Below are 72,089 nucleotides of genomic sequence, written 5' to 3'. Positions count from 1 at the left end.
TTGACTCTGTGGTTAAGAAGGCATATGGTGCATTGGCCTTCACCAACCATGGGATTGAGTTTAAGAGCCGAGAGGTAATGTTACAGCTGTATAAGACCCTGGTCAGACCCAACTTGAAGTATTGCGCTCAGTTCTGGTCACCTCACTAGAGCAAGGATGTGGAAACCATAGAAAGGGTGCAGAGGAGATTTACAAGGATGTTGCCTGGATTGGGGAGCATGCCTTTTGAGAATAGGTTGAGTGAACTCTGCCTTTTCTCCTTGGAGCGACGGAGGATGAGAGGTGACCTGATAGAGGTATACAAGATAATGAGAGGCATTGATCGTGTGGCTAGTCAGAGGCTTTTTCCCAGGGCTGAAATGGCTAACATGAGAGGGCACAGGTTTAAGGTGCTTGGAAGTAGGTACAGAGGGGATGTCAGGGGTAAGATTTTACACAGAGAGTGGTGAGTGTGTGGATTGGACTGCCAGCAATGGTGGTGGAGGCAGATATGATAATGTCTTTTAAGAGACTCCTGGATAGGTACATGGAGCTTAGAAAAATAGAGGGCTATGGGTAACCCTAAGTAATTTCTAAAGGAAACATATGTTTGGCACAGCGTTGTGGGCCTGTATTGTGCTGTAGGTTTTCTATGTTTCTATGTTCTATGTTTAAACTGAGATTGTAATAGCAGGAACTGTTTTTTCATTTATTTTGTCATTTTTATTTTTATACCCTCCTTCTGCAATAAAACAGCTAAAACAGATAAATGAATTTAAGACCCAAAAAAATATTTGTTGTCCTGTACGTGTATTTTTCCCCAGGCTACAAAATTTGCATAGAGCTGAAAACTATCCTACAGGTTCACAATTTATTCTGCAAGTACAGACGTCTGACCCTTCCTTGCATCCTCAGACATTCTGCTGCAAACAAAACTAATTAACAACAGCCATTTTGGTGTCCAAACAATCCTCTTCATGGATAGCATAAGTCTGCAACACTGGCTTCTCAGACAACACAGGTGCACACAGAAACCTCAGCATATGATGTAATGAGCTTCTTGGGTTTGTGCAGAGGGCCACAGAATGTTGGACTTCAGGGTTTTTAAGAGCACCTGAACTGAATAATTGTTGCTTAACAAGAGTCATTAATCACTTAGATTTCCTTGTGTTTTTCTCGAGCGATTTGCTCTTTGTAAAGCAATCTCTGGGTGCTTTCTGTTTAAACTTGTTAAGTTCATGTTGATAGGCTCCGTGATTCTGTGTTACTTGTATTGTTTAAGAGAATGCCCAGTTAGTGTTATCGTCGGGTCCTAGTTTTGAGAATGTTATGTCTCACCACGTCGCTCGGCTGAGCCATCGGTGTTTTGTGGGAACTGTTATGAACAAACTTTGTTCACCGTCTCTACTTTGGAATCTGTTTTTTTTCCACATTTGGGTGAAAATGATATCATATCTGTTAAATACGGGCCGTGGACAATTCTGATTTGATGAAGACAGACGTGAGAAGCAGAGGAACATCTGGAGAAATTTCTGGAATGCCTGGTTCACTGCTGTTGTTACTATGCGATCGAGAATCTCCGAAGGGTAGGCCCCAAAATCCCCGGCTTTGCCTGCTGCTGGCGACCGAGGCTGAGCTCGAAACATTCGGACAGAGATGTTGTTCGGTACTCGGTGTGGGAGGGCTGATCAAAGCTCGAAGTTTTTGGATGACTCAGAGTCGGACTGTAGTCGGGCATGGCAGGGAGAGTTTTCTTCCTTCTCCCGTCTGCGTGAGATGTGGGACTTTCAAGAAACTTTGAACTTTTTTACTGTGCCATGGACTGTTCTTCATCAAGTTATGGTATTGTTGTTGCACTGTTGTAACTATATGTTATAATTATGTGGTTTTGTTAGTTTTTCAGTCTTGGTCTGTCCTGTGTTTTTGTGATATCACACCGGAGGAATATTGTATAATTTCTTAATGCATGCATTACTAAATGACAATAAAAGAGGACTGCGTGTCCTCATAATCTAATCTAAAAAAAAATGAGGTGTCCATATGGTAACCATACTCAATGCTTCATCTAGCCAATCTCCCAGAGAGTCATGGTCTTAAAAACACTTCTTGAAAGTGATATATCAAAGCATATGCTTTCCAAAAGTTAGCAATCATCAACATCAGTTACCTCATTAAGCTTCTAGTACAAGTTCAGACAAGTACCCAAACAGAGCTCACAGAGGGGATCAAAGATGCACTCATTTGCAACTGTCTGATCTTGTGACCATTCAAGACACCAGCTGTTGGTACCAACCACATTTAAGAAATTGCTCCTCACCACTGCGTTAGAATTGTCACTAACATTCTCTATCTCACATAATAGACTTCATCAGTTAAAAGGAGAAGAACCACTGCGCACAGGCATTTTAAAGGTTTAAAGGTTTTAAAGGTTCGAAGTAAATTTATTATCAAAGTCACCATATACTACCTTGAGATTCACTTTCATGTGGGCATTCAAAGTAAAACAAAGAAATACAATAGATTTAATGAAAACTCACAAAGACTGACAAACAACCAATATGCAAAGGAAGACAAAAGAAGACCAAACCCACAAATCTCCTTCCGTACAACCTATCTCCTGGTGTATTTGTTGGGTGAACATCAGAGGTCTTTCTAATGACCAATACTATGTATACTGACAGCTCTAATAATTTACTAACCATTAAGCAGACACAGCTGCCTTGTTATCGAGAGTCATACCATCTAGGGGAATGGATTTTGGGGAACAACAGGCATTCCCTGTTCATAAGGCTGTTGAATCAGTGGTTCAAGCGTTATACCTGAGAAACTTCATTTTGACAGTTACACTTCAACCAGCAAATTTTGGAGGCTAGAGTAATTATCATCATTATGTGCTGTGTCATATGATATAAGCAATGATGGACCATGGCATGATTTTTCTTGATAAATTTTTCTACAGAAGTGGTTTGCCATTGCCTTTTTCTGGGCAGCGTCTTTACAAGACGGGTGACCCCAACCATTATCAATACTCTTCAGAGATTGTCTGTCTGTCATTAGTGGTTGCAGAAACAGGACTTGTTATATGTACCAGCTGCTCATACGACCATCCACCACCCTCTCCCATAGCTTCACGTGACCCTGACTGAGGGGCTAAGCAGATACCTCTCTTTGCCCAAGGGTGACCTGTAGGCTAGCGGAGGGAAGAAGTTCCTTGCACCTCCTTTGGTAGAGACTTATCTCCGTCCTCCGCCACCTATAGGAGGGGTTACTGTAGGTCTGCTGAAAATGTGATTTCATTGTTTGCATCCCTTAGCCAATGTTCTACAGTGTTTAGCTGCCTGAGTTTCCAATATGGTTATTCCTGATGTACATGTCTCTCTTTAGCTGTCAGATGAGCTTGGCCATTCTCTGTTGTTAGAAAGCAAAGGTAAGGCCAGCAGTCAGGACACTAGGAACACAGAGATGAACAACAACATCAGGATGAACAGGAGGAATTGTAGGAAGTGGAAGAAAAGTGCAAGGAGGCTGTTGGTCTCCACAGTTGACAACAGGGACCTCATGCTAATCTCCTCCAAATAGAACATCTTTCTAGATGCAATATGACAATATTTGATTCTGAACTGATTTGTGGACTTCCCTAAAATAGCAGCTCTTATAGATTGTACTTGTATTGGTGTTAGATCTCCCATTTCCCACTCAAAATATCCGTCAATAGAACGGGATTTATTCCCCTCTGTGTACATTTGGTGGGTGAAAGTCAAATAGGCACATTTCGTAAGTGTGACAGTCATTCTCCAAAGTCATATTACTCCCAACCTTTCTTAAAAAAAAACCTTGCAAGCTCATTTATGGTAAAATGGACCTTGAGAATCATTCATTTTGCAATCATTCCATAATCTGTCTGATACAATTTGTTGCAGCAAATTTTACAATAGTTAGATTATTAGATTAGATTATGAGGACACGCAGTCTTCTTTTATTATCGTTTAGTAATGCATGCATTAAGAAATGATACAATATTCCTCCGGTGTGATATCACAGAAACACAGGACAAACCAAGACTGAAAAACTAACAAAAACTACATAATTGTAACATATAGTTACAACAGTGCAACAATAACATAACTTGATGAAGAACAGGCCATGGCACTGTAAAAAAGTTCAAAGTCTCTCAAAAGTCCCATAGCTCACGCAAACGGGAGAAGGAAGAAAACTCTCCCTGCCATGCCCGACCATAGTCCGACTCTGAGTCGTCGAAAACTTCGGGCTCCGATCAGCCCTCCGACACCGAGTACTGAGCACCATCTCTGCCAAATGCTTCGACCTCAGCCTCGGTCGCCAGCAGCAGGCAAAGCCGGGAATTTTGGGGCCTTCCTTCCGGAGATTCTCGATCGCACAGTAGCAGCAGCAGCGAACCAGGTATTTCAGAAATTTCTCCAGATGTTCCTCTGTACCTTCTCACATCTATCTCCATCAAATCAGAATTGTGCACGGCATCCTACTTACAAGTACGATATCATTTTACCGGAGAACTGCGGGCACTGCGTCGCGATCTTCTCCTCCCGCCCATAGTCCTTACTTTAGCACAGTGTTTCCAGATGTTTTTAATCCGTGGGCCCTTACCATTAAGCAAGGAGTCCACAGACCCCAGGTTGAGAACCCATGCTCTTATGGATAATGATTTCCGGAAAGAAATTTTGCTCAGAATGGATGCAGATCCTCTCCCCATATAACAGACTGAAGCTACAGATAATCTCAGTCTCAGGCAGCTATTACAAATATGTTTTCTCAGAATCAAATGACTTAATTGAATAAATCATATGAGCATGACCTAAAAACTAGGAGCAAGATGTGGCCAATTGGCCAATCACTGATCTCCTACTTGAATAATACTTTCCTACACTAGCACCATTTCCCTTGTTTTCTTTTTCATACAGAAGTCCATTGGTCACTGTTCTGAATGATTTCAATGATGGTGCGAATGAAATCAACTCGGATTTCAAAAATTCATTACTCTCTGTGAAGAAATTTCACCCAAATGACCTAATCCTTATTCTTGGACCCTTGGTTCTGGTCGCCTTAGCCAGTGAAATAACTTAACTTGCATATATACTGTCGAGCCTGTAGGAACTTTGTAAGCTTTGACGAGTTCATTATGTTTCATACTTTTGCACACAGGAGACACAGGGCTGGTTTATTCAGTTTTTTGTATGTGATAAAGTTGCATCTCAGAATCTAGGCTGGTGAATCTTTGTATTAAGTTTTTTTGCCAAAGGGGTCTAGAGTTTTGCAACAGGAGATCTTTGTTCCTCTACTCAAATTCTATTGTAATAAATGCCCACATATCACTTGTTCTCCTCACTAAACAATGTGCATGCATTTAGATTTCAGTGATTTGTGTATAAGTACATCAAGATCACTTTGATCTCAACACTTTCCACTCTGTCACCATTAAAAAAATTACTCTACTTTTCAGTTTTGTGCACAGGTTGGATGATCTCCTATCAGCTTTATATTTCAACAGCCACATTCTCATTCACACACACTAACATTGTTTATATTGTCTTGTGTCATCATTACATCCTCTTTGCTGGACACAATCCATTTAGTTTTCTTTCATTGACAAACTTAAAACTATGTCTATTAAATCACTGATATTAGAATATGAATAGTGGGGTTCCAAGCAGCAATCCCCATGGAAATCCCATTAGTCACAGCCTTCCATCCTAAAGAAAATCAACCTATTCTCACTTTCTGTCTCTTAGCTAATTCTTCATCAATGCCACTATATACATTATCTCCAATTCCATGTGCACTATCATTATTGAGGCTGCATAGGACCATATCAAAAGCCATCTGAAAATCTATATACACCATATCTCCCTTGCCTCTACTTGTGGTCAGTTGGTCTATTTGTTATCATAGTATAGGATAACAAAACTATGAATGTTATTGTAAATTTTATGCAGTGTCTTAACCCTAGCACCTGCTGAATCATGACTTAATCTCTGAGACTGCACAACTGTCTGTCAATAATCTTTTTTCATTTGCATACTCTACAGTTTGTCGAATGGTGCACTCCACAACTTGTAACAGTCAAGTTTTAAAGTACTTAGAATCAGAATTATACAAAGTATCAGGCAATTCAATGAACTCAAAGAGCCATTTAATAATCTCTTGACTCAATGAGACACTTAAGGCAGTCGCTGAAAATGGTAATCATTTTACTTGATAAAGATATGTACTCAATAGCCAAATGGTCAAATTTTAAATTGCAGCCACAGCTATAACAATGCCTCCCATTTTCAGTGTCATGTTGTACAATTATTGATCTAACATCATAGTTTGACAGCCACATTCAGGTTCAAGTGTTTCTGCAAAGGACTGGAACTGCGAATCAACATACTTCAAGTAGACATATCAATATCTGAGTTCATCTAATATTTCAGGCATCATTATCATACAGATGTTCCTTCACTTTGAACAGCCATGGAGAAGGAGTTCTCAGTAATCAATGGGAATGTTCCATGTTTTACGTGGGGGGGGGTGGTATGAGGACACCCTTACATATTTTCTCTGTCTATCTAGTCATTCCTTTCTGTGATAGACTCAGGATAGTTCTCACCCATCACCAGCCAACCCCCCCTCTCCCCACCTTCAGGTTCCAGCTTCTGTCTCTTTCCTTTCAGTCCTGATGAAAAGTCTTGGCCCAAATGTCAGCTGTTTATTTCCCTCCATAAATTTTGTCTGACCAACATTCTTTATGTGTGTGTGTTACTAAGGGTGTAATTTTATGTTTTGAGAATCTTGTCGTGGATAAATGAACAGGAAAGATGGCCTGCCCAATATAACCATCTGAGTATAATTAGGTCAATATTAGCCTGGAAGAGAACAGAAATAAAGGCTTTCTTAACCCTCAGTGAATTTGGAGAATTTTGCAGAAATAATAGTGTGGTGCCTCTCCAGTGCATTGAAATGTCTGTGTAGCCTCAGAATCAAGTAGATGTACAGGATAGTCCACGAGGTTTATGACAAGTCTGAGGTCTTGATCTATGAACACTCTGTTTTCTGAGACAGCCAAAGACTAAAGGTGATGGTGAACTTCATCATCAATATTTGCTTCCACTGAAATTTACCCACACTGTGCAGTATCAAATCTTCCTAAAACCACAGTCAGATTATCTGCAACAACATTTTCACTTGGGGGAAAAGAACGCATGCATGAGCTTACAATTAAAATGTTAGATGTAGGTAAAGCAAGCAATTGGAATGATTACAATGGAGTGAGACTTACTAAAATAATGCAGAATCACGGAGTCTCGTGGCACAGAACAAATCCCTTCAGCTAATTAATTTAACAGAAGTTTGGCTCAAATACTTTTTATATGTCTTCCAAGTACCTGCCCCTCCACCATCTCCTCAGGCAGTGTCTTCTAGACTTCATTCTCCCTCTCTGAGAGAAAAAAAAATCTTATCTCGGTCTCTGCCTCCTTTGTGACATGTCAGTGAAACCACAGTTGGCTTGTTGTGTACAGATTTGACTTCATTACTAAGGAGGGATTAGAGCATTGGAGTCAGGTTAGATAAAGTCAAAAACTGATTTGAGAAGATTATTTTCAAAGGAAGAAATGACTAGTCTCGGCTGACATTCATTACAATTTAGTACTGTGAGTAGGTCTTCACTGTCCCCGCTCTCCAACAATATCCAAATTGGTATATTATTATTCAGGAGAATGGCCACGGGGGTACTCTGCACTAGCAGCCTATTCCCTTTCCCTTTCCTGACAGTCACTCAGCTACCTTCCTCCTACAACTTAGGAATAGCTGCTTCCCAGCAGCTCCTATCTATCAGCTCCTCACTCTCCCGAATGAGCCGACGGTCATTGAGCTGCAGCACAATCTCTCAGGAGCTGTATCTCAATACACTTCATTCAGATGTAGTTAACAAGGAGACTGGAGGCCTCCCAGAGTCCCCACATCTCACTCGAAGAACTAACCCTGGATCTGTTCTCAATGCACTAGCCACATACTAATAGTCAAAGAAAGAGAAAAAAATGCTTACTAAAAACTTACTCCAATCTCCCCCTGTTCTTTCCAAAGGCTGTTGAGCCAAAGCCTCCCAATCTAACACTGGCCTCATCTATATATCCACCCATTCCCATTAGATATCCTCAAGGCAGAACAGTAGTAAATTGATACTACTTGTGCTTTGCTTCATCAGTTATTTAATACAAAATGCAAATAATATGTTCGATAACATAAAGATTGTCCTGCAGATACACTTCTTCTAACTACTAATTACTGTATGTCATTCTAATATATTTCAAGTCAAATACCATCAGGTTCAGGAACAGTTATTACCCCCCAGCCATCAGGCTCTTAAACCAAAGGGGATAACTACATAACTTCTCTTGCTCCATCACCAAACTGTTCACAAAACCTATGGACTGACCTTCAAGGACTCCTCATCTCAAATACTTGATACTTATTTGTTGATTATTTTTTATTATTCTTTCTTATTTTTCCTTTTGTATTTACACAGTTTGTTTTCTCTTGCACATTGGTTGTCCGCCCTTTTGGGTGTGGCCTTTCACTGATTCTATTATGGTTATTGGTTTTACTGAATATATATAATATAATATATATAAATAAATAAATTATATATATATATACACAGAGAGAGAGAGAGATTATTGTAATTTTGATCTTTAGGACATTGCATTTCTAAGTAGTTTTTGGTTCTATCAATCTTCTGTGCTTCATTGAATAACAAAAAGAAAAAAAAAGTTTTCACAGTAATCTGGTGGATTAGTTTATACTTCAAAAAGACATCTGACTAACTAACCATGAAATAAAGCTAAATTCTAATTGCATGGTGCAGATATGCTTCAGACTCCATATATTTCTATCTTTTCTGGTTTATAGAAATTTATATTGCAGAATTCTATTGACCTGGAATATCAATTTTGTATATCTCTTCACAGATGCTATCTGCCCTAATGACTTGTTTCTGTTTCTACTAGCCCTTTCTTATCCAATATAATGTAAGATATCCATCCACTGGTCAAATTATTACAAATTATCCAGTTATGTTTCTTACTGTCCATTTGCCCATTTGTGACTGATACAATTTGATGACTTATGTCTTCAGTTCATTCACTTTCTTATATTCATAACAGCACAAAATCTTATTGAGATTCATACCAGATTACATAAATGTTCAATGGACAAGTTTCAAACTGCATGATGAGAATTTGAGTATTTCACTAACATTAATAGACTAATATTTTACAAGATATGGATTTCACTTCCATTCTCATTCTTAATTGGATTATGTTAGTTTCAGTACATGTAAAGAAAACAATCATAACTTAAAATTACTTTTGGAATATAACGATAAACCCAATAGCTGAGAGAAATAAATTTATTTCATTTACTCCTTTAATTATTGTCTTGTATTCTATTTCTTTAGATTAATTTTGTCAAATTTTAGCCTACAGCAATGGCAAAAATCAAACCAGAAATTTTTGACTGTCCTCCATGTGCCCTACCTAATTTTCTTCTCAATTTATTTTAAATGAAATGCAATATATGGCCAATTACTTAATGTAAAGCCAAGTCTGGATCCATTAACAACCACCATGAGGAGCTGAAATGCACATCACATTTTCCTGAGCTAAATTATGCAACACATATAGTTTCAAAAAACCGGTGAGCAAAACGAGTAAAAACTAGGAATCAAGCTTTCCACCTCCAGCAGAGAGAAACAAAATGCTAATTATTGTACATTGATCTTGAGAGATGAGTTATTTTGCAAAGGTATTGATTGCTTCTATGAAGGCCCCAAGAGTCAATTATACAGCATGGATTGTAGTCATACTTAGGGAAGACCTGGTAAGAGTGACAGGTACCTTTTCAGCGGGGTATTAGCAAACCAATTTTTTATTTTATTTTCCTCCGAGTGCCAAACTCAGGCTAATTAATGTTTGAGCTTCCAGTTCAGCACCATAACCATTGGGCTATTGAATGTAACAATCTTATATGCCTTGTTTAAGGCAGTTCTTGAGAAATTGCAGAGACTGCAAATTTAAAATTACGCATGCTTGTCAAAATGACACCTTTTTATCTGACATATTGTTGTAGGGGAAAAAGTAGTCAGGGCTAGTAATTACTAAATAGGGTTGTGGGTTGTGCTAATGTAACAGAGAACCACAGACAAAGCCAAGAACTAGAGACATGGAATGCAGCTGCAAAGACGTCCTAGGTTCAGGAATTTTGTTAATTATGTTATAGCGTACACCTATTGTTGTCATAGAAAATTGGATTTACTCTTAGACCTGCGGACAATTATTTTACTCTGTAATCATGACTAGTCTGTCTTCCTGATGGCACCGTGCTGTTATCAAGTGTAGTTCTACTGGTAATCTCATCACCGAGAATGTAAAAGCTCTACCAAATTCATGCCCGGGTAGATTACCACTGGTCTCCTGAAGCGCATTAGTTTTTTAATAAGTCATTCGTTATTTCAAACACAAACTCCGTGTGATCTTTCAGTTAGTTTCTACATTTGGTGTAGTCAGCAGGATACCTCACTGGATCGCAACTGACTATAAGGCTTCTGATTGGGTAAGTGCGTTTGAGATAACACTCTGTTATGTTAGGGGATAACATCATAGTTGACTATGACTATAAATTGCGGTAAAAAGAGACCTTGGAATGTGAGGAATTAGTGTTGGAAAACGAGGGATTGGGGTATCTGGGTAATTGGTGGAAGGGGGTCTGGGTAGTTCTGGTTTATGACTGATTTGGGAAATCAATTGACTAACCAACATTATTTGAGATATAGGCTCAAGGAGCTGAATAGCAGACACTGTAAGGTACGGCCATGATAGAAGAAAGGAGACAGAGAAAACTGTAGAAGTAGTGAGGGAATCAGGATTCCTCATACAGACAGTACTGCACCATTACTGTAAGTTGATACAAAAACATGGAAAAGAAGGGCCAAATGAGTCAAATCCAAAAAGAGAGAGTTGAGGATTATGCTGAGAGAAAATATCAGGCATATCAGAAACGTATTAGCCTAAATGGGCCTCAACGAGACAATGACATCTTCCTCCAATTCCTAAAGGATGGCCTGAGACCACATCTGACCCAGATAATAAAAATGAGGCTACCCGTTTGCCACATATTTAATCAAATAATTAACTGGATACTAAGAGAAAAAGCAGAGAGGGGAAGAACAGGAGAACTTGCAGCCATAGTGACAGGTATAAGACAGAACAGATAAAGTGATGTTGAATGTTTCAGTTGCCGAAGAAGAGAGCATGTGGCCCGGGATTGTAAGGACAGGTGAAGTGACACATGTTCGGAGAGAAGGTCCATCACACCTACCCCATTAAAGTTGAAGCAGAGGCTGCAGAAGTAAAGATAGTCACAGAACTACAGCAACAAGGAGTGATCTGGCCAACCATTTCCCGTACGAATTCCCTGGTCTGGTAGGTACCTAAGCCGAGAGGGTCCTACTGGCTAATGATTGATTATACCTCTCTGCACAAATATGCCACTCAGGAATATCCTATAGTGGTCGGCCTATCTATCATTTTGAATAGCCTGTGGTTGGGACAGTATATTTTTACTTTCTTAGATATTGCAAATGGGTTTTGGTCAATTCCAGTACATCCTGATAGTCAGGATAAGTTAGTTTTTACTGTCCAGGGACAACAACATACTTGAACAAGGCAGGCTACCTCTGGATTTTCATAATGGACCCCATGATTTCCAGTGATATATGGCTAAAATAATCACCAATGTTCCTTTGGCAGATAACAGTAGCAGTATTCTGCAATATGTAGATGATATTCTGATTGTATCTCTGGGAGAGAAAGAGCACATCTTGTTTGCTTTGAAGACTTTACAGGTTATCAAAAATGCAGAACTGAATTTTTACTTTGACAAGGTCCTGCATGGGATGTTAGTTAGGAAGATTCAGTTGCTAGGTATACATGGAGAGGTGGTAAATTGGATTAGACATTAGCTCAATGGAAGAAGCCAGAGAGTGGTAATGGAGGATTGCTTCTCTGAGTGGAGGCCTGTGACTAGTGGTGTGCCACAGGGATTAGTGCTGGGTCCATTGTTATTTGTCATCCGTATCAATGATCTGGATGATAATGTGGTAAATTGGATGCACAAATTTGCTGATGATACAAAGATTGGAGGTGTAGTGGACAGTGAGGAAGGTTTTCAAAGCTGGCAGAGGGATTTGGGCCAGCTGGAAAAATGGGCTGAGAAATCACAGATGGAGTTTAATACAGACAAGTGTGAGGTATTGCACTTTGGAAGGACAAACCAAGGTAGAATATACAGGGTAAATGGTAAGGCACTGAGGAGTGCAGTAGAACAGAGGGATCTGCGAATACAGATACAAAATTCCCTAAATGTGGTGTCACAGGTAGATAGGGTCTTAAAGAGAGCTTTTGGTACATTGGCCTTTATTAATAATAGTATTGAGTATAAGAGTTGGAATGTTATGGTGAGGTTGTACAAGGCATTGGTGAGGACGAATTTGGAGTATTGTGTACAGTTTTGGTCACCAAATTACAGGAAGGATAATAATAAGGTTGAAAGAGTGCAGAGAAGGTTTACAAGGATGTTGCTGGGACTTGAGAAACTCAGTTACAGAGAAAGGTTGAATAGGTTAGAACTTTATTCCCTGGAGCGTAGAAGAATGAGGGGAGATTTGATAGAGGTATATAAAATTATAATGGGTATAGATAGAGTGAATGCAAGCAGGCTTTTTCCACTGAGGCAAGGGGAGAAAAAAAAGTGGCTATGGGTTAAAGTTGAAGGGGGAAAAGTTTAAAGGGAACATTGGGGGGTCTTCTTCACACAGAGAGTGGTGGGAGTGTGGAATGAGCTGCCAGATGAAGTGGTAAACGTAGGCTTACTTTTAAAATTTAAGAAAAACTTGGACAGGTACATGGATGAGAGGTGTATGGAGGGAAATGTTCCAGGTGCAGGTCAGTGTGACTAGGTAGAAAAATGGTTCGGCACAGCCAAGAAAGGCCAAAAGGCCTGTTTCTGTGCTGTAATGTTCTATGGTTCTATGAAGGTAAACCCCTCCAAGTTGGACAGTCTGTAGTAGTGTATTTGGGACACAAGATTAGACAGGATGAGAAAGCAGTGCGCAAGGAACATAAAGACGCAATTCTTAAATTTCCCTGCCCGTATACAGTGAAGGGAATCTATCAGACTTTAGGGTTTTTGAATTACTGTCACAATATGGCGGAAAATCACGCTGAGCTCTCAGAACCTCTGCAAGCTCTTGTAAGAGGGAGGAAACAGAGCAAAGAACAAGTGGGATGGACACAGTATTTAGATCAGGGCTTCTTGTGTCTAAAGCAAACCCTAGCTGCAGCACCAGCTTTGGGCTTGTTGGACATGAACAGACCACTATACCTATTTTGTGACAACCAGGGCCAGTTATGTACAGCTGTTCTATGTCGAGGACATGGTGACAAGTTGTGGCCTCTAACATATTATTCTGAAAAACGGAACCCTGTATTGGTGGGAATGCATCAGTATTTGCAGGCAATACATTGTGTGCTTTGGGCTATTGGAGTGTCGGAACCTATTACCCTAATGAGTTAGGTCATCTTCCACATACCTCACAGCATAATAGACCTCTCCTAGAGGCAAGGAAACTACGGGCAGTGCCTGACAGCAGGGAAGTGAAATGGGAGGCAGTATTGTTACCTGCTGACAAACACACACAAAATAATAAGGTATAGTTTGTTTAACCCAGCCAGTTTGATAGGACAGGATGTGGAGAGATATTGATAAATTCTGTCATCAGTGTATAACATAATTGTGCCATGTACAGCAGCCATGTTGCGAGCTCTGTTCCAAATCTACAGTATATTACTAATTGCTACGATTTTCTGATCATTTTCTGTTCAAGTAGCTGTTAGTCACATCAGATACGATAGACTGACCCTTCTGAACATCGGAAAGATGGCATTTACCCACCACACTGGGATCCCCTGCTTGCGTGATCCATGGAAGACTCATCTCTTACACCACGACTACCTTGGAAGTAGCGCCGGAGGTGAGGGAGAAGGGCCGGCGTCCTGATGAAGCTGAGATGGCGTGCAAACCAACCGCCACTCCCTCGCATATTCCTGGCTAATGTTCAGTCCCTGGACAACAAGTTTTGTGAACTGAGAGCCAGAAACTCCTACCAGTGGGAAACAAAGGAATGCAATGTTTTGTGCTTCCTGGAGACCTGGCTGATGGAGGAGATGCCGGATCACGCTGTTGAGCCCTCTGGGCTCTCCCTGTTCTGGGTGGACAGGTCGAAAAACCTCACTGGGAAGAGTAAAGGAGGAAGGATGCACTTCATTGTCAACGATGCTTGGTGTGACTCCCAGAATGTGCATGCACTCAAATCCTTTTGTTCCCCAGACCTGGAATACCTGGTGCTGCTGTGCTGACGCTACTGGCTGCGTAGGGAGTTGACCTGGCTCTCAAGGAACTGTACAAGTCCATCAATATGCTGGAGACTGCACACCCAGAGGCTGCCTTCATCATCGCCGGTGACGTTAATCGAACGTTGCTGACGAAAGTCTCTCCGAAGTTTTATCAGCACATCCAGGTGAGCACTCGTGGAGATAAGACTCTTGACCGCTGTTACACTCCCTTCCACAATGCTTACAAAGCTCTCCTTCACCCAGCTTTGGAAAATCAGATCACTCTTTGATCCTGCTTTTGCCGACGTGCAGGCAGAAGCTGAAACAAGAGGTGGCCATAGTTAAAACTGTCCACTGTTGGTCCAACCAATCGGCCTCCATGCTGCAGGAGTGCTTTGATGACGTCGACTGGAATGCCTTCCATAATGACGATGTCTCAAAGTTCACTGATGAAGTCACAAGCTTCATCCAGAGGTGCATCAACGACGATGTCCCTCAGAGTTCAGGCAGGGTCTTCCCGAACCAGAAATCCTGGATCAATGGTTCCGTGCGAGCAGCACTTACAGCACAACATTGAGCTTACATCACTGGCGATCAACTAGAGCTCAAGAAAAGCAGCTATAATCTACGCAAAGCTATCAAGGCTGCAAAACAACAATATAGGGAGAAGGTTGAGTCATGATTCACAATGAATAGCACATGTGACTTGTGGCAAGGGTTGCATACCATCGCAGACTTCAAAGCCAAATGTTGTGGTGCTGCTAACATCGCGGCCTCTCTCCCAGATGAGCTCAATCGCTTTTACACTCAGTTCGATGTCACTAACTCTGTGGAAAGCCACCGCTACAACCAGCAACCTGGTCGTCCCTGAGGCTGAGGTACGCAGATGCTTCCAATGAGCAGACAGTCGCAAGGCTGCGGGACCAGACACCATCCCAGGGCGAGTACTCAGGATGTGCGCAGCACAACTGGCAGGTGTGTTTACTGATATTCTTAACCTCTCCCTTTTCCAGTGTAGAGTGCCCTCCTGCTTCAAATTATCCACCATTGTCCCTGTACCAAAAAACACCAAGGTAACATGCCTGAATGACTGACGTCCTGTCGCACTCACCTCATTAGTAAGCAAATGCTTTGAGAGGCTGGTCAAGGATTACATCTGCAGCTTGCTACCACCCAAAATGGACTCCCTACAATTCACCTACCGACACAACTGATTGACAGATGACTTAATACCCAATGCTCTACATACTGTTCTTACACATCTGGGGAAGAAGGATGCTTATGTGAGAATGCTGTTCTTGGACTAAAATTCAGCATTTAACACCATAGTTCCATCCAGGCTCTACAAGAAGCTCAGAGAGCTTGTCCTTGACCGTGCCTTGTGTAGCATGATCCTGGACTTCCAGTCAGATCGCCAGCGGGCTGTAAGTGAGGGTTCCCTCATTTCCAACCCTCTGACTCTCAATACAGGAGCCCCTCAGGACCGTGTACTGAGTCCCCTACTTTCTTCCCTGTATACCAATGTGGGTATCGCCACCCACAGTTCCAATCTGCTAATTAAATTTGCCGATGACACTGCATTGATTGTCATTATCTCAAACAATAACGTGGTGGCCTACAGGGAAGATGTCATCTTTCTGTCACAGTGGTGTCAAGAAAGCAATCTCTCCCTCAATGTCACAAAAACAAAGGAGCTGGTTGTGGATTACAGGAAGAAAGGAGATGGGCTAACCCCTATTGACATCAATCGATCTGGGGATGAGAGGGTAAACAGCTTCAAGTTACTCGGCATCCACATCACCGAGGACCTCACGTGGTATGTACAGACCAGCTGTGTGGTGAAAAAGGCACAACACTTCTTTCACCTCAAATGGTTGAGGAAGTTTGGTATGGGCCCCCAAATCCTAAGAACTTCCTGCAGGGGCACAATTGAGAGCATCCTGACTGGCTGCATCACTGCCTGGTATGGGAACTGTACCTCCCTGAGTCGCAGGACTCTGCAGAGAGTGGTGCGGACAGCCCAGCACATCTGTAGATGTAAACTTCCCATGATTCAGGACATTTACAAGGACAGGTGTGTAAAAAGGACCTGTAGGATCATTGGGGACCCAAGTCATCCCAACCACAGTCTATTCCAGCCGCTACCATCTGGGAAACAGTACCGCAGCATAAAAGCCAGGACCAACAGGGTCCAGGGCAGCTTCTGCCACCAGGTCATCAGACTGATGAACTCACGCTGATTTGAGTGTACTCTATATTACATTGACTGTTCTGTTTATTATAAATTACTATAATTGCACATGGCATGTTTAGATGGAGTTGTAACATAAAGATTTTTACCCCTCGTACGTGAAGGATGTAAGAAATAAAGTCAATTCAGTTCAATTCCATGTGCTTAGTGTGACGCAGAAAAAGCAGTTAAAATCCAACTAGGGCATCAGCCATGCCCTAAAAGTCCCTGGGAGCAACTTTAGATGGATTTTACAGGGCCATTGCCCAAGTCTATTGGTAAACAATATTGCTCAGTGATTGTTGATCGCTTCACTAGTCGGGTGGAAGCATTTTCATGTTGGGATTGTCCCACGGAGACAGTAGCCCATGTGCCAGTGGAGGAGGTTATACCCAGGTGGAGACTACTGACCAACTTTAATTTGGATCAAGTAGAAAACATTTTACTGGGAAGCAAGCAGGAGGGCTTGCGTGTTGTTAGGGGTCAATCAGAAGTTTCACATTCCACACTGACCTCAGAGCTTTGCATAGTTGAGAGAATGAATCCCACCCTAAAAGGGAGCCTAATGAGGCCAGGGACCTAATGGAGGCTGGAGAAAGTTGGTCTAGCAGTGCTGATGAATTACGAGCAAGCCCTGCTCACAGGGTAATATTTACTCCATTTGAGTTAATGACAGGACGGGTTATGCAATTACCAGAGGGTGTGATCATGGGGGGACCAGAGAGCAGCTATGTTGCGGGCCAGATTACCCAGTTTGTACGGGAGTTGACCATTCATATGCATGACCTAAAAGGGGAAGTTATTAATAGAGACTGCGGGACTCGGAGCACCAGAATGTGTTAGTGAAGGGGAACCAGCAAGAGATAGGAGGCGAGATGATAGTTAAAGTTATACCAACAAAACCAGGACTACAAGCCAGGTGGACAGGACTGTTTACGGTAATCCTGACTAGAGAGATGTATGTCCCCATGAAAAATAAAGAAGGGCCAAAGGGGAAACAGTAGTCCTACCTGAAAAGATACCTTCAGCATGAATGATTTAACTTACAAACATAGTTTCATAGGAATGGTATAGATGGAACCCGACAAACCTCCCTCAGAAGAACTTGCAAAATTGAAGGTGTCACTCTTTTGAGCCATCACTTGAGAGCAAGTAAACTGCAGACTCTAAACCGAGGGAATAATGAAGAATGACCAGCTGTGGGCTATATAACTCCAGTGATATGAGGTTTGACATAGGGGTGAGATAAGACACAGTGCTGTGAAATAAGGATTTCAAAACTGCCCAGCGCTCAGGGAATGTGTGCAAAAGGGGCATTTCATGTTTGCATTTGTCATGCCGAGACGTGGGACTGACAAACCATTCACACTTAAGTGTGGCAATGAAGCTTGTACGATAATGAGGCAGGGCTGCTCTGTTCAGGAATCGATCACTGCTGGATCCCCTGTTACCACAAAAGCTCCACAGTGTTGCAAAGGCTAGAAGGACACTGGAGGGAGCGGGTTAGTATTGGAAGATACAAGCGAAAGGTTTCCTCTAGTACCAGACTACAGACACATCCAAGGAGTCTTTAACCTGACTGTTTTAGTTGCGGGGACAGTATGAGTAAGCAAGTTACACATCATGAGCTTAAGACAGAAAGGCGAAGAAGGAATAGAGGTCAACAGAGTTGTTAGGAGCACAATATTCAGTGGGGGGTCTCTATAGTCAATACTTTAAATAGAACAGAAATAAAAATGTCAAACAGTTCCCTCCAGCAGGAGTTGAAGGGGATTATAAAACAAAGTTATGGTGACTTGGGACGAGTTGGTAAAATAGCGAAGCAAAGGACAGAAGTGGAGTTGGAAACTATCCAGTTCTTGCAGCCATTAAAGGATATAACTGATGAGGTGTTTGACTGAGTGAATAATAATACTTGATGCTGTGATAAAAACACAGTTTGTACAATACGCTGTGTGATCCTTGGCTGGAGTTATTTGGCATGTCCAGAGGAGGTTGTAAGAAGAACTTTTGTGAAATGCGGTTTTGCTGCATGTGATAACTGTTCTGTGTCCATATTGCAAGTGAATAACAAAACCTTCATGAAATGCAGTCTGACAGGCTATAATGTGGTTAGTGATCAGCGATATCTCAGCCGAAATAATGGTTGTGGGGCAGAAATTGCCAAAGCCAGCTGCAGAAGGGATGTCAGAGCTGGACCCGTATGTAGCCACAGATCTATCACCCATTCCACGCTCTACTGCTGATTGGGAAAAGATCATCTGAGAGGATAAGCAAATCTTTAAGAAATGGGATGCAGGCCAAGACAATCGAGCAGAGGTGGCTCTGGAGAACCACCTCGTTTTGGGACAGTATTTGGAACTGGGATTTGAAAGTACCCCTTGATTTGACCTGCCTCTCATATTGTTGTACAGCAGATTGCATTAATAAACATTATTTTAATGTGTGCATTGTGATGGCAGGTAAAATGTTGGCGTTAAGGGAATGTCGTTTAGTAGGTCAAACAAGGGTACTGTTAGGGATCTCATCTTTAGGCCCTATTGGCCATTTTAGGCCAAAGGCCTGGAAGTGTTGGGGGAGGGGTATTGTTGTAGGGGAAAGATTGGTTAGGATTAGCAACTAGAAAATAGAGGTGTGGATTGTGCTAATGTGGTAACTGAGAACCATAGACGAAGCCTAAAAACGAAACAAAGCTGTGCTCAGGAGATTCCATGGTTCAAAGGTTTTGTTAATTATGTTGCAGTGTGCACCCACTGTTGTAATAGAAAATTAGATTTACTGTTAGACCTGTGGACAATCATTTTACTCTGTAATCCGGACTAGTCTGTTACTTACTTAAGTTTTCCTGTAGCTACCATTCTGTTATCAAAATGTAATCTGGTAATCTCATCAATTGAGAATGTAAAAAGTTTACCAAATTCATGCTCAGGTGGACCAGCGTTGACTGGTCTCCTAGTGTGCACCAGTTTTCTAATATATGACCTGTTTTCTCAAACACCTACATTCAGTTTGCTCCTACACATGTGCTAACAAAGTTATATCTCTGAAAGTCTAGAAACATCTTCCACAGTACAATTTTTGCATGTTTTTATTTGGGAAAAACTGATGGTGTGTTGCCTCCCTGCTGCCAGGATCCAGGAATGTCACGGACCGATTGCAGGGAATCCTCAAGAGTGAAGGTGAACATCTGGAAGTGGTGGTGCATGTTGGCACAAATGACGTGGGGAAGAAGAGGAAAGACATTCTACAGCACGACTTCAGAGAACTCGGAAGAAGGCTGAAAAGCAGGACTTCCAGGGTGGTTATCTCCGGTTTGCTTCCAGTTCCCCGTGCTGGAGAGGGCAGGAACAGGGAGATAATGGATCTGAATGTGTGGCTAAGGAACTGGTGCAGGAAGCAAGGATTTACACTCTTGGACCACTGGGGTATGTTTTGGGGCAAGGATGAATTGTACAAAAGGGACAGGTTGCACCTTAATAGGCGGGGGGACCAGCATTCTGGCAGGCAGGTTTGCCTCTGCAACACGGGTGTCTTTAAACTAAGTAGTGGGGGGGGGGGGAGAGGGGACGAACTGGAAACATAAGGATGGAATTAAAGGGAAAGTGAGAATAAGAAAAGTTAGGAAAGACAACAGAATCAACGGAGCAGAAAGCTCAAGAAGGGATCGTATAGTATGGCCAAGTGAAATAGGAATTGATTTGAAAGGTGAGGGGAGTAATGAATTGAAAGTATTGTATATGAATGCACGGAGTATAAGAAATAAAGTGGATGAACTTGAGGCACAGTTGGAAATTGGTAAGTATGCTGTTGTAGGAATAACAGAGACATGGCTGCAAGAGGACCAGGGCTGGGAAATGAATATTCAAGGGTATACGTCCTATCGAAAGGACAGACTGATGGGCAGAGGGGGTGGGGTAGCTCTGTTGCTGAGGGATGATATTCAGTCCCTTGTGAGGGGGAACATAGAATCAGGAGACGTAGAGTCAGTATGGATAGAACTGAGAAATTCTAAGGGTAGAAAGACCCTAATGGGAGTTTTCTACAGGCCCCCAAACAGTAGTCTGGATGTAGGGTGTAAGTTGAATCAAGAATTAAAATTGGCATGTCACAAAGGTAATGCTACAGTTGTTATGGGGGATTTCAACATGCAGGTAGACTGGAAGAATCAGGTTGGTACTGGACCCCAAGAAAGGGAGTTTGTGGAGTCCCTCCAAGATGGATTCTTAGAACAGCTTGTGCTGGAGCCTACCAGAGAGAAGGCAATTCTAGATTTAGTGTTGTGCAATGAACCGGATTTGATCAGGGACCTCGAGGTAAAGGAACTGTTAGAAGGTAGTGACCATAATATGATAAGTTTTAATCTACAAATTGAGAGAGAGAAGGGAAAATCGGAAGTGTTAGTATTACAGTTGAACAAAGGGAACTATGGAGCTATGAGGGAAGAGCTGGCCAAAGTTCAATGGAACAATACCCTAGCAGGGATGACAGTGGAACAACAATGGCAGATATTTCTGGGAATAATGTGGATCAGTTCATTCCAAAGAGGAAGAAGGATCCTAAGGGGAGTAAGGGGAGGCCATAGCTGACAAGGGAAGTAATGAACAGTATAAAAATAAAAGAGAAGAAGTATAACATAGCAAAGATGAGTGGGAAGCCGGAGGATTGGGAAACTTTTACAGAGCAACAGAAGATAACTAAAAAGGCAATACGTGGAGAAAAAATGAGGTACGAAGGTAAACTAGCCAAGAATATAAAGGAGGATAGTAAAAGCTTCTTTAGGTATGTGAAAAGGGAAAAAATAGTTAAGACCAAAATTGGACCCTTGAAGACAGAAACGGGTGAATTTATTATGGGGAACAAGGAAATGGCAGACGAGTTGAACAGGTACTTTGGATCTGTCTTCACTAGGGAAGACACAAACAATCTCCCAGATATAATAATGGTCAAAGGACCTAGGGAAATGGATGAACTGAAGGAAATTTACATTAGGCAGGAAATGGTGTTGGATAGGCTGTTGGGTCTGAAGGCTAATAAGTCCCCGGGGGCCTGATGGTCTGCATCCCAGGGTACTTAAGGAGGTGGCTTTAGAAATTGTGGATGCATTGGTAATCATTTTCCAATGTTCTATAGATTCAGGATCAGTTCCTGTGGATTGGAGGGTGGCTAATGTTGTCCCACTTTTCAAGAAAGGAGGGAGAGAGAAAACTGGGAATTATAGCCTGACGTCGGTGGTGGGAAAGATGCTGGAGTCAATTATAAAAGATGAAATTACGACACATTTGGATAGCAGTAATAGGATAGGTCCAAGTCAGCATGGATTTACGAAGGGGAAATCGTGCTTGACTAATCTTCTGGAATTTTTTGAGGATGTAACTATGAAAATGGACAAGGGAGAGCCAGTGGATGTAGTGTACCTGTATCTGTACCTGAAAGCCTTTGATAAAGTCCCAAATAGCAGATTAGTGGGCAAAATTAGGGCACATGGTATTGGGGGCAGAGTACTGACAGGGATTGAAAATTGGTTGGCTGACAGGAAACAAAGAGCAGCGATTAATGGGTCCCTTTCAGAATGGCAGGCGGTGACCAGTGGGGTACCGCAGGGTTCAGTGCTGGGACCGCAGCTGTTTACAATATACATTAATGATTTAGATGAAGGGATTAAAAGCAACATTAGCAAATTTGCAGATGACACAAAGCTGGGTGGCAGTGTGAAATGTGAGGAGGATGTTACGAGAATGCAGGGTGACTTGGACAGGCTGGATGAGTGGGCAGATGCAGTTTAATGTGGATAAATGTGAGGTTATCCACTTTGGTGGTAAGTACAGGAAGGCAGATTATTATCTAAATGGAGTCAAGTTAGGAAAAGGGGAAGTACAACAAGATCTAGGTGTTCTTGTACATCAGTCACTGAAAGCAAGCATGCAGGTACAGCAGGCAGTGAAGAAAGCTAATGGCATGTTGGCCTTCATAACAAGGGGAGTTAAGTGTTGGAGCAAAGTGGTCCTTCTGCAGCTGTACAGGGCCCTGGTGAGACCACACTAGGAGTATTGTGTGCAGTTTTGGTCTCCAAATTTGAGGAAGGACATTCTTGCTATTGAGGGAATGCAACGTAGGTTCACAAGGTTAATTCCTAGGATGGCGGGACTGTCATATGTTGAAAGATTGGAGCGAATGGGCTTGTATACTCTGGAATTTAGAAGGATGAGAGGGGATCTGATTGAAGCATATAAGATTATTAAGGAATTGGACACGCTGGAGGCAGGAAGCATGCTGCCGCTGATGGGTGAGTCCAGAACCAGAGGCCACAGTTTAAGAATAAGGGGTGGGCCATTTAGAACGGAGTTGAGGAAAAACTTTTTCACCCATAGAGTGGTGGATATGTGGAATGCTCTGCCCCAGAAGGCAGTGGAGGCCAAGTCTCTGGATGCTTTCAAGAAAGAGATGGATAGAGCTCTTAAAGATAGTGGAATCAAAGGTTATGGGGATAAGGCAGGAACTGGATACTGATTGTGGATGATCAGCCATGATCACAGTGAATGGCAGTGATGGCTCGAAGGGCCGAATGGCCTACTCCTGCACCTATTGTCTATTGATGAGTTCTGGATAATTTTGAGAAATATTAACTTCAAACATAGGTGATAGACTTGACTTATTAAAAAAAACCAGAACTTTCTGGTGGCGTAACATTATAATTCTGATTCTCATTCCCTTTCTGACATGACGGCCTATGGCCTCTTCTTGTGCTTTATAGGCTCCTCAGGATGGAGGAGCAACACCTTATGTTCTGTCTGGGTAGCCTCCAACCTGATGGCATGAATACAGATTACTCCTTCTGGTAAAAAGAAGAATTCCCTCCTCCTCCCCTCTTCTTCTATTCTTCTCTGTGGCCTCTTTCCTCCTCTTGCCTGCCTATCACCTCCTACATCTCTTAAGGTCCACTCTCCTCTCCTATCAGATTCCTTCCTCTCCATCCCTTCATATTTCTTACCCAACTGACTTTACCTATCACCTTTTAGCTATCCTCCTTCCCCTACCTTTTTATTCTGGTGTCTTTCACCTTCCTTTCCAGGCCTGAAGAAGGGTCCCAGCCCATTTATTTATTTCTATAGATGCTGCCTGACCTGCTGAGTTCCTCCAGCATTTTGTGTGTGTTGCTATGGAGAAATATTTCTGTCCATTTGTATCCACTTTAGCATCCTTATAAAGCCAGAGCTCATCACCTTTCATTCAAGCATCCATGATACATTACAATACATTCATTATTTCTAAATTAATTCAGTATTTAACGTCCATTTCAACATTTGTATTGATAATTTAATCAACAGCACTCGTTTAATTATTATGTCTGTCAGCATTTACAATCAGTCTTGCAGATTAAAAAAAAAGTCACTGTAAAGCTTAAATCTTAGGTCATGTTGAAAATTAATTTTCAACCTCTTCCAGCTGATGATCTGAACTGCATTAAGATGTCTCAGAAGCAAATGTTAAAACGTTTCCCAAAGCATGGTAGGTGCAGGATGTCATGGTAGGAAATGCATGATTTCTGGTTGTGCTGCAATAGGTAATCAGTGGTTACTTGATATCCAATACATTGGGATTATGAGATCCAGTCAGCACAACCTAATTCTTTCCCTTAAGTACTGCTGAGTTGTTAACTTTCTGATGCACTAATGTAAGGAAGGTAACTTCAATTGACCTGAAGAGCTCTTATGATATTTTAACTCATGCCACATGCTAGTGAGGCCAGAACCAGGAAGATTATACGTGGCTAAGGAGTTGGTGTAGGAGGGAGGGCATAAGATTGTTGGAACGTTGGGCTGTCTTCCAGGGAATGTGACACTTGTACAGAAGGGAAGATTTACACATGAAATGGAGAGGTATGAATGCCTAGCGGAAAGGTTTGTTAATGCTGTACAATGGGGTTTAAACTAGAGTTGCAGAGGCATGGGAACCAGAGTGCCAGAATAGTTAGTGGAGAGGTTGTGAAGACAGATGTTGGTAAGACCTCAGACAAAGTCTGGAAAGAGAAGGTTAAGCATGGTGCGACTAGTGTCCTGAGCTGCCAATATTTAAATGCAGTAAGTATCATAGGAAAGGCAGATAATGGTGCTGAAGATGAGGCAACATGTAGTGAGGAGAGGCTGTTGATAGGTCAAAATTGCAGTCAACAGGATGAGTTGCAATGTGAAAGTCAGACAAAATCTAAAAGGATGAATACAGTACTGAAGGTATTATATTTGAATGTGTGCAGTATATGGAATAAGATAGATGAACTTACAGCACAGTTGCAGATTGGCATGTATGATGCTGTCAGCATCACTGAATCATGGATGAAAGAAGGTTATAGCTGGGATTTTAATGACCAAGAATACACATTGTATCAGAAGGACAGGCAGGAAGGCAGAGGGAGCAGCGCTGCTCTGTTGATAAAAAATGAAATCAGATCATTAGAAAGAAGACACATAGGATTAGAATGTGTTTAATCATTGTGGATAGAGCTGAGGAACTGCAAGGGTAAAGAGACAATGATGGAAGTTGCATACAGACCCCCCCCCCCAAACAGTAATAAGGATGTGGGCCACAAATTACAATAGGAGATAGAAAGTGCATGTCAAAAGGCCAACGTTACAATAGTCATGGGGGACTTCAATATGCAAGTAGATTGGGAAAATCGGGTTGCTGTTGGATTCCAGGAGGGGTAATTTTTAGAGTGCCAACAAGATGCCTTTTCAGAGCCTACTAGGGAATCAGCTATTCTGGATTGGGTGTTGTGCAATGAACCAGAAATGATTAGAGAGCTTAAGGTAAAAGAACCCTCAGCAGAAAGTGATCATATTACAACCAAATTCACCCTGCAATATGAGGAGAAGCTGAAGTCGAATGTATCAGCATTACACTGGTATAAAGGGAATTACATGACTGGAAATGAACACTGACAGGAATCACAGCAGAGCAGCAATGGCTGGAATTTCTGGAAGCAATTTGGAAAGCACGGGATATATACATCCCGAAGAGGAAGAAGTATAAGATGACACAACCATGGCTAACAAAAGAAGTCAAAGCAAACATAAAAGTCAAAGAGGGAGCATATAGTAGAGCAAAAATTGGTGAGAAGTCACAGTATTGGGAAGCTTTTGAAAACCAACGAAAGATAACAGAAAAAATAATTAAGAAGCTTAAGATAGCCATTAAGAAGGTGAAGATAAAATACAAAAGTAAGTTAGTCAAAAACAATAAAGAGAATACCAAAAGTTTCTTCAGATACATGAACTGTAAAAGGGAGGTGAGAGTGGATATCAGAACTCTTGAAAATGTTTCTGGAAAGGTAGTAATGGGGGACAACAAAATGGTGGATGAACTGAAATAGTATTTTGCATCAGTCTTCACCTTGGAAGACACTAGCAGTATGGTGGAAGTTCCAGGTGTCAGGGGTCATTAATTGTGAGAAGTTACTATAACTAGAGAGAACATTCTTGGGAAAATGAAAGGCCTGAAGATAGATAAGTCACCTGGACCAGATGGTGCACACCACAGGGTTTAGAAAGTGATGGCTAAAGAGATTGTGGAGGCCTTAGTAATAATCTTTCAAGAGTCATTAGATTCTAGAATGGTTCCAGAAGACTGGAAAATTGCAAATATCACTCCACTCTTCAAGAAGGGAGAGAGGCAGAAGAAAGTTAATTATAGGCCAGTTAGTCTGACCTCAGTGGTTGGGATGCAGTTGGAGTTGATTGTCAAGGGTGAGGTGTCAGGGTGTTTGGAGAAACATGATAAAACAGGCTGTAGTCAGCATGGTTTTCTCAATGGAAAACCTTGCCTAACAACTCTGTTGGAATTCTTTGAAGTAATGGCAAGCAGGATAGACAAAGGGAAATCTGTTGAAGTTGTGTACTTAGGTTTTCAGAAGGCCTTTGAGGCTGCTTAACAAGCTATGAGTCCATGGTATTACAGGAAAGATTCTAGCACAGATAAAGCTATGGCTGTTGGCAGGAGGCAAAGAGTGGGAATAAAGGGAGCCTTTTCTGGTTGGACATTGGTCACTATTGGAGTTCCATAGGGTCTGTATTGGAACCAATTTGTTTTACTTTATATTTTAACAATTTGGATGATGGAATTGATGACTTTGTTGTGAAGTTTGCAGATGATATAAAGATAGTTGGAGGGGCAGTAGTTTTGAGGAAGTGGAGAGGCTATAGAAATACATAGGGAGATAAAAAGAATGGTCAAAGAAATGGTAGATGGAATATAGTGTTAGGAAGTGTATGATACCTTGGTAGAAGAAATAAAAGGGTGACTATTATCTAAATGGAGAGAAAATACAAAACAACGGAGGTGCAAGAGGACTTGGAAGTATTTGTGCAGGATTCCCTAAAGGTTAACTTGCAGGCTGAGTCACTGGTAAGGAAGGCAAATGTGACGTTAACATTCATTTCAAGAGGACTAAAACATAAAAGCAAGAATGTAATGTTAAGACTTCATAAGGCATGGATGAGGCCACACTTGGAGTATTGCGAGTAGTTTTTGGACCCTCATCTTCGAAAGGACATGGTAAAACTCAAGAATGTTCAAAGTAGAGTCACGAAAATTATTCCAGGATTGAATGGCTTGTCACATGAGGAGCATTTGCTGGCTCTGGGCCTGTGTTCACTAGAATTCAGAAGAATGAGGGATGACCTCTTTGAAACCTATTGAATGGTGAAAATCCTTGATAGAGTGGATGTGGAGAGGATGATTCCTATGGTGGGATAGTCTAAGACCAGAAGACACGGCCTCAGGTTAGGGAGGCATTCTTTTAGAACATAGATGAGAAGGAATTTCTTTAGCCAGAGAGTGGTGAATCGGTGGAACTCTTTGTAACAAGCAGTTGTGGAGGCCAAGTCTTTATGTATATTTAAGACAGATATTGATAGATTCTGGATTGGTCAGGGCATGAAGGGATATGAAGAAAACGCACTAGATTGGGACTAAGAGAAAAATTGAATCAGCCATGATGAAGTGGCACACCAGACCTGATGGGCCAAATGGCCCAATTCTGCTCCTAAATCTTGGGGTTTTATGACCGAACTTGATGTTTGATTGATCCAAGTGCTGAGATGATTTGGAAAGATGGGGTACTGTTTGAAATGTGGCAGCAGAGTCCAGGCCCATAGCATATTGATGCAACAGGGCCCAAGTCCGGGAGTGAGGAACAACCTGATGCTTGGGCGATTTAAATGCTGGGCAAGATGAATCGAGAAGGTAGGGTGCTTGTACCAGAGGCGAGGGTTCTGCTTGCTGTGCTGTGATGTTTGCTTCACTCTGCATTGTATTGAGATTGAGGCTGTGGCCTGCTCTGAACTTCATGTCTGAGGACTCACTTCCCTTCAGAATGTTATTTGCTTGCTTTTATTATTTGCATGAATTTATTTGTTGATCTTTTTTTAATGGTTTCAATAGACAATAGGTGCAGGAGTAGGCCATTCGGCCCTTCGAGCCAGCACCACCATTCACTGTGATCATGGTTGATCATCCACAATCAGTACCCTGTTCCTGCCTTCTCCCCATATCCCTTGGCTCCGCTATCTTTAAGAGCTCTATCTAACTCTTTCTTGAAAGAATCCAAGGAATTGGCCTCTACTGCCTTCTGAGGCAGAGCATTCCATATATCCACAACCCACTGTGTGAAAAAGGTTTTCCTCAACTCCATTCTAAATGGTCTACCCTTTATTCTTAAACTGTGGCCTCTGGTTCTGGACTCCCCCAACATCGGGAACATGTTTCCTGCCTCTAGCCTGTCCAACCCTTAATAATCTTACATGTTTCAATCAGATCCCCTCTCATCCTTCTAAATTCCAGTGTATACAAGCCCAGTTGCTCCAATCTTTCAACATATGACAGTCCCGCCATCCCGGGAATTAACCCAGTGAATCTACGCTGCACTCCCTCCATTGTAAGAATGTCCTTCCTCAAATTTGGATACCAAAACTGCACACAATACTCCAGGTGGGGTCTCACCAGGGCCTTGTACAAGTGCAGAAGAACCTCTTTGCTCCTATACTCAACTCCCCTTGTTATGAAGGCCAACATGCCATGAGCTTTCTTCACTGCCTGCTGTACCTGTATGCTTACATTCAGTGACTGATGAACAAGGACACCCAGACCTTGTTGTTTCCTTTGGGTTTCTTGTCTTGTGGCCTCCTGTAAGGAGATAAATATCAGGATTGCCTAGTGTAATAATCCTTTGATAATAAATGCACTTTGAACACAACAAAATAGCGCTGTGATACAGCATGTAGTGTTGGTGTTCAACAATTCTGGTGATCTGGGCATGAATCAGATCTTAGATGCTGACCATGAGAAGCCTGCAGACTCACACTCTCCTTATGACTGGAAGAGGTTTTAATTGGGTACTCTAACTTCCTCAGACATCCCAAAGACATGCTGGTGGGTGAATTTGTGACTATAAATCACTCTTGTTAAGATAGATACCAAGACATTCACCAAGGAGTTGATGGGCTTGTTAGGGAAAATAGGTTTGAGGAATGTAGTGGTTAATGGAACTGATTAGAATGTTCTGAGAACCAGCATTGATGTGATGACTGTCCATATGTTGTACCAAAATTTGAGTTGTATTCAAATGAAGATGGAAATTAAAATCACTGCACATAGAAAAATTACAGAGGTGAAAAAGCTGCTGAACTGTAAATATACGCAATGTTTGATGAAAATCAACTCTGCCATTTGCTGATGACAAATGCTGAGACAAACTAGGAGACCGAGCAGCACAAAGGTGCTGCATGTAGAACATAAGGAAAGAGGAGCATGGGTGGACTATTTGGCCCTTCAAGTCTACGTTTTTTTAGTTGGTCAATTGAATTGTGGATGATCGGAATGTGGACGTATGTGATGAGTGGATGATGTTTTCTTTCTCACATTGCTAGGTGCAAGGTCACGGAAGTTCATGAACTTTGCAGCTACAATATCTTTGATAGTTTAGTTAACTAACCCACTTCAAGTCTTACAATAAAATAAAAACAATTCTCACATGAAACTTGAAGGCTCTGAAGCAGACTTGAGGAGTACGGTTAAACTTTGAATGCCTGGTTTAGTTTTGGAGGAAATGTTACAGGATCACACAGTGTGTGGAATCCAGAAAGTGCATATTCAAAGGTAATCATTCAGTGAAATTAGACTGAATTACAAATGGGAACCTGGTTTTGCCCAGAAAATGGAAACAGCCAGCAAGGAAGCACATGGCTAACAAAAAACATGCAGCAAACCTTAGTGTGTTAAAAAATGTTGTCTAGTTCTAGTTCAGACACAAAGAATTTGTTTAATATCATTGTGGTGTCGAGGAATATTCATGAACAGTTTGCATGAAAACAAAACTAGGGAAGCCAATTGTGAATAATGGTTACGGGTACAGAATACATGAAGTATATGTAGAAGGTGATGTCATAGGAATTGGCCATGCTAAATTAGAATTATACTGAACCTTTCCATACAGCAACATACATTGAAGGACAAAGTATATCAAAGGAACTTGATGTTAGATCGTTCCATTGATGATGTCTGAGCAGGAATTTAAGTGGCATTGGTTAGATGGTACAGGTTTCATTTACTGCCCTTCATATTTACCCTGGGGAACAGATCATGGGGTTGAGATGTTTGAAGTTAATGAAAAGTAACGAAAGTGAAACCACATTGCCACTTCTGATTGCTTCAGGACAAGGACTGAATTTAATCGGCCAGAACTTGCCACCAAAGACAAAACTGGATTAGAGAATGTTATGAACTTGAAGATAAGGCTTGTTGCTGGTAGGCTGAGAAGTACTCTGAGGTGTTTCATTATGACTTTGGAAGCATTTAAGGTATGAAGGCACAAGATTCAAACGATCTAAAGTACATTTATTATCAAAGTATGTATACCGTATGCACGAAACAAAGAAAAATTAAACACCCCCAATGCAGAAAAAAAAACAAATCACACAAATGGCAAAATACAAGTAAAAAACACAGAATATAAAATGCAAAATTGAGAGAGTCCAGGCATATTCAGTTCAGCTCAGTTCAGTTCAATCTAGCACTGTGTCATTTGTTATCTGCACCAATCAAAATTACACAAAATAGCAAAAAAAAGAGTGCCCAGAAACACATCATAATATGATCTAAGAGTCCAATCCACAAACTGCAACAACTATACCTTTCCCAAGACCCAGGACTCCAGCACAAAAATCCGAGAGCGTTGAGCAAGAGGGAGATAGAGGCCACTTGAAAATAGGAAACTTCCTTCAGCAGCAATGAGTGAAAGTGAAAGAAAGAAACCAACAACACACAGACACCTTCCTCTGACAGCAGTGAGAGGCTGAATACCCGTTCACCTTACACTCTTGCATTGATGATTTCAGTCTTCCTCGATTCTTCAGTCAGCAAGGTTGGAAAGAAATAGTTAATTATGGGCTCACACTCCGTCTCCAGGCTTTTTAGCTTAAGGCTGCATGCTTCGTTCGAAACCTTGCCGAACACCCTCAGAGACAGCAGCCAGATTGCTCAATTGGCTGGAAAACACAGTACTGAAATGTAGATCACAGGCCCCAACTGCAGCAGAACCACATTTGAAAGAAAAAGAAGATGTAAAAGAAGTGAAAGAGTTTGTTTCATGAATCGTCTAGAACAGGGGTCCCCAAACCTTTTTTGCAACGCGGACTGGTTTATTATTGACAATATTCTTGCGGACCAGTCGACCCGGGGTTGGGGAGGGGGGGTAGGGTTGCCAACGGACAAGAGTAGCAGTCAAATACATTGTGTTTACCCCGAGAAAGACTACCATGACCATGAAGCCTTGCACGGGCACCAGTGCGCATGCATAACTTACGCATGCATGTGCGTGCCAATATTTTTCTACAAATCGTTATTGGCAAATCTTTTTGGGGGGTGGGGGGCGGTGTTAATCACGACCGGAATATAGGTGATAAGTGGCTAATACACTCAATTTCATTTCTAAAAGAGTTTATCTAACAAATTTAATATTAAGCACACAGTGCATATTTTCCTTGCATAAATATAGTAATAAGTCAATTATCAGGGAAGGACAGGGGAGCTTGAAGTATCTGTTGAATGAACTTCCAGTAGAAGTGGTAGAGGCAGGTTTGATATTATCATTTAAAGAAGAATTGGATAGGTATATGGACAGGAAAGGAATGGAGGGTTAGGGGCTGAGTGCAGGTCAGTTGGACTAGGTGAGAGTAGCATTCGGCATGGACTAGAAGGGCCAAGATGGCCTGCTTCCGTGCTGTAATTGTTATATGGTTATATAAGTCACTTATAAGTCAATTGCATCATAACACTTTAAGTAACGTTTGGATATTAAACACACAGCACATATTTTCCCCATATGAACATATAAAATCATTGCAACACTCCAATATCGCTGAATCAGTGGGAGCCCTGGGCCTGTTTCCCTGCAGCAAGATGGTGCCATCGAGGGGTGATGGGAGACAGCGATACTCGAAGGGGGTTCCTTATGTCCAGTCTATTACGCAGTTTAGTTTCCATTGCATTCATTGCAGAGATATGTTGGAAATGGAAGCAATGTTTTCAGTGCTTTCACGGCTATCTCAGGATATTTAGCCTTGACTTTGATACAGAATGCCGGCAGAGATGTTATGCCAAACATACTTTTCAGCCCAGCGTCATTTGCAAGCTCGAGGAGTTGATCTCCTTCCTGCGCTGACATAGATGACTCATGGGTAATGACCTCGCGTGCGTTCAAGCTCAACAGTTGGGGTGACAGCGAATGAGGAAAGGTGCAGCTGACTCCTATCGCCAAATCATATCATTTCCTCGTGGCCCGGTAACACATGCTCTGCAGCCCAGTGGTTGAGAACCGCTGCTCTAGAGGATGTCATCCTTGGTTGTGTTCTTCGCTGGTGCCATCTTCTTCCAGCTTCAATTTAATTAAAGGAGAATGGTTCAGCACAGCTCCTTGAAACACATCTTATACCAAGGAAAAGTTCACTACTGAAGGAAAACAGACATTCAAGGTATTTGAGAATTAAATAAAGGTATCACTACTCTGAAGGTTGCAGGTGATATGAAGATTGGTGGTGTCTAGATAGCATCAAAGACTGGCAAAGAATACAGTAGGATATACACTCAGTAGCCACTTTATTAAGTACCTGAGTGTACGTTTGTGGTCCTCTGCTACTATAGCCCATCCACTTCAAGATTCAAAGTGTTGTGCATTCAGAGCTGCTCTTCTGCACACCACTGTTGTTACACATGGTTATTTGAGTTGCTTTCACCTTCCTGTCAGCTTGAACCAGTCTGGCTATTCTCCTCAGAACTCACTGATTAATCAGGTGTTTTTACCACAGAACTAACACTCACTGGATTTTTAAATTTTTTTTTTACTACCCTCTGTATAATCTAGAGACAAACATGCATGAAAAACCCTGAAGACCACTAGCTTCTGACATACTCAAACCACCCCGTCTGTTACTAAAGATTTCTTCCCTTTTCTGATGTTTGGTCTGAACAACTAAACCCCTTGACAATGTCTGTATGCATTGAGATGTTGACACATGACACACTGATAATAAATTTGCATTAACAGGCCGATGGACCCAATAAAATCGTCACTGAGTGTTGATCAGTTGCAGATGCAGACAGAGAAATTGCTGATGGAGTTTAACTTGTACAAATGTGAAGTGTTGCATTTTAGGGGATCAACTGTAAAGAGACTGTGCACTGTTAATGGGAAGTCCATGGTCACCAGAAAGTAGCTAAAAAAACATTGATGGGGAGGGAGAGTAAAGAAGGAATTTGACATGCTTGCGTTTGTCAAGGAATTGAGTTCAACAGTTGGCAAGTTATAGCTGTTCACTAGAACAGGTAAAGAGGTAAATCTACTAAGCACACTTCTGCTGAAAAAATTATTAATACTTAATTAGTAACAGTACAACAATATATCCAAACTCATAGCATGTGGTGCACATACTCAGTAACATGTTTTCCCTATAAAAGGTAACTATAAAGTTAATTGATCGATGAGTTTCAAGTCTTTCAGATTCCTCAATTGCAAAGCTGTGACCCACCTGCGACCGACAACAAATAGGTCAAGCAGCATTTGTGAGAGTTTTTCCAGCAAATGATTGCTTCATAGAAACATAGAAAATAGGTGCAGGAGTAGGCCATTCGGCCCTTCAAGCCTGCACCGCCATTTATTATGATCATGGCTGATCATCCAACTCAGAACCCTGCCCCAGCCTTCCCTCCATACCCCCTGACCCCCGTAGCCACAAGGGCCATATCTAACTCCCTCTTAAATATAGCCAATGAACTGGCCTCAACTGTTTCCTGTGGCAGAGAATTCCACAGATTCACCACTCTCTGTGTGAAGAAGTTTTTCCTCATCTCGGTCCTAAAAGGCTTCCCCTCTATCCTCAAACTGTGGCCCCTCGTTCTGGACTTCCCCAACATCGGGAACAATCTTCCTGCATCTAGCCTGTCCAATCCCTTTAGGATCTTATACGTTTCAATCAGATCCCCCCTCAATCTTCTAAATTCCAACGAGTGCAAGCCCAGTTCATCCAGTCTTTCTTCATATGAAAGTCCTGCCATCCCAGGAATCAAGCTGGTGAACCTTCTTTGTACTCCCTGTGGCAAGGATGTCTTTCCTCAGATTAGGGGACCAAAATTGCACACAATACTCCAGGTGTGGTCTCACCAAGGCCTTGTACAACTGCAGTAGTACCTCCCTGCTCCTGTACTCGAATCCTCTCGCTATAAATGCCAGCATACCATTCGCCTTTTTCACCGCCTGCCGTACCTGCATGCCCACTTTCAATGACTGGTGTATAATCCAGTATCTGTGGTCTCTTGGGTTTCCTACAACAAATGAGTTTGAATTCTGAATCAAAATAAATAATATTACTGTATGAATTAGTGAAATCGTGAGACTGATCATAAATTGGGTGATCAGGGTGGAGGAGCAACACTTAATATTCTGTCTGGGTAGCCTCCAAATTGATGGCATAAATATTGATTTCTTCTTCCAGTAAAAAATTTCTCTCCCCCCCCCCCTTCTTTTATTCCCCACTCTAACCTTTTACTTCTTGTCACCTGCCTATTACTTCCCCCCTGGATCCCCTCCTCCTTTCCTTTCTCTTATGGTCCACTCTCCTCTCCTATCAGATTCCTTCTTCTCCAGCCCTTGACCTTTTCCACCCACTTGGCTTCACCGATCACCTTCCAGCTAACCTCTTCCCCTCCCCCACCATTTTATTCTGATGTCTTCCCCTTCCATTTCAGTGCTGAGGAAGGGTTGCATCCTGAAACATCAACTGTTGATTCATTTCCATAGATATTGCCTGACCTGCTGAGTTCTGCCAGCATTTTATGTATATTGCTTTGAACTTCCAGCTTCTGCAGAATTTCTTACGTCTATGAATATATGTAATTTAATTGGAACCCTGAATTGTCCTCCACCCATGGTACAGACTGAAATTGCAGAAAAATAATCATATTGTACAAAATTGTGTGAAATTCGGCTCTCTTTTTTTGAGTTGCTGTACAATTCACAGTCTTGTTGCCCTAGTTCTGGGAAAAACTGAATGATCAATAAACAAGAGGATAAACAATTCAACACCTGCTGACAGGATTGATAGACCAATTTAGCATTCCAAAATCACTGTCTCTGCATATTTTATATCTTGATGTTAGAGCTACAGTATGCCTGTGCCAGGGTATATTTATAAATGCCTTAAAATATATTGTCATGGGAGCTGGAATCATCTGCTAATTTGCCATCAGAAAGTGTTAGCTTTTTGCATGGGTACTGGTGCTCATTCCTGTGATCTTAGTGAAAAAGGTTGATATCACAGCATCCATCAAGAAGCTGGAGTGGACAGTGCACATGGATGAGTGATGAAGATCTGTGTAGAGCAACCAGCTGGTGTATTCAAGGACACTTTCAACCTCTCACCCACACACTGAGCTTCCACGTGCTGCAGAATGTGAAGGAAACAGTGACGTGGCTTAAGAGCTATTGTCCAGTCACTCTTACATCTGTTGTAGTGAAATGGTTTGAGAGGCTGGTTATGACAGAAATCAATTCCAGACTCTGAAATATCCTGAATAATCTTCAATTTTCCTATTATCACAAGAAGTTCACAGCATCTGCGATTCCTCAACCTGACCTTTCATTTCTTCTTACCTGCCTTTCCTATTAGATTGTTTCCTCTCCAGCCCTTGACCTTTCCCACCCACGTGGCTTCACCTATCACCTTCCAGCTAGCCTCTTCCCCCTCCCTTCATCTATTTATTCAGGCATTTCATCCTCAGTTCTGAAGAAGGGCCCAAAACATCAACAGTTTATTAATTTCCACAGATGATGCTGGACCTGCTGAGATCCTCCAGCACTTTATGTGTATCGCTTTGGACTTCCAGCATCTACAGAATTTGTATGTTAGTGAAATTGTGTCTATACTATGTCAACAACTTCCTGTATCCTTGATGTGCTGTTCCAACTCTCTGATCTCCTTGTATTTAAATGAACCAATTTAAAGTTTGGAGCCCTCTCAGAGGATGATAAATCAGCTATATTATCAGAAAGTTTAAGCCTGAGACCATAAAGGAGATTTGTGGAGTTGGAGTGATTTGAGCATTGTGTTCTTTAAAGTAGCACAAAATATTGCCAAAACTCAGAGTAATCCCACAAAATTAGCTTATGCTATTATTGAACAAAATTTCCTGAAAAAGAAGCTAAACAGAAATTCTGGACATCAAATTTCTGAATATAATGTCCAAAGGATCAAAGTTAGCCTCAATGTTTGCATCAAATTATGTTTGATATTAATTTCACTAAATGCATTTAAATGTTTATTATTTGGTATTGGGATGCTATCTTTTTACTTCTCAGCGTAACCATTCAATTACAAGATATCTCAGATATTTTGATATAATGAGACAATGAGATATTATGAGTAAAAAGTGTACTAATGGTGAAAGTATTCAATCTATCCCTCATATGGGTTTAAATATACAATATTGTGCAAAGGTTTGAGGCACAAATATAGCTAGGCAGCCTGAGATTTTTGCACAGTACTGTAGTAATTTTATGTATTGCACTGTACGGCTCCGGCAAAAAAAAACTAATTTCATGACATATTTGAGTGATGATAAATCTGATTCTGATATGGGCCTGTATTGTGGACTGAGAATTGAAAGAAGGCAAGGAGAGAGCAATCATCGTTGGGAAAAGAGGAAGGAAGAGGGAAAGGAATGGGAAGCACCAGAGAGGTATTCTGCCATACGATTCGAAAATGGACATTGAACCTATGAACACACAAAATGCTGGAGGAACTCAGCAGACCAGGCAGCATCTATGGAAAAAAGTCCAGTTAATGTTTCGGGCTGAAACCCTTCAGCAGGACTGGAGGAAAAAAGCTGAGGAGTAGATTTGAAAGGTGGGGGGGTGAGGGGTGAGAGAATTGCCAGGCAAAATCATTTGAGTTAGCCCCTCCCTTTCCTTACCCCTGTCACTGCACTGTAGAACTTTACATCATTTTTATAGAGTGGTTTACATATAATCAGTGGCCATTTTATTAGGTGCAGGAGGTACTTAATAAAGTGACCATTGAGTTTATGTCGGTCTTCTTCTGCTGCTATAACCTACCCACGTCAAGGTTCCACATGTTGTGCATTCAAAAATGTTGTTCTGCACACCACTTGTGTAACACTTGGTTATTTGAGTTAATGTCACCTCCTCGTCAGCTTGAACCAGTCTGGCCATTCTCCTCTGACCTCTTTCATTAACAAGGCGTTTTCACCCACACAACTGTCACTCACTGGATTTTTTTTAAAAATTGCACCAATCTCTGTAAGCTCAAGACTGCTGTGTATACCTGATTAATATATTTGATAAATTATATCTTTGATTACATGTGATCAGATGTTTGGATGAATGAGCAGGTGTACAGGTGTACCTAATATAGTGGCCACTGAGTGCATAACAGTGACTAACTGAAAGTAAACCACATCCTTAACAAGCAAATGCAGATTTTTGCTTTGCATTTACAATACTTAGGACTGATATCAACAACTCAGGTAGAAATGTTTCAGATGCTGGGGAATAAAATCACCTGGAGCACCTAACAAAATTTCCTGCATTAATTTTGTTCCCCATGATCTTAACTAACTAGTTTCACTATACAAGTCAGCAGTATTTTTGCCTCAGGTTACAAAGTCCTAATTAAAAGGTCAAAAACATGTTCTGATCCTGTTAGATTCTTCTCACTAACTTTTAACCTAAAATCTCAAACTTCCTCCCTCAATCACAGAAGTAACAACAAAATTACAGTCTCATTTTAAATTCATAATATTTACCTATCGCCCATATGTATAGCACCTCATTGCCACTCTACACTGGGGATGAAGACTCACAATGTGCAATCTCATTTCCAATACTTAGAAGACAGAGAAGTTTTGGCATTGGAAGCAACAGGTATAGAAACAATTTAAACTTGTGCAACGATCTGCTGGAGGGAATCAATGGATCAGGCAGCATCTGTCTGAGGAAAGAAATGGCAACATTTCAGAATGAAACCCTGTGCCAAGCCATTCTTCTAGCAGATTAAAACTTGTTTTTGTTTTAATAATTCCCTTGGATACAGATGTAAAACACTTAACCTATTAATCAATGCCACCTCTCAGAGCTATCTCATCACACCCATTCTCTCACTATCAGAATCAGGTCAAATATCATCGGTATCTGCTGTGAAATTTGTTGACTTTGCGACAGCGGTACAAGGCAATACCTGATAATAGAGAGATAAAAGAAAACTGTGAATTACTGTAAGTTTATATATATTTTTTTTTTTTAAATAGTTTATATATATATATATATATATATATATATATATATATATATACATATACACACACACATATATATATATCCTTGTATATGAATCCTGTATTTCCTCCTCATGGTAGCAATGAGAAGAGGGCATGTGAGGTCCTTAATGATGGATGCTGTCTTTTTGAGGCACAGCTCCTTGAAGATGTCCTCGATACTATGAAGGCCATGATAGAGCTGACTGAGTTCACAACTTTCTGCAGCTTATTTTGATCCTGTGCAGTGGCTCCGCCATACCAGACGGTGATGCAGCCAATTAGAATGCTCTCCACAGTACATCTGCATTTCCCTACATTCGGATTCTCATGTACCCAGCAGCAGCATAGGCAACTTAGTAGAGCTTTGACCAGCAGCCAATTGGCTTTTGGGACTGATTAGCAAGAGCAAATTACGGGAAGGCGGGGGTAAGCGCTGTGGCTGTCATCTGCGTGGACATAGTCAGAGTGGTGGTCTTGAAGCTTTAGCCCTTTGAGGCTTCAGCAAGAAGAAACTTCACTCAAAGAAAGAAAAGCTCACATTTTTTCATTCTCTATATATCTGCTCAGCGAGGGACCCTAGGGATGCCAGGCAGGATAGTGAAATGCTTCTCATGCGGGGTGTGGGAAGGCAGGGAGACCTCCAGTGTCCCTGACAACTACATCTGTGAGAAGTGCATCCAGCTGCAATTTCTAGCTAACCATGTTAAGGAGTTGGAGCTGGAATTGGATGAACTCCAGATCATTCGGCAGGCTGAGGGGTAATAGCTAGGACATATAGAGAGGTAATTACGCCCAAGATGCAGGACACAGGAAACTGGGTGACAGTCAGTAAGCAGAAAAGGGGTTAGCAACCATTACAGTGTAGCCCTGAGGCCAACCTCCCCCCCCCTCACAATAGGTACATCACTTTGGATACTGTTGGGGGAATGATCTAACAGAGCAGAGTCACAGTAGTTGGGTCTCTAACACTGAGTCTGCCTCTGAAATTCAGAAGGGAAGGGGGCGGAAGAGGCATGCTGTGGTGATAGGAGATTCATTTAGTTAGGGGAACACACAGGAGGTTCTGTGGCTGAGAACAAGATTCCTGGATGGTATGCTGTCTCCTGGGTGCCAGGGTATCTCAATTGAGTCCTTAGCATTTTTAAGTGGGAGGGTGAACATCCAGAAGGCATGGTCCATGTAGGTACCAATGACATGGATAGGACAAATGACAAAGTTCTGTTTAGGCAGTTCAGGGAGATATGTGCTGTTACAGGGTAGAACCTGCAGGGTTGTGATCTCAGGATTGCCACTCATGCCACATGCCAGTGAGGCCAGATTAGGAAGATTATACAGTTTAATACTTGGAGTTGGTGTAGGAGGGAGGGCATAAGATTTTTGGATCATTGGCCTCTCTTCCAAGGAAGTTGGGACCAGTACAGAAGGGACTTTTTGCATCTGAACTGGAAGGGAACTAATATCCTAGCAGGACGTTTTGTTAATGCTACTCAGTGGGGTTTAAACTAGAGTTGTAGGGAGATGGGAACCAGAGTGCCCGAACACTTAGTGGAGTGGTTGTGGAGGCAGATGTTGGTAAGACCCCAGACAAAATAAGGAATCAAAAGGTTGAGCATGGTGTGACTAGTGTCCTGAGCTGCGTATATTTCAATGCTGGAATTATCCTAGGAAAGGCAGATAACAGTACTGAAGATAAGCGAGCTTGTTTACAAACAGAGACAATGTGTAGTGAGAAGATTCTGTGGATAGGGCAAAATTGCAGTCAACAGGATGAGTTGCAACGTAAAAGGTGGGCAAAATCGAAAAGGGTGAATGCAGGACTGAATATGTTGCCTCTGAATGTGTACAGAATATGGAACAAGGTAGATGAACTTGCAACACAGTTGGAAATTGGCATGTATAATGTTATAAGTATCATTGAACCATGGCTGAAAGATTGTAGCTGGGAGCCTAATGTCCAAGGATAGACATTGTATCAAAAGGATGGGCAGGAAGGCAGAGGGTATGATGCCGCTCTGCTGGTGAAAAATGAAATCAAATCATTAGAAAGCAATTACATAGGGTTGGAAGGTGTTGAATCATTGTGTCATTATGGATAGAGCTAAGGAACTGCAAGTGTAAAAAGACTCGAATGGGAGTCATATACAGACTCCCAAACAGTAGTAAGGATGTGGCCTACAAATTACAATGGGAGATAGAAAATACATGCCAAAAGGGCAATGTTACAATTGTCATGGGGGTCTTCAATATGTAGGTAGATTGGGAAAATCAGGTTGGTGCTGAATTACAGGAGGGAGAATTACTAGAGTGCCTCCGAGATGGCTTTTTAGATCAGCCACAAGAGATCAACTTTTCTAAATTGGGTGTTGTGCAATGAACCAGAATTGATTAGAGAGCTTAAGGTAAAAAAACTCTTTGGGGCTAGTGATCATAATATGATCAAATTCACCTTGAAATGAGAATGAGAAGCTAAAGTCAGATGTTTTGGTATTACAGTGGAGTAAAAGGAATTCCAGAGCCATGAGAGAGGAATTGGTCAGAACTGATTGGGAAAAAAAAAACAAGGCAGGGATGACGAAAGAACAGCAATGGCTTCAATTTTTGGAAGCAATTCGGAAGGCACAGTATATATACATCCAAAAGAGGAAGAAGTATTCTAAAGGAAAGATGACACAGCAATGACCAACAAGAGAAGTCAAATCCAACGTGAATATGAAAGTAAGCTAATGTTAAAGAGGACACAAAATGTTTCTTTCAGATACATAATGTGTAAAAGAGGAACAAGGGTGGATATCAGACCGCTGGGAAATGATATTGGAGAGGTAGTTATGGGAGGCAATGAAATAATGGATGAACTGAATAAGTATTTTCCATCATTTTCTCTGTGGAAGGCACTAGCAGTATGGTGGAATTTCCAGCAGTCAGGGTTATAAAGTGTGTGAAGCAACCATAACTAGAGAGAAGCTTTTTGGGAAATGGAAAGGTCTGAAGGTAGATAGGTCACCTGGATCAAATGGTGTACACCCCAGGGCTCTGAAAGAGGTGGCTGAAGAGATTGTGAAGACTTTAGTAATGATCTTTCAAGAATCAGTAGATTCTGGAATTGGCTGTTGTGGTGCATTTGAATTTTCAGAATGCCTTTGACAAATGCCACACATAAGACTGCTTAACAAGCTAAGAGCCCAGAGTATTACAGGAAAGATTATAGCATCGATAAAGCATTGGCTGATTGGCAGGAGACAAACAGGTGGAATAAAGGGACCCTTTTCTGGCTGGCTGCTTATGACTAGTAGTATTCCACAGGGGTCTGTGTTGGGACCAATTTTTTTACATTATCTGCCAATGATTTGGATGATGGAATTGATGGCTTTGTTGAAAAGTTTACAGACGATGTGAAGATAGGTGGAGGTGCAAGTAGTTTTGAGGAAGCAGAGAGACTATAGGAGGATTTAGAGAGATTAGGAGAATGGGCAAAGAAATGGCAGGTGGAATACAGTGTTGGGAAATGAATGGTCATGCACTTTGGTGGAAGAAATGAAAAGATTGACTGTTTTCTAAATGGAAAGACAATACAAAAAACAAAGATGCAGAGGGACTTAGGAGGCCTTGTGCAAGATTCCCTAAAGGTTAATTTGCAGGTTGAGTCTGTGTTCAGGAAGGTAAATGCAATGTTACATTCACTTCAAGAGGACTGGAACATAAAAGCAAGGATATGATGTTGAAACTTTAGAAAGCACTGGTGAGCTCTTGCTTGGAGTATTGCGAGTAGAGTTAGGCCCCTTATCTTAGAAAGGATGTGCTGAATCTGGAGAAGGTTCAAAGGAGATTCACTAACTTGATTCCAGGATTGAATGATTTTTCATATGTTTTTTCCATATAATGGTTCTGGGCAGGTATTCATTAAAATTCAGAAGTATGAGAGGTGACATTATTGAAACATATCGAATGGTGAAAGGCCTTGATAGAATGGATATGCAGAGGATGATTCCTATGGTGGAAGGATCTAATACCTGAGCACACAGCCTCAGAATAGAGTGGCACCTTTCCAGAATGGAGAGGAAGAAAAATTTCTTTAGCCAGAGAGTGGTGAATCTGTAGAATTCTTTGCCACAGGCAGCTGTGGAGGCCAACTCTTTTGGTATACTGAAATCAGAGGTTGATAGATTCTTGTTTTGTCAGGGCCTGAAGGGATATGGGCGAAGTCAGGAGACTGGGACTGAGAGGAAAATTGGACAGCCACAATAAAGTGGCAGAGCAGACTCGAAGGGCCAAATGTCCTAGTTCTGCTCCTATATCTTATGGTCTTATGACCAGGAGGAAAATTGAAATCCAATTGTTGGGGCTGAGAAAGCCACACCTCCTGCAGCTCCACTAATCTGTCCCATTTAATGTCTGCAGGAGGACTAAAGACACAAGAAAAAGGGAGGAAGCATGTTGCTTCTATCAACTGGATGTGGACCTTGATACCAGCAGCAAAAGATGTTGCACAGGAAAGAAAATTAATGGTCACGAGGACAGGATTGATTACTTACTGACTTACTGCTGTCCACAATGTTACAATCCCTCACTTTGCCCAATGAAAAATATTCCAACGAATTATCCCTCATACCCACTAACCTTGTAAGTGTAGAAACTTCCTTATTTATCCACTTCCTCAAAGTCTATTTAATTGATTTTCCCAGTCATCGTCATCTATGAGAAGTACTGTCTCTTTTCCTGATGATTACCATCATTAAATAATTGGCATCAATATGGAAAAATAATGTTATTTTGATCACCTTAGGATTTGTTCTTACCTTGGATGAAGAAGAAAATACAGAATCAGAAGAGGACAAGAACAATTTGCATGTATTTCCCAGTTTATAACTTTAGGAGATAAGGTATTGGAAGAAAAGATACTTTGGAATCTCTTTTCCATAAAATACAGGAATATAAAGCTATTTCATGGTGCAAAGCCTCCAAAAACCTCCTGAAGTACCTGGTTGTGTTGTCTTCACTTCACGGATGAGTTAATAATTTTCCACATAGAACACTGCCTCATTCTTTGTGAATATCAGTCATGTCTTCAACCTATGTCATAAACTTCACACTTACAGTAGAGTAAAACCATCATGGTCACTGTCCAAGAATATTCCTTTCAACCGCGAATTACCTGTTGATAAAATGGTTTGACAATGATTTCAATGCCCACATTCTTGATTAAGTGATTTAATCAAAATTGATTGAAAGCTCTTGATGAACACAATATTTTTGAATGTCAAGGGTAGGTGGTATCTATTATGGATACTTATGGCCTGACACTTTTGTGAAGTATAATTTGACACTTATTTCTGATTGCTGTCTGGTCTTCACTGGGTCTGGGTACAAACTGATCCATTTGCCAAGTAGCTGCCAGTAAGTATTACTTGGTGAAGATCAGCACTTCTGACTCCGATGGACAACAGGTCATTGATGAAATGTCTAATGGTAGCTGCAGAAGTATGTAACATAATCACCATCAATACATGTTCTCCATCTATCTGCTCATCACTGGTGATTATTTTTAGCCTTCTGGGAGTTCTTGCCTGCTTTATAAAAGAGTGCTCTGTACAAGAGAAAGACAGAGAACAAGATGCAATCATTGAACTGAGTAACAACTTAAATCTGTAGGAGATAAGACCACCAGACAGAATGGCAGACATTTGGTCTTAGAGCTTTCTGGTGACCAAAATTGATATTTTCCAACTACTTCACATACACTCAATTCCATGGCTTTGAGTGAAAATAATCCTGTGATGGTGATAAATTTGAACTATCCTCCTGCTCCTCTTCCAGCTTCACTCGGACCATCACCTTTTTTGGATTTTGGATAATAAGCAAGAGGAGAATTACGTTGGCATTTACTTACTCACTCATGTCTATTATGATCACTTGAAATGTTTGCAGCTCACAAAAGTAAAGCAGGCTCCCATCAGACACTTTCCCCTCAAAGGGAGTTTACCTTGTATGTGTTACACAATGACTTAATGGCAGTTCATTACTTAGATAATCTCAATGTAGTGATGAGAGGAATGATAGCAAGAGGGAAAAGAAATAGAGCCTCTGATAAGAACACTCCGCCTCATTATTACTCTCCCCTTAGTCACCTCAAACTTACTTAGGATCATGCTGCCAAATGCACAAATATTCAAAGTATTTGCCTGTGAAGATGCACATAGAGCAATTATCATGAGTTTTTAAGCTCAGTAAAACACATTGATGAAAGCTGAATGCATCTAGCCATTAATACAAGAATTGAACAGCAGGCATTTATCTCTGCAAAAGCAACAGAGATTGTACCATGTACTAATATAAGAAGACAGAGTTGATATATAGGCCATATACATTGATCATTTTCATGCTACTGGACTGTTAAATTTTAGTTTATTTAGACTCTTCAAAATTATCTGTTGACACATTTCTATTCAAAGACATTGCCTCAGATCAGTTAATTCGAAAGAGACCTGAGAATATATCCTGCATTTGCCGGGTCCATATTTAAAAATTACAATCTACAAAAAGGGAAGAGCAAATGGTAACATAAAAATAATCTTAATCTATATGAATCTAAACTACTTCTAATACTGCATTCACTGAACAACAGTTTTAGGAAACTGATTTTAAAACCCATAACAATTTGAATATTTTTATTTGCAAATGCTCAGAAAGTGCTCGTGCTTCACCTATTTGCAAATCTTGTAAACTGACAGACTAGAGGGGTCCAGAGACAACTAATTTCCTTCAGTCGATAGCTTGTTCTTAAACTATCCTTTAAAAACCACCTGGTTCCTAAAGACATACTGGTCAACTTTTACTCAATGGTGACACAAGTGACTGTAGATGCTGGGATCTGTAGCAATGAAAGTGACATATAAAGAACATTTGATTCTTAAATTTCACTGCATATCCAGCCCAGGTAAGCATACAGTATATTTGATCACTCAATGTGTACATTGGCTACATTCAGAAAACAGGTGTCTCGCTAATGCAATAGTGGAAGTAGCTTAGATATACATAGATTGAAGTCTGTATTATGGAACCATATGTCTTTCTTTTTATGGCTCAAATTATCATAATATTAATAGTTGAACCAGGGAGATACAAAATCTAATTCTGGTCTGTGCTGAATTAGCTGAACTGAGGTAGTGTGACAGTCATAGAAAAATTACAGAAATGCAAGATATACATACTGATATTTAGGGATAACATACTACTGTGCTCACTGGCTTTTGAAATTTGTTTTAAAAGATGCAAGATTATAACCCATTCTACAAAAATCATTATTTCATCATTTAATCTATCCAAATAAAATATATTCTTTTCTTCCTTTTCTCTTCTTTCCCTACCCGTGTATTTGCTTAACACCTTTTCCAATTTTTCTTTCCACTGTGATATTAAACATTAACATTGCTGCATTCACAAGATGATAAGAAAGCAGGAGCACGAATAGGTCACTTGACTTCCCAACACTTCCCATAATTCAATGTTGTTCTGCTTAACCTGGCCTCGGTCTCAACTTCTCTTTTACACTAGTTTCCAATTGCCTTGAATTCTTTGATCTTTCAAACCTTGCCTATGTTATTCACTCAAGAGTATTTGCTTATTTCTGATATTTCTTCAGTCATGTTATTTTGCTTTTTCCCCTTACCTTCACAGTAAAATATGAACAGCACTTCAGTGAACAACTGTGGGTGGTTAGTACGTGCTGAAAGGGGATCTTTTAAAACAGATGAAGAGAAAGCAAAATGAAAAACGTTGGGGCAACACAGTAGGCTAGTGGTCAGCACAACAGTATTACAAATCCAGCAACCTGGGTACAAATCCCACTACCATCTATACAGAGTTTGCACGTTGTGGGTTTCTTCCAGATGCTACAGTTTCCTCCCACATTCTGAAGACATATGGGTTAGTGAGTCAATTAATCACATGGGTGTAATTAAGCTCGTTAGGACTGAAAGGACCTGTTACTGTGCTGTATCTCTAAATAAATAAATAAAGCAACTGAAAGTAACTCTTTTCCCATATCAAGAAAGGCTGAAATTTTAAATTACCCTGTTGTGACTTCTGATTGTAATACATTTTCTGACTTGAATGTTATTAGTTAATTAGATTTATATTGAAAATGTACTCAGAAGACAGACCACTTTATTTTAGATACAGTTATGTTTAAGAAAAATGTTATTGGATTTTGAATTAACATTGAAAATCAAGCTTCTGAATTTTTGCTGACTACTCAGCAGTCTAATTATTCTTTTCATAGAAACAATTCTACAAGGCTACCCTTGTGAAAGGAATGTAGTCAGGTGATAAGAAGGTCATATTCCCTTCATTACCTAGAAGTGTTTTATTGGTCGACTAGTATTACCATTTGGGCTAATTTGCCTTCGAGCAGAAGAATTTAATTGGTAGGTGTGCTGGGAGACGTGCAGCTTCAGGACTTGATTAGATCAGCTGGATTAGCTATATTTACAAAATTGCTAACTGGTTTATCCAATAGTGGAAGCAGATTAGTTGAGCCTGCATGCTTTTGATAAGGAAGTTAACAGTATAAATAAGGAGGAGCTTATTTAGGAACCTCCCAAACATAGCTATGATCCGCTTAGCTTGAGAAAGTAGCTTTTATTTTAGTTATTTGGAAAAAGAGCACAGTAACAGGCCCTACTCGCCTGATGAGTCCACACTGACCAATTACCATCCATTTGACCAATTAAACTACTAACCTGGATATCTTTGGAATGTGGGAGGAAACCGGAGCATCGGGAGGAAACCCATGCAGTCACGTGGAGAACATGCAAACTCATTACAGAAAGAAGCAGGATTTGAGACCAGATCACTGGGTGCTTTAATGGTGTTACACTAACCACTGTGCTACCGTCCCACCCCAAAATTTTTCTTGATAATAAATGATGTGTTAATTTTTTTTTAAAATTGATGCCTCAAAGAAAGAATTCTATCAATTGATAAATTATGTCTTGGTATGGCAAATATTCTGCCTGTGTCTGCATTAAACTGTAGTGACCTGTGGACACAGCTCAGCACATCACAGAAACCAGCCTCCCCTCCATGGACTCTATCTATATTTCTTGTTTCTTCAGTAAAGCAGCCAGAATTATCAAAGGCCACCCCCCCGCCCCCAAAACCTGAGACATTCTCCCTTAGCCCTCTTTCATCAGGCAGAAGATACAAAAATCTGAAAGCACGTGCTACCAGGTTCAAAGGAAGCATGTACCCCACAGCTACAGGAATATTGAATGATTCCCTAATACTATAAGTTGGACTCTTGACCTCACAATCTACCTCATTATGATCTGGTACTTTATTTTCCATTCTGATATTGTTTACCCTTGAACTACCTCAATGCACTGTGTAATGAATTGATCTGTATGAAAGTTATGCAAGACAAACTTTACACTGTACCTCAGTAAATATGACAATAATAAACTAAATCCAATTCACTGTGATTTTGCATAAATATTATCACTGATGTTACACAACTATTGTTGACAGAATTTCAAATGGTGAAGAGGAGGCATACAGGAGCAAGACCTCTGGTTGAGTGGTGTTGTAACTATAACCTTTCACTCAATGTCAGTAAGACTAAGGAATTGATTGTGGTTTTCAAGAAGTGGAAGTTGAGGGACCACACACTAGTCCTCATCAAGGGATCAACAGTAGAAAGGGTGAGCAGTCTCAAGTTCCTGGATGTGAGCATCTCTGAAGGACAATCCTGGGCTCAACATGTTGATGCAATTACAAAGAATACACAGCAGCAGCTAAATTTCATTAGGAGTTTGAGGAGATCTGGTACTTCACCAAAGACTCTCACCAATATCTACAGAGATATCATGGAGAGAGTTCTAACCGGATATATCACCATCCAGTATGGAAGGGCCACTGCATGGAACAGGAAAAAGCTGCAGGTAGTTGTAAACTCAGCCAGCGCCATCATGGGCACTAGCTTTACCAACATTGAGGACACCTTCAAAAGGTGATGCCTCAAGAAGGTGGCATCCATCATTAAGGACTCCTGTCAACCAGGATATGCCCTCTTCTCATGGCTATCAGCAAAGAGCAGATACAGGAGTTTGCAGATACACACTCAACATTTCAGGAACATTTCCCCACTGCCATTGGATTTCTGAATGGACAATGAACCCATGAACTCATTAGTTATTTAATTTATTTTATATATACTTCTTACTACATAGTTTCTTTATTATTATGTATTGCAATATACTGTTGCTTCAAAACAACAGATTTCATGACATATTCTAATGATATTGTGTTGCTCTGGGGGGGGGGGCATGGTCAACAGCCTGCCCCTGCATTTCTAATGACCGGTATGTTTATTGTCCTTGTGTTAAAGTGCTTTTGTGGGATTATGGTGGGGAGTTCCAGTTCATTTATTGTTACATTTTAGCTTGGGTTATACAGTTATCTGCTTGTGTATTTGTGGGTCACCCTAACTGTAACTGGAGTGTGTGATGGTCACCTCCCCCATTCTGTATAAGACTGTTTGGGTTCACTCTCTGGGTCAGGGTGCCTGGTCTGTTTTGTGTCTATCACAATAAAATGGTTGTTGAGTTAACAAGCTTCCTCGTCTTTCATTATGGACCAAATGCTCGCCACATTGGTGTCAGGAGAGGGATGCGAGATTGACGACGAGATTGAAAAGCTATGACATTGGATAGAGCACCTTAAGACCCAGGGATAAGATGAGGGACAGCGCAATATGCCCCTCCTCCACACCCCCGGCCACAACTCACGAAGATGAGACCCGGAGGGAGGACTTGGGAACCAAGCATTGTGCCTTCCCAGGGAGCCCCGAGCGAGTGAGTGTACCCAGGCTCCCCAACCCGGGGGACCCAGGGAGCCCCGAGGGAGTGAGAGTACCAAGGCTCCCCAACCCAGGGGACCCAGGGAGTCACGACGGAGTGAGTGTACCCAGGCTCCCCAGCCCGGGGGACAGAGCAGAGCACATCGCTCGGCTCTGTAGGCAACCCACGCTGGAGAACCCAAGACGCCGCAGCCATGGAAGGATGGGCACCATGACAGATGCCGCCAGAGCAAGAGGAAGACCAAAGGGTTCGACGATTTGTGGCTCAAGGTCCAGCCTGAAGCTCCCCAGATACAACGGTATCAGCCGCCTGGAGGTTTATCTGACGCATGGCACAATGGGTGGAGTCCCACTGAGACAGTGGTGCACATTGCCCTGGCACTGGAGGGAGAAGCCCTGCGGGCCCTCCTCCATCTAATGCTGGCAGAGCAGTGTGACTACTGGGTGCTCTTAGTGGCACCGGAGCAATGTTTCGAGCAGAGGCCTGTTGATGGAAGCAGTGGGGGAAGATCTGTGCAGCAGACAGTACCTAGGCGCATTAGCAGCTGATCTCTGCAGCTGTGCTCAGCATGTCTTCCCCCTGTTCCCTCCCCCCACCCAGGAAGAATTTGCCCTCCATGCAGCATTCAACTATTATAAAGAATGATATAAAAATAAACTTGGAGGTTAAAGGATGGATATGGAGTAAAATGTGTATAAATACATCAATACCAACATGTAACTACAATGTAAGCAACAATATATAAAGTGGTTTAGAGTGTTTACAGTACATTGCAGTGACAGGAGTAATAGAGGGAGGTGAGGGGTAACTAGAATGGTTGATCAGATTAACTGCCTGTGGAAGAAGCTTTTAAAACGGTGTGAAGCTATTAAGGAAAAGAAAGGAGAAAGGCTATTGCACATCATACATCTGTCACCAAGAAAGTATTCATTGACTTCGGAAAGTGGAATTCAGAAGACCCATGTGCCAGATGTCATTGTGGTTCAGAGGTGGAGAGAGTCAGTAGCTTCAAGATATTCGAGTTGTTAACTTCTTGGTTCACCTGTCCTGGGCCCAGCACATAGATACAATCACAAAGATGTGCTTGAATCTTTACTTTGCTCAAAACTTAAAGAGATTTGGCATGCCATCAACTACGCTAACACACTTCTGCAGATGGATTGTTGAAAAGTATCCTGACTGGTTGCATCATGGCCTTGTGCAGCAATTCTTATACATCAGAATACAAGAGGTTGCAGAGCGTAGCAGACAAAGCCCAGTCCACCATTGACAGTACATGAGATACTGCCTCGAGAACGTGGCATCTATCATCCAGGATTCCCTACATCTGGGTCGTGCCCTCTTTTCTCGACTTCCATCAGCCACAAGGTACAGAGTCTTGAAGATCCACACCATCAGATTCAGCAGCAGCTTTTGTCCTGCAATATTAGATAATTGAACTGGCCTGCACAAACTTAACTCTACCTCAGCAATGGAATGCTAGGGAGCTCCTCTTGCATCACCATTGTCTTTTTCTTTACACCAATGTTTTATTTTGCACTGTCTTGTATAATTTGAGTATAATCTGTATTGTGTGTTGTCTGAAGCTACATGCCCATGATGCAGCTGCAAACAGGTTTATCATTGTACCTGCAACTTATCATATTTGTGTGTATTACAACATGCTCAACTTCACTGCACTTGACACCGCTTTGATAACCCATCCATTTAATCCTACTCAGCTTCTCTTTCCTGAGAGTAAGCATATTTTCCCCTTCAAGTTCTAGTTCCCTTCTGAAAGTTATTTTTAAATTTCAAAAGGGAACTGGGAATTGAATTAAAGTTACTTTCTTGCCCTCTATTCTCTTCTTCAGATACAACATGCACACCACTAGAATCCTGAAAAAATTAAACCTTATTCCAATCAACAAACAATCTGCTGGAGGAACTCAGTAGGTCGAGCACCGTCAGTGGTGGGGGACGGGGGATGAAGGAATTGCTAACATTTCAGGTTGAAACTCTGCATCAGGATTTTTCAGCACAGAGTTTTGACATGAAACAACAATTTTTCCCTTCTCCTCCCCAACCACCTTTGCAAACTTCCTCCAGCAGATTGTTGTTCCATATTCCAGAATTTGCAGTCTCTTGTGTCTCCGGCCTATTTTCAGTCCCGCGTTGTGAAGTTATCAGTGTTGCATGACTACTAGAGCACAACATATTTGTCAATCTATGCCTGATCACCTCTACAAATTACATTTTAGATAGCATTTTAATTCATCACAATTTGTTCAGAATAGTCACATATCCATTCATTTTCTCAGTGTTACTTTCAATGTGCCATAATCACTTGATGAAAGAAATCATTGGTAACAGGTTGATCGTCCATTATTAAGGACCTCCATCACCCAGAGCATGTCCTTTTCTCACTGTTACTATCAGGTAGGAGGTACAGAAGCCTGAAGGCACACACTCAGTGATTCAGGAACAACTTCTTCCCCTCTGCCATCCGATTCCTAAATGGACATTGAATTTTTGGACAATACTTCACATTTTTTTTAAAATATACAGTATTTTTGTGCTTGCATGTTTTTTTAATCTATTCAATATATGTAATTGATTTACTTGTTTATTTATTATTATTATTTATTTACTATTATTATTACTTTTCCTCTGCTAGATCATGTATTGTATTGAACTGCTGCTGCGAAGTTATCAAATTTCATGTCACATACCGGTGATAATAATCCTGATTCCGGTTCCAATTCAGAATACGAGGAAGTACAACTTTAACAAACTAAAGTAGATGCCCATGTTCTCTTTTGTCTTCCATAACATTCTCTGACTGCCTGGTTCTTCTAGCTTAGCTTTGAATTTCTGTGATCCTTCACCATTCTGCAGCTTCGTGGTTCTTCTGTGTTGTTTTACAATAATATTTAACGTTTACATGTCTCAATGTTCATCGTGCTAATATTCTTTGTCTAACACAGTTTTGAATTGCATCCTGAATTTACAATCTATTCTTAACTCTCCATGCACTTAACAATTTAAAATTTGAGGTCTTAAGCTATCTTTGTTAAGTTTCATACAACTCTTCATGTAAAAAAGCTATCTAAAAATACACTCTAATGTCTCCTACCATCTTCACTGAATGATTTCTAATTTCCATTCAAGTAGCATTCTCCATGTTTAGGTTTCTAACAATTCACATCTATTCATGTATTAAATTATTCATTGTTCCAGGGACATGCAATTACAGTAATTAATAATTCAATACCCTTCAACTTCATATTTCTCAACTCAAAATTAATTTCATTAGATTTGACTATCTTGTGTCACATTTATTTTACCTGAATTCTAATTCCTGACAGCCAAGAATGTTTGAATGCTCAAAAAGCAAACAAAAATTCTGCAAATATTGTTGCAATCTGATATAAAAACAGAAAAAAACTGCAAATACTCAGCAAGCCAGGATGCAAAGATGCAGAAACAGAGTTAATGTTTCAGGTAGAAGACCACTCAATCGAAGTGGATAAGTAAGCTAATAGGGAGAATAGAAAAAAAAAACAAAGGAAATGTATGTCGGAGGTATACAAGATTGTCCAGGTGACACAAATGTGTTTATTGCACTATTTTGTCAACTGGAGTATTGATCTCTACAGGTCAATTTTCACTCCAAACTGCTTACAAGTATTGATCAAGTTGTAAGTTTAACCTTGTACCAGCTCCTAAATTAGCATAGTGATTCTATAACCAAATAATTGTCAGAAGAATACAAAAATTCTCTATTTTACAGTGCTGTGTATCACCAATTTATCAAAGACTAAGCAGCAAAACTCAAGAACCTGAGAAGATTCTGATGCTTTTGCATCCATATTTATTTTAATTTTCTCTGCTGACCTATTTCCTGAAAATTGTGCGGTGGGGTGTTATGTTTTTTTTACTTCAAAACATTTAATTAATTCAAAAGACACGGGAGGTGCACACGTATCTTTTGATGGCATGATGATGTATATAATTCATATAGTTATACATATAACCCTTAATTAATTAAAGCAACAAGAATGCTAAATCAACTAATATATATATATTACTCATACATTACTTAAATATTATATATACAACAAGGTGTACATTTTTACCATGGGTAGGGTAAGATTTATAATTTAGGTGTTTTTTGAATTTCACCAGCTAAGCAATCATGTATATATATAATTTTGTTTTTAACTTACTGATTTACCAGCAAATGGGTCTGATGTTGAACTGGCTCTGGGACATCATTTTAAGTAAATAGTTGAACTTCTTATGCAATTGCACTGCTTTACTTCATTGAGATTCAGCAAAGAAAAAGAATACTAGCCGATGAAAATGTCTCTAAGGAGAAGATGGTCGACTTTTAACCAAGATTCTCATGCAATTTTATAAACTATTCAGGATCAGGGTAACCATAGAAACTGAACAGATTTCGATGAGTTCAAGAACAGCTCATTCCACTTCTCATACATTGGCAGGAAAAAGGGTAAGCAAACAAGTTCAGTTTTCTGTGTTTGTTTTGAAAGGCTGACAATCACTGCATAAATGAATATTGAAGCTTCTCCATGATTTTAGAATAAGACTAGATTATCATCTGCATGTATGGAAGGCATTTTACCAGTTAGGTGGCTCTCATCCTGGATCAGCTAATTAATAAGCTCCAAGACCTTGGCCTCGATACCTCCTTGTGGAACTAAATCCTGGATTTCCTCACTTGCAGACCCCAGTCAATTTGGATTGGCAACAAGATCTCCTCCGCAATCTCCATCAACACTGGTGCACCACAAGGCTGCGTGCTTAGCCCCCTGCTCTACTCACTTTACACTAATGACTGTGTGGCTAAGCACAGCTCTAATGCCATATTTATGTTTGCTGATGAAACCATTGTTGTAGGCTGAATCAAAGGTGGTGATTATCAGAATATCAGTGAGATTGAAAATCTGGCTAATTGGTGCCACAACAACCTCCCGCTCATTGTCAGCAAGACCAAGGAGCTGATTTTTGACTACAGGGGGAGGAAACCGGAGGTCCATGAGCCAGTCCTCATTGAGGGATCAGAGGTGGAAAGGGTCAGCAATTTTAAATTCCTCTGTGCTTTAATTTCAGAGGACCTGTCCTTTGACTTTGCAATTATGAAAAAAGAAAACTTCCTTCGGAGTTTTCGAATTTTTGGCTTGGCAACTAAAACTTTGACAAACTTATCTGGATGTGTGCATATTCCCCAGCCCTACTCACTTTACACTTATAATTTTGTGGCTAAGCGTAGCTCCGATGCCATATTCAAGTTTGCTGATGCCACTCAGCAGTGGGGTGGGGGGGGGGGGGGAGATTGAAAATCTGGCTGAGTGGTGTCATAACAACAACCTCTTACTCAATGCCAGCAAGACAAAGGAACTGATTATAGATTTCAGAAGAAGTAAACCAGTGGTCCCTGAGCCAGTTCTCATCAGAGGTTGAGAGGGTTAGATACTTGACATTCCTAGGTGTTATTATTTCAGAGGACCTGTTCTGGGCCCAGCACATAAGTGCATTATGAAGAAAGCACAGCAGCATCTCTACTTCCTTTGGAGTTAGCACAGATTTGGCATGACATCTAAAACGTGGCCTATCAGCGTTGTCAACAGAGCTTTATCAAGAGGGATTTCTCACAGGTTGGTGGCGATTATTTAAAAAGGGAGCTTTGAGAGCGTTTGTCTATTTAATGTGGACTATCAGTGGCTATAGACGGAGCACCAATTTTAAGTTAGACAACAGGGAAGGCTCAGGCGTAAAAGGGAGACACTGCCTAGTGGAGCAGTCATCAAAGGAGCAGTTATCGACGGAGTGATCTGAGGCAGAATGGTAGGGCTTTGGCTCATTCAGGCTTCGGCGGGGTAAATGGGTGAGTGGATTTCATTTTTTTCTTTCCTTTTTTTAAAAAAGAATATTCAGCATGTCTGTAGGGTTACTACCTTGCTCTGGGTGTCAGATGTGGGAATCCTTGGAATCTTCCTATCTCCCAGATGGCCACATCTGCGCCAGGTGCACGGAGATGCAGCTCCTGACAGACCGTGTTAAGGATGACCTACAGCTTATTAGGGAGAGTGAGCAGGAGATAGATAGGAGCTACAGGGAGTTAATCACCCTGAGGCTGCAGGAGTTAGATACGTGGGTGACTGTCAGAGAAAGGATGGAAAGAGCTCAGATAGTAGAGAGCACTCCTGTGGCCATCCCTCTCAGTAATCATTATCTCGTTTTGGATGCTGTTTGGGGGGGGGGCGCCTGACAGGGGACAACCACTGCGATAAGGTTGCAGGTACTGAGCCTGGTTCCGTGGTGCAGAAGGGAGAGAAGAAAATGAGGAATGTGGTAGTCAGAGGGGATTCCGTAATGAAAGGATCAGATAGCAGGTTCTGTCAGCCTGATAGAGATACCCGCATGGTGTGTTGCCTCCCAGGTGCCAAGGTACAGGATGTTTCGGATTGAGTGCAGAGTATTCTGAAGACCCATAATCGTGATAATCACTGGGGATTTTAACATGAAAGTGGATTTTAACATGGGTAGACCAGGCCACTACTGGACCTCAAGAAAGAGAATTTGTAGAATGTCTAAGGAATGGCTTTTTGGAACAGCTTGTGCTGAGCTCAGTAGGGGATTGGCTGTGCAGGATTAGGCGTTGTACAATGATCTGGAGATGATAAGAGAGCTTAAGGTTAAGGAACCCTAAGGGAACAGTGATCGCAATATGATCAAATTCACTTTGAAATTTGAGAAGGAGAAACTAAATTCCAATGTGTCGGTATTTCTCTGGAATAAAGGAAATTACAATGGCATGAGAGGGGAACTGGCCAAAGTTGACTGGAAAGGGACACTAGCAGGAAGGACAGCAGAGTAGCAATGACTGGAGTTTCTGTGAAAAATGAGGGAAGAGCAAGACAGATATATTCCAAATAAGGAGAAATTTTCGAGTGGAAGAAGGACACTACAATGGTTGACATGTGAAGTCAGAGCCAAAGTACAAGCAAAAGAGAGGGCATACAAGGAAGCCAAAGATAGAGGATTGGGAAGCCTTTAAAATTTGCAGAATGAAACTGAGAAGGTCATTAGGAAAGAAAAGATGAATTAAGAAAGGAAGCTGGTGATTAATGTCAAAGAAGATACTAACTTTTTTAAGTATATAAAGGGACAAAGAGAGTTGAGGGTAGATATAGGACAAATAGAAAATGATGCTGGAGATATTGTAATGAGAAACACAGAAATGGCAGAGGAACTGAATGCGTATTTTGCATCAGTCTTCACAGTGGAAGACATCTGCAGTATACCGGACATCCAAGAATGTCAGGGTAGTGAAGCATGTGCAATGAAAATTACGATTGAGAAGGTGCTCAGGAAGCTTAATGGTCTGAGGGTGGATAAATCTCCTGGACCTGATGGAATGCGCCCGCAGGTTCTGAAGGAAGTAGCTGGAACGATTGCGGAGGCATTATCAATAATCTTTCAAGAATCGATAGATTTTGGCATTGTACTGGATAACTGGAAAATTGCAAATGTTACTCCGCTATTTAAGAAGGGTGGGAGGCAGCAGAAAGGAAACTATAGATCTGTTAGCCTGACATCAGTGGTTGGGAATTTGTTGGAATCGATTGTTCGGTCTGAGATTAAGGAATACCTGGAGACGAATGACAAGATAGGCTAAAGCCAGTATGGTTTCCTGAAAAGATAATCCTGCCTGACTAACCTACTGCATTTTTTTGAGGAAATTACAAGCAGGGTAGACAAAGAAGATGCAGTCGATGTGGTGTACTTCGATTTTCAGAAGACCTATGACAAGGTGCCACACATGAGGCTGCTTAGTAAGGTAAGAGCCCATGGAATTACAGGGGAGTTATTAGCATGGGCGAAGCATTGGATGATCGGCAGAAAACAGATAATGGGAATAAAGGGATACTATTCTGGCTGTCTGCCGGTTACCAGTGGAGGTCCACAGGGATCAGTGTTGGGACCGTTGCTTTTTACGATGACTATGGGATTAATGGATTTGCGGCTAAATTTGCCAATGATACAAAGATAGGTGGAGGAGTGGGTAGTGTTGAGGAAACAAAGAGACTTCAGGGTGATTTAAAAAGTTTAGGAGAATGGACAAAGAAGTGGCAAATGATATAAAATGTTGGAAAATGTATGGTCATGCACTTCGGTGGAAAAAAAAATTAACAGGCAGACTATTATTTAGATGGGGAGAGAATTCAAAATACAGAGAATCAAAGGGACTTGGGAATCCTCGTGCAGGCTACCCTAAAGGTTAATATCCAGGTTTAGTCGGTAGTGAAGAAGGCGAATGCAATGTTGGCATTCATTTATAAAGGTATAGAATATAAGAGCAGGGATGTAATGTTGTGGCTCTATAAGGCACTTGTGAGACCACACTTGGAGCATTGTGTGCAGTTTTGGGCTCCTTATTTTAGAAAGGATATACGGACTTTGGAGATGGTTCAGAGAAGATTCACGAGAATGAATCCAGGTATGAAAGGGTTACCATATGAGGAACGTCTGGCAGCTCTTGGGCTGTATTCCCTGGAGTTCAGGAGAATGAGGGGGGATCACATAGAAACATCCTGAATGTTTAAAGGACTGAACAGATTAGATATGGCAAAGTTATTTCCCATGGTAGGGGGGCCTAGGACAAGGGGGCATGACTTCTGGATTGAAGGATGTCCATTTAAAACCGAGATGCGGAGAAATTACTTTAGTCAGAGGGTGGTAAATCTGTGGAATTTGTTGCCACGAGTCGCTGTGGAGGCCAAATCATTGGGTGCATTTAAGGAAGAGATAGGTTCTTGATTAGCCAGGCCATCAAAGAGTGTGGGGAAAAGGCAAGGAAGTGGGGATGACTGGAATAATTGGATCAGCCTATTATTGAATGGCAGAGCAGACTCGATGGGCTAAATGGCCTACTTCTTCTATATCTTATGACCTTATGGTCGTAAAACTTTGAAACACTTCTATAGATGGAGTGGACTGTATATTAACTGGCTGCATCACAGCCTGGTATGGAAACACCAATGCCCTTGAACAGAAAATCCTTCACAAAATAGTGGATATGGCCACGTATATCACAGGTAAACATTTATTACATCTACATGAAACAATATTGCAGTAAAGCACATCCATATTCAAGGATTCCCACCATCCAGGACATCCTCTCTTCTTGCTGCTGCCATCTGGAAAAAGGTAGGGTCTCAGGACTCACACTACCAGATTTAGGAAGAGTTACTTCTCTTCAACCATCAGGTTTGTGAGCCAAAAGGGATCATTTCACTCAATTTCATTTTTTCCCCTAATTAAAATGTTCCCACAACCAATTGACTCACTTTCAAGGATTCTTCATCTCATGTTCTCAATATTTATTTCTTATTTATTTATTACTTTTATTATTATTTCTACTTTTTGCATTTTTACAGTTTGCCATCTTCTGCACTCTGTTTGGCACCCTAGTTGGGCGGTCTTTCATTGATTCTATTATGATTATTATCCTATTTATTGAGTATGCCCGCATGATAACGAATCTCAGACTTAATTATGGTGAAATATATGTATTTTGATTTTAAAAAATCACTTCCAACTTTGTTTTTGTTGGATATTTGCCCTGTTAGTTCATTTAATGCTTATCATGTTAAAGCTTGTTCAAGTTGCAGCCTTTTGGCAGAGTAACCTTTACTTACATTAAACATATATTTAAACTCCAGCAAGGTCATATTTTGCCAAGATTTTCAAAGCAATCATTTTCAGATTGACCCTATCTTTTGCCCCTGTGGATGGAAATCAGAAGCTAGTGGGTGTTCAGATTGCAATGCTACTGAATCTATGCTGCACCTGGACCTATCACCCCAAATGGGTTAATAAAACTTGGCCTCGTTTATTGAATGGGATTGGCTTCGAAAAGCCTTTCAAAGCATTTGCCATTACATTTCTTCATATAGGGAATGAACTATTGTTCAATAGTTTAATCTTTCATCTGAAACCCCCTGGTTTCCTTGGCTGTGTAAGTTCAGGGAAGACACACTCCGGTCTGCCAAACTCGTGAGATTGAGATAGCTCCCCCACCCCAAACTCCGGCTTGTGTGGATGCTGTGTAATTTGTTACTCTGTTACAAATTAGTGCCATGAAATCACAGACAGTGCACTGCATACGATTAAAGGAATTATATTTATGAACCTTAACTAAAGGATTAGTAAAGAAAAACAAAAAGAAAAAGGTCCATTATAATTAAACAGTCAAATGTGCAAATCTGTCACTCACGTGCTGGGCCCTTCCAAAGCACACACCACCTTCTGAATGTAGCTCAACAGGCTGTATCCTATGACCAGTTCTCCCCAGTGTCTTCTCTCTTCATCTCCACCCCAGCCGAACAAAAGCCCCAAGACCAACTTTAGCATCCCTCACCAAAAAAAAAACCTTCCCCCCAGTTCCACCATCCTAATATGATGGCACACATTTCTCATCGTCCATTTTCTTCAACAATAACCCACACAGGCTGAAATGAGAACAGACTGCTTTGTCAGAACTGCTAAATGAAATACCTATGGCATAACAGTAAAGATGTGAACCAGGGCATTACACTCTTCCCCCACCACAAATAGCCATGTCCTCATGACTTTGAAATAATTTGTCATCCCGTCATTAATAGCACCATTTTCAAAGGAATTTTGTGACTTCAGAACCTTCAATCCATTTGGAAATGGCAGTGGCACATCTCACTAGGGGGATAGTCACAACACTCTGTTCCCCTGGTGCTACATAGGCCAGGCTATCTGAGGGTCTCCTGACTGTTTGAGGCCTCCTTATCCCATCACCTACTTCTGCAGTTTCAGATGCTCCTTGGGATACTTCTGGTCCTCATGGCGAGGCCTTCCCCAGTCTATCACTCGTGCCTTCCTGCAACTCGGATCCCTCTGCTACTTGGCTGAACTCAGCCTCATTCCCCGTCACTTCAGGGCCCAGCCCCATTTCATAGTCCAGCTGCAAGCCTGCCTGTCCACTGCCAGTCCTCCCCATTTCACCTGCTTCAGCGTGAGAAGGGCTGGCAATCTCTTCCTCAGCTAGTGGGAGGGTAGTGAAAGGCAGCGTATACCACACCCCTATTTCCCCAAACCCGAGCCCGTATCCCACTCATGAGTGGGGGCCTGTCTAATCCTTCCTGCTGCCGCTCTTCCGGTCTCCCCATATCGCCGCAGAGTCCTCTTACTAGGTGAGGGGTCCAGCTCAGGCACTGGGTCAATACACACCTCTTGTCCTAGAGGTAGAAGGTGGTTCTGATGGAGAATCTTGACAGGCCCATTCCCATCCTCTGGTTTCACCCAGAAAACTGGTATGTTTGGCAACTGACTCTCTGCTACTTAGGGTGCAGCTGCCCAAAGGTCAGCCAACTTATGCTTCCCAGGTGTCCCCAAATTCTTTATGAGGATTCAGTCTCCAGGCATGAATTGGGAGAACCTAACCTTTTGATCATGCCTCCTCTTATTTCCTTGATTCTGTTTGGTAGCCAAGACCTCAGCTAATTCATAAGCCATTTTCAAGTCCCTTCTGCTGTCAGATACATACTTCAGATAAGTTTTTGGTGGTAGGTCTTCCTTGCCATTCCCAAAGCAGAAGTCAACAGCCAACCTCGCGTGTGTCCAAACATCAGATGATATAGCGAGTACCCGGTTGCTTCACTCTGTGTACAGTTATAGCAGTGGACCAGTTATCCAATATGCTGACTCTACTTGTTTTTTTTTTTGATGATCTCCAAGGTTCTGAGCATGTCTAGCAAGGTCTAACTGAACCTCTCTGGCTGAGGAGGCCATAATATATTAAATACTTCTCTCATAACACTTTGGCCACAGTGGACACGCTCTGATACTTAGGAAGGAACACTTACGCATATCTGATGTAGTGATCCGTAATGACCAAGACATTTTCCACGTTGCTGGCATCTGGCTCTATTGACAGGAAATCCATACACACCAGGTCAAGTGGCCCCACACTTTTCTAGTGGGACAACAAAGCAGCCCTTGTAGGAAGTGCCTTCTTCTGTATACACTGAATGCACGACTTACTGTACTATTCGACCTCTGGCTTCATTCGATGCAGGTAGAACCAATCTCTGAGAAATCCAAACAACAGGAATTCTGCAGATGCTGGAAATTCAAGCAACACACATCAAAGTTGCTGGTGAACGCAGCAGGCCAGGCAGCATCTGTAGGAAGAGGTGCAGTTGAAGTTTCAGGCCGAGACCCTTCGTCAGGACTAACTGAAGGAAGAGTGAGTAAGGGATATGAAAGTTGGAGGGGGAGGGGGAGATCCAAAATGATAGGAGAAGACAGGAGGGGGAGGGATGGAGCCAAGAGCTGGACAGGTGATTGGCAAAAGGGGATACGAGAGGATCATGGGACAGGAGGTCCGGGAAGAAAGACAAGGGGGGGGGAGGGGGGAGGGGGGGAGGGGGTGGTTTATAACGCCAGACTACAACAGCACCCCCTTATCGGCGGGTTTAATAATAAGGTTAGGATTAGTGCGGAGGGAGTGGAGAGCAGAGCGTTCGGAAGGAGTGAGGTTGGAATGGGGACAAGGTGCGGTGAAGTTGAGACGGTTGATGTCCCGTCAGCAATTAGCGATAAAGAGATCCAGAGCAGGCAGAAGACCAGAGCGGGGTGTCCATGAAGAAGAGGAGGGTTGAAGACGGGAGAAGGGGTCATCGGTGGGGGTGGAAGAGTCCTCGCCGAAGAAGTAGGCTCGGAGACAGAGACGGCGGAAGAAAAGTTCCGCACCGTGGCGAACACGGAACTCGCTGAAGTGTGGGCGAAGGGGGACAAACGTGAGGCCCTTACTGAGAACAGAGCGTTCTGCCTCCAACAGTTGAAGGTCGGAGGGGATGGTAAAGACCCGGCACGGATGAGAGCTGGGATCAGAGGGGGGAGGGGGGAGGGGGGAGGCTGGGGGTGTCAATGGAGAGGGGAGGGTTGGGGTGAGAGGAAGATGGAGCCTCCGAGGGCCCAGGAGTTGACGGTGGGATCTGAGGAAGACGGGGCTGTGGAGTGGTGGTGGGGGAAGGGGAGACGGGAGTCACAACAGCAGCACATAAAGACCCGGCCTGGAGTCGCAGTTGGTGGTTGCGCAATCGCTGTGAAAGTGTCCATGGTCGTTGCTGGAGTCCGGGTTTTGAATATGCCCTGAGGTGTTGGAGCCGCCGAGATCAGTGGCAGGGGCTGCAATCTGAAGTTCATGCCTGCTAGCGTCGGGGCCGGCAGGCTCTGGAGTCCGTAGATGTAGGATCTTGCGATCTTTGCCTAACATGACAAAGTCAAAAAAACAGCGACTGCAGGCATGGATCCAACGGAGGATGAAATAACGGGCAGGTCCATTACAGACGGCGAAGAAAGTGTCCCGAAGGTGTGGAAGGGTCTGGGATAAGGACACCAAGTACCTCCTCATGGCGGAGAGAGTCGCCTTCAGAGCTTGATGGGAGAAACGGCGAGAGGCAGAGTCAATAAAATGTGAGTATCTGGGATCCTCAGAAGGTCCAAATTGAGAGGCTTGGAAACGAATCCTAAACCAACTGGAGTAAGTTGGCGACGGAGGCACGTTCCAAGAAAGGATATATGGCTGTGATAGCGAGTCTGAGTCAAAGTGTGGTCGAAAAGTTGAAGAGCCGAAGAAATTACAGATGGGGAGCGGTGAGAGATGGTTTCACTGAACTCCCGTCGAAGAGAGGATCTAAACTTCTTTGGTGTAGGCATCACCGGAAGAGGCTTCGCAGTAGTGAATTTAAATGCAAACAACAGGAATTCTGCAGATGCTGGAAATTCAAGCAACACGCATCAAAGTTGCTGGTGAACGCAGCAGGCCAGGCAGCATCTGTAGGAAGAGGTGCAGTCGACGTTTCAGGCCAAGACCCTTCGTCAGGACTAACTGAAGGAAGAGTGAGTAAGGGATATGAAAGTTGGAGGGAGAGGGGGAGATCCAAAATGATAGGAGGAGGGGGAGGGATGGAGCCAAGAGCTGGATAGGTGATTGGCAAAAGGGGATACGAGAGGATCATGGGACAGGAGGTCCAGGAAGAAAGACAAGGGGGGGGTGGGGGGGGGGGAAATCCAATGGTTTTGTCAACCCCCAAACGGCTAGAATCATCATGAAGCGACTTCAACACAATCCTCTGACACTTTTCAAGCAGAACCAGCTGAGAACACTGAGGCCAGTATGGAGGCGATGTAACCCAGTATAGGATCTGGTTCCTCAACGCCAGTCTGGGCCATTCTCTCAGTAGTAGAGACACTGCAGAGTGTTTTGTCTTGTCTTCTTGGACCATATCCCCTTTCACAACCACTGACCAAGCAGTGCCAATACATAGTTCATCTTGCTGAGCGGCTGTCGCTTCCCCAGGGCTCAATTCTGGCAACTGGCTTGTCTTCAGAGCAGTGAGGTTGCAGTAAGCTTGTGGAATGGCACCATCAGTAGTTCCCAGATGACCTACCGCTCAGTTCTGCCCTAGCCTTTCCTCTGCCTTCCCTGTGATGGAAAACTGGCACATGGCTTCGATTCCAGGGGCAGGAACGCTCTCCCTATCCAGCCCTTCATGTGCACATTGGGACAACGTGTCAGCATCAATGTTCCAACTCCCCAGCTGGTACTTCAGGCTAAAATCATAGGCAGACAACGCCACCAACTACTGATGGCCTGTGGCAACCAATTTCACCTGGCCACGATGTAAGTTAATGGGTTGTTCTCCATCCTCACCTCGAACTTGGCAGCATATAGATAATCACTTAGCTTATCCACCACAGCCCATTTCAATGCCAGGAACTCCAATTGTGCATGGAGTAGTTTCGCTCAGAGGGTGACAGAGTCCGGTTGACAAGCACAAAGGGTCTCAGCCCTATGCCTGGTCCTGATAGAGAATCCCTCCTAAGCCCTTTCTGCTGGCACTTTGCAATACGTATGGCAACCAGGGGTCTGCAAAAGTCAGCACAAATGCTTTCATCAGCAGCTCCTTCAGCAACTGAAAGGCCTCTTCACACTTTGCATTCCATCTCGCTCCAAAAGGCTCCAAAGGGCTAAGATAATCTTTACCATCCTCTTCTTTCATCCTCCCTTTCTTCCCCAAGGGAGGGTAACCACACAGAAGCTGATTTAAAGGGTGACTCACTTTAGAGTAGATCTTCATGAATATCCGATACTACTTGAAGAAACCAAGGAACGAGTGCAAGGTGCTTACAGTCTAGGGCCTTGGCCATGTGGACACTGCCTCCACCTTAGATGGATCTAAGCTACTCCATCCCATGAGACTGTGTCCAACGTGGTTGACAGATGTCTTGCAGAATTGACAGTGTCCAGGGAAAGTTTTAACCCTTCAGCTTTCAGGCGAACCAGCACCCTCAGTAGCCATACTTCATGTTCCTCCAAGGTGGATCTGAACATTATGATGTAGCCCCCTGCCCCGCCCCCCGGTAAGCCTCAGGCTCAGTCAATTCGCTGTCAACTAGGGGAAGCAGCCTTTGGCCCTGCCAAACTGGGTAATTAAGTTTGTGTGGAGGCTGTGTGATGTACCTCACCCAGCCAAATAACAACCAATACATCATATACGAGTAAAAGATTGCAATTTATAGATATTACTGGAACTATGTAATTAATTGAGATAAATATAAAAGTAAAAGGCGCCAAACTTATGAAAGTTCAACCTCTTCGTGCACAAACAGTTGGAGCTCTAGTAACGATCCTCTTTTCACCATTCGATCCCCTCTGACCACCTCGACCCGCTGCCTGGGACCAACCAAGGTGGTTGACCATATGCTCCACACAAGTCTGTCTTCATCTCCTCTCCTTGTTGAAGACCCTGGACCTCGGACTCCAGCTCGGTGTCCGCCCCAGCGGCCAGCTCACAGCATCGCGTCCACTCTCTCTCCCCATTGCGCCTTCTCCCCAAAAACCCGTACATCACAATAGATTACAGACAAACAAGAAAGAATAACATCTATCCCAATTGGTTAGCAACTGAATACAACTCCCTCTATAACACAAACAAGCTGCTAGCGAGAGAACTTTCTCAGCAGTTAACATAACAAAGAAGCCATTTTGATTAGCTTACGCAGTAACATAAAAGATGAAACGCCTTACAGTGAGATCATCCAGATACTCCAACACCTCAAGCGTGTTTATATCCCCCACTGTTTTCTCCATAACATGCCAGAAAGTTACAGGGACTCCCTATATGCACTGGAAGAATCCCAGTGGACATATGAATGCTGTCTTCTCTTTGTCAGCCTCACTCATGGGGATCTGATAATAGCCACTCCTCAAGTCCAGCACACTGAACCACTTCACACCACACAGGCAGGCCAGCACATCCTTGATTCTCAGGACTGTTTACTGGTCGGAGACTGTATGCCTGTTCAGAGTCCGATAGTCTACACACATCCGTACCTTTCCATTCTTCTTCCCGGCCACCACTATTGGAGACATGTAAGAGCTTCTGGAGTGAACACAGTTTCCTTCAACTTCCACAGATGCTGCAAAACTTCCTCCACCTCTGCAGGCAGCGGATGTCGCGACCTTTCTCTGAAAGGGGTGTCCACTGTCACCCAGATGGTGTGGCGAGTGCTCCTGGAACAACCCACATCAAACTCGTCAGTAGAAAAGACATCTTCCAGCTTCAGCATCTTCTCTATCAACCTCTTCTTCCAACCGGAGATACCAGGGAGTCACCAAAGTTGAATGACTCAGCAGTCAACTTCTCCTTTCACAGAGAAAGTTTCTCCCTTGCTTGTCTCACAGGGACACTAGACATTACCGTCACCAGAAAGAGGTGTACCATTGGCACTCCCTGCCTGAGGGTGACCTCCTGCTCTGAAGTGTTCCTGATGCTCACTATCATCCTGTTCAGCTGTACAACAGAGGGCTTCTGCAATTTGGGCCTCACCAGTACCCCAGCAGGTAAGCATGTCTACTCCTTGTGGTCTTCTGGAGTATCCACCGAGAGCGCCTCGGCATTGGGCATTCCAGGAAATTTAGGGTTTCTCATCACTCTAGCTATTTCCCCAGGCCATAACATAATGGTTTGGACTGGGTGTACCACACAGTCCCTTGTTTATGCTCATCATCCGGCCCAGTGCAGCCACGCACCTCCTCAAAAGCAGCTCAGAACACAGGGTGAATGGATAATGTTTTCAGAAAGCTCTCTCCAACTATCTCCTTGCAGGATCTCACCAGCATCCTCACAATAGGAGTATTCATTCCCACAAGAATTAAAGCTTCGTCCTTCTCGACCAGGTCGGGACAAACCAACACTAATATAACAAGGACCTCAGCTAGTCCCACATCTGCCTCCGAAAACTCCAGCTTCAATGAGAAGTAAACATCATACGGATAGTCATCTATACCAAGACCCCAGATCTCTAGCGCGCTGAGTGGCATCTATGGTTGATTCATCAAATACTGGTTGTAAAACAAATTGTACAGCAGAGTAACCTGAGAGCTGGTGTCAAGTATGGCTTTAGCAAAAAAAAAACAATCTGCAGCAATACACTGGAGCTTGGTCCCACTAAGCCTTCAGCTATATTACTGGGAAAGTGTTCCCACAGAGACGCCAGGCCATTCCGTCATTGGGTCTCTCCGCTTAGGTACCCGGTGACTCATTCTCCAAGGGTTTTCCCATCTTTCACACTCGCTCCTGATGTGTCCCTCTTCTCCACAGTTGGAACAGACAACGCTGGTCACTCCTGTTCTCACGGGACCCTGTTCACTTACACCGGTCTGCTTAGTCCATCCCCTCAGTGGGGACGACTGCCTGTCAGCTTTATTGTGTGGGGTGGCCGCACCCGCCAGTAACATCCGGGACATCTCAGTCCTAAACTCTGCCACAGGTTCCTTTACCACTCCCCGGGATGGGTTGTCAGTAGTCACTTCAGCCAAGGGGGCTACTACCAAGGACTATACTCCGCTGATGGAGGCTTCCCGTACCTCCATCGCATTCTCTTCCTCTCTTACTTCTCTGATCAGCTCGACAAACGAGAGAGGGGGCACGTCTACGATCAGGTCCGGTGACTGGGCACCTTTCGCCACTTGGTCCATTCTTAACTGATTCACCTCAGCTGTTTGAATGGCCCTCCTAAGCCGCAAGCAACTCAGTTGCTTCTCTAGCTGAAGAATGTAGGCGGAAAGTTTCTGCTCCTTCTCCTGAAACATTTTCTGAAACTCCATCATAAGCTCCATTGGGCTTCCTGTCGCACCAAACACATTTTCTAGCCCTTGCTTGTAGCCCACAGAGGTAGCCGAAAGGTTCTGTGTCTTTACGGATCTCACTACGTCAGCAGCCAGCCCCCTCAAACATTCAACCAATGGCTGTCTTTTTATGTCATTAGAGCACTGCCACTCATCCAGCATCAGAGAGCTCTGCTCCGCCCAAGTCTCATGCTCCTCTTCCCCCTTGGGGGTGGGCTTCACTCCTGAGAACATTCTCAACTAGGACCCTCTGCCTGTGTTCTGGGCCATTTATTCCCCAGAGAGGTAAGGGCCAAAACCAACTCAAAATTCTCACTCCTCCCTGGGGGACTCATTAGACTCTCCAAATCAGACCACTCCTTCCCCTTGCTCCACAGAAAGGAAAGTAACGTGTCTTTGAAGTCTCTGCCCCCAACTATGGGAAACTTGACTCCCAATTCAGCCTGCTCTCCTACTCTCCCTTCCTGCTGGAAAGTATGGACAGCCCATAGCCCCCCGTCTCCCAGGGCCCCAATAGTACCAAGCAGTTTAATTGCCGTTACGTCAGCATTAGTCTGAAATAAAACAAAGCCTTTGCACGCCATTTTATCAATGTTCCACTCAATAGTCGTAACTGTTCCTACTGCTTTAATGGTACTTCAAGTTCAAATTAACAATTTGCTGGGGATACGAATGTCTACCCAACTCAATACACACACATTCATTACCAGTAACCCCATGGATTCGCACCACTGCTCAACCCCTGCAGCATCCATAACCACGTATCGTAATCACTTTACCAGACAATAGTTTAACACAGGCATAAACACACAACCCACTGGATCAATGATCAGGGCAATCACACAACATCCAACAAAATCGATTCCAGGCGATACCTCCTCAATGAAACCCCCCTGGTTTCCTTGGCTACTTAAGTCCAGGGAAGACACTCTCTGGTCCCACTGAACTTGTGTGATTGGGACGGCTCTCCCACTCCAAACCCCGGTTTGTGTGGATGCGGTGTAATTTGCTCCCCCTTTTACAAATTAGTGCCAGGAAATTACAGACAGTACACTGCGTACATTTAAAGGAATTATATTTATGAATCTTAACTAATGGTTCGGAAAAGAAAACAAAAAGAAAATGGCCCATTTTTGACATATGGTGTCAAATATACAAAAGTTGGAGCTCAACTTGTACTTCCCTGTCACTTGTGTGCTGGGTCCTCGGACAACGTGAAAGCTCATACCACCTTCTAAACATTGCTCGCAAGCCATCTCAAACAAACGAGTCTCCCACCGGGCCATATCCTACAACCAGTTCTTCCCAGCGTCTTCCCTCTCCATCTCCCCCCGAACAAAAGCCCCAAGAACAACTTTAGTGTCCCTCACCAAAAAATCTTCCCCTCAGTTCCACCAATCTAATTGGATGGCACACATTCCTCATCATCCCTTATCTTCAACAATAACCCAAACAGACTGAAAGCAGAACAGACTGCTCTTACAGAACTGCTAAATGAAATACCTTCAGCATCAAGTAACGATATGAACCAGGGCACAACACATTTTTTATAATCAAATCATGTATTTTTTTGCTATTGCATAACACAAGATTTAAACATGTTAAATTTAGGATGTTAAAGTATACCGTAAATTCATAAAAATCACTCAAAAATCGATTGAATGGTCTGGCACTTTGCTATCTCCAAGAGGATTCTGTGAGGTTTCAGTGATGTGTGCAGCATCAGGGAGCCTGGAGACTGGTGTGAGCCTATGACCAATTCTATTTCTCACCAATGAAAGCATCAAGGAAGATTGGGATCATTGAGGAGTGAGAAGTAAGCAAGCAGGTGTTCAGTGCCACCTACCAGCCTCTTGTTTGTTGCTGCTGGGAGAAGGTGCCTGCATCCAACTATCTCTCTCTCCCTCTCGCTTGATGCTTCTGGAGCAATTTTCCTGCGGTCAAACGGTCTCTCTCTCCCTCTTGCTCACTGCTGCAGGAGGATTATGCCGGGGTCCTGGGTCTTGGACAAGGTTTAATCAATGTGATTTGTAGTATTTCTGGTTCCCGCTCGCTCCTTTTTTTTGTTGCTATTCTGGGAGATTTTTATCAGGGTGGCATGCAGGTGGCAAGTGACCGAACTGAACTGAATATACCTGGCCTCTTGTTTTTTTTGTGTTTTATATTCTTGTTTGTTTGTTTTTTTCCCCATTTCATTTGCGCAATTTTTTTTTTCTCTCTTTGTGCATGGAGATGGTTAATGTTTTTCTTTGAACGGGCTCCAGGGTTTTCTCAGCTTCATGGCTATCTGTGGGAAGACAAATCTCAGGGTTGCATACTACATACGTACTTTGATAATTAATGTACTTTGAACTTTGAAACCATAGTAACAAGAATAGTCGCAGCTGCGAAGGGAGCTATTTGGTCCATTCTGTCAATACTAGCTCTCTAACAGAGCAACTCACTACTTCCTCTCCCTGTTCCTTCCTTGGACTCATTCAGTATTTTCTTAATCATATATTTATTCAATTCCCTCTTGAAAGGTTCAGTGGAAACTGCTTCCACCACACCTGTAAGCAGATATGACAGCAACAGTAAAAATTAATCCAAATGCTCATAGTGAAATTGGATCTATTCCTACATCTTTCTTTAAGGATCAGGTCTGTTAAAAAAAAACTTTGGTGTTGGAAATAATCTACCGATTTTGCAATTACATTGAGCTTGGTTCACCCAAATCATATTCTACTTTCAGTCAAAAATCTTCTTGAATAACTTAGCTGATCAAGCAACAGCAGGTATTTGGGGGGGGGGGGGGGGGGGAGTGCAGGAGTGGGGCAGGGGTGGAGAAGGAAATGTTGTCATTTTGGGTGTAAACCGTCCAGCAACTCTGCATTAACTCAGGAGGTTGACGTTTTTCTCTCCCTCCACATCTCTCACCCCGCAGATGCTGCTCAACTACCTGAGTTCCTTCAGCCAATTGTCTGTTCCTCAAGATTCCAGTAACTATTGCCTCTTGTATTTCTCTGTTCAACCGGCTGCCCACGATCATTGAAAACCACATATATCCATGGGTCTTCCTGAGAGGTGACAGAAGCAAGAAGTAGAAATATTTTCCACTGGATTTTTTTGTGAAGGACAATTAGTGGAAAGAACCAGCGAAAAGAACGAAGATACAAAAGGAAGCTGAGGAGCTAATTAGTGAAAAATATACAGGTGTAAATGAAAAACTGGCAATGCTTTCAAGATGGTGCTGATCTCCATTCTATCAATTAAGTGTTTACATTTTAACCTTCATTGCTATTTAAGCTGTTTTGATTTTACTGGAATGAATTTTAATTGCATCATCAGCACCTCTTAAATACTTCTCACTTTACTGTTACAGATTGATTAACCTTTATCATGTTTCAATTAATCTCCTTAAATTTTCTTTGAATACATTTTAGAGTCTGCTTCTTTAAAATCCCACTTTAGTCTAATAGAATCTTAGTCTGCTCATGGACTATTGGGACAGCCTGCACACATTTTATTTATTTCTTTTATTTTATTTAGTGATACAGAGCAGAGTAGTCCCTTCTGGCTCTTCAATCCACACCACATAGCAACCCCATAACCCTGAATATCACCGTAAGACGTAGGAGCGTAATTGGGCCATCTGGCCTATCGGGTCTGCTCCGCCATTCAGTCACGGCTGATGCTTTTTTAAATCTCCTCAACCTGAGTTCCCGACCTTCTCCCCGTAACCTTTGACGTCATGTCCGATCAAGAACCTATAAATCTCTGCCTTAAATACACCCAACAACCTGGCCTCCACAGTTGCATGTGGCAACAAATTCCACAAATTCACCACCCTTTGGCTAAAGAAATTTCTCTGCATCTCTGTTTTGAAAGGGCACCCCTCTATCCTGAGGCTGTGCCATTTTGTCCTAGACTCTCCCACCATGGGAAACATCCTTTCCACATTTAGTCTGTCTAGGCCTTTCATCATTCGATCAGCCAAATCTCTAACCATGTTAGTAACTTTCCTGTTATACCATGGGTTCTTAACTTGGTAAGCAGCCTCATGTGTGGCACCCTGACAAAGGCCTATTTGAAAGTATAAATATACAACATTCACGGTATCTCCTTTATCTATCCTACTTGTAATCACCTTAAAGAATTCCAGCAGGTTCGTCAGGTAGGATTTTCCCTGAAGGAAACCATGCTGACTTTGTACTATCTTGTCCCATGTCTCCAAATACTCCATCACCCCATACTTAACAATTGACTCTAACATCTTCTCAACCACTGACGTCAGGCTAACTGATCTATAATTTCCTCCTTTCTTAAAGAGTGGAATAACATTTGCAATTTTCCAGTTCTCTGGCACCATGCCAGACTCCAATGATTTTTGAAAGACGACAGCAATCTCTAATGCTACCTCTTTCAGAACCCTAGGGTGCAGTACCCCTGGTCCGGGTGACTTACAT

At 42.2% G+C, this 72,089-nt stretch overlaps 1 long non-coding RNA gene across 1 annotated transcript; it reads right to left on the bottom strand.

Annotated features, from left to right (window-relative positions):
• Positions 1-30,594: 30,594 nt before the first annotated feature.
• On the bottom strand, positions 30,595-62,324 carry LOC140197336 (uncharacterized). The gene is made up of 6 exons (XR_011885916.1): positions 61,310-62,324; positions 43,526-43,699; positions 43,165-43,343; positions 38,344-38,471; positions 38,041-38,225; positions 30,595-32,599 (listed from the first exon to the last, which is right to left on the bottom strand). It is a non-coding gene; the product is annotated as an uncharacterized lncRNA (long non-coding RNA).
• Between the last annotated feature and the right edge of the window lie 9,765 nt (positions 62,325-72,089).

The sequence above is a fragment of the Mobula birostris genome, chromosome 5, assembly GCF_030028105.1.
Source record: "Mobula birostris isolate sMobBir1 chromosome 5, sMobBir1.hap1, whole genome shotgun sequence".
NCBI classification, from domain to species: Eukaryota; Metazoa; Chordata; class Chondrichthyes; order Myliobatiformes; family Myliobatidae; genus Mobula; species Mobula birostris.
This window is presented reverse-complemented; position numbering and strand designations above follow the sequence as displayed.